Source organism: Cryptomeria japonica, chromosome 8, assembly GCF_030272615.1.
Source record: "Cryptomeria japonica chromosome 8, Sugi_1.0, whole genome shotgun sequence".
In the NCBI taxonomy this organism is placed as follows: domain Eukaryota; kingdom Viridiplantae; phylum Streptophyta; class Pinopsida; order Cupressales; family Cupressaceae; genus Cryptomeria; species Cryptomeria japonica.
This window is the reverse complement of record NC_081412.1, coordinates 33,270,507-33,342,595: the sequence shown is the minus strand read 5'-3', so window position 1 is coordinate 33,342,595 and position 72,089 is coordinate 33,270,507. Positions and strand designations below refer to the sequence as shown.

Below are 72,089 nucleotides of genomic sequence, written 5' to 3'. Positions count from 1 at the left end.
TTTAAATTTAGTCTATTTTTCATCTATTTCATTGGTTTGTGTTTGAATTGCTTAGATAGTTAAGGGATTCGTGATTTTTCTTTGAATTGTAATTGATACTGTAAGGATGAATTCTTTTACATACGACACTTAGCACACTAGTTTTGATCCTTTGGAGGATATTCCATCTTGACTTCTATCCCAAGTTCATCTCCTTCAACTCCCTATAGAATTTTGAAGATTTGATATTTTACCCTCAATTGTTGTAGCTCTTGGTAATTCTCTTGGTTCTTCTCATCAGAATCTCAAGAGAAAGATTGCTACTTAATGCTTAGATTTGTGTTGAAATTGATCTCAATAATTCTTTGTTGGAGAAGCAAATAGTGAACATAAATTTTAAAAGTTACATAAATGAATCGAGCACAATGCAATATCCAATAATATATCATAAAACATGTGTATCTATAATGAACTCTCCTTGCAAATATAGATGAGTGGGGAAGTGGGAAGGCAAAACAAAAAGACTGAGTAACCCTCCAAGAGGTGTGACACATGTAGAACACTGGGACAAATGTGAAGGCATGTGTCAAGTGTCTATGAAGTAAGACAACTAAATAGCTAAGTGAACTCAAGATATTGTGAATAGGAATACTAGGTGTAGGAACTAGATAATAGATAACTAGAAGGAAAAAGACACTTTTTCACACTAAAAACACTCCTTGAGTGATACTTAGGGAGTATATCATTAGAAAATGAGTCTCAACAACATGACCTGATAAGGTACTTATGTAAAAAATAAAAGTATCTCATAAATGGATAAAAGGAGAAAACATAAAGGGAAAAAAATCCTCTCCAAAAAAGAGAAGTATATATAAAGGAAGGAAGACTTGGGACCCCCCAAGGACAAATTTTTTCACCCCAAGCGATTGATGCAACAAAAGATAGTTAGGCAATGCTAAAGGTTTAGTGAAGATGTCTACAACCCAATCCTTAGTGCATAAGTACTCTAAGGATAGAAAAATATCCTAGATAAGTTATCAAATGAAGTGCATATGAATCTCAATGTGCTTCATTTGTTGATGCTCAACTGGGTTGCATGAAATATGAATGAAACTTTAGTTATCACACCAAAGTATAGTAAGATGATATAGTGGATGACCAAATTCTATCATAAGTTGTCGAAGCTATATTACCTCCCAAATAGAAAAAATTCCTCCTCGATACTTAGTGTTAGTAGATGATATTGCAATAATCCAATCGACCCATTCATGTTATGAAGATAATAATATAGAGTGGTTGTCGACGCATCTCGGGATTCATAACACGCTTATTGAAAGAAGGGTGATATGGGCCCATGGATTCTTAAAAGAGTGATATAGGAGAAGATCGCTCGATCAACCCATTAGACCAACGATCACATACCCCCTACCTATATAATGATGAACAATGATGAACAACAAATACCCTAACTGGTACTGAGAGGGGGGGTGAATCAGTACATACAAAAACTTCTCCACAACTTATCAAGTTAAGACAATGCTAACCAGTTGTCTTCATCACTGAACTTAACCATGGCAATACCGGTTAAACACAGTAAGACTTCAGATAGCTTAAACTGGTAAAATTGAATACTTCAAATATCATTCAATACTTGATAACTACTTCACCCATATACATATGCATGTGTTGTATCAGTAATACCATAACCATTAGCATTGCATGCATAATCACTTAAACAAGAATACTGAATCATCACATGAAAAATGCACAACTCATGACACACAGATTTTTCACCTGGAAGCCCAAATGGGAAAAACCACGGTGGGGATGAATACCCACAAGCTTGTTTTGAACTCTTTTGAAGCTCGTTCTGTTAAGAGCCGAGTCCGGTTAAAGACTTTACAATAAGGTTCAGCTAGGAACCGACCTTGTTAAAGATCACCCGGTTAAGGGATGGCTATATACCCTGTTAAAGGTTGAAACCCTATTAAAGGTTACCTCGCTAGAGGATTTAAAGAACTCAATGAACTTGAGTCACCTGGTTAGAGGTTTTATAATAAGCCTGTTAAAGCTACCCGGTCAAGGGATTTTCCTTCTGTTGAAATGGTTAGAAGTCAACAGGTAAAGCTTTTGATCTGATAACAACACTACTTGCTAAGGTGGATTCTTTTTAGCTCCTCTCCTCTGCAATCACACTATGCAGGTTTCACACTCTGGTTTGGAAAGAATCTCAACATGCAGACACAAAAACAATATTTGCCAACAACAACAATATCAAAACTCATCGACCTTATAGACAAGAATTAGGTCAGTAAGATAAACCCTAAACCCTAATTATTTTAGGTTTACAAATTCAAGCGGTCCAATCCTGACCGTCCAAATACTCTACATAGAATGAAACGATCTAAACAGATCTCAAATCACTCTGCATCATCCGATCTTCACCGCATCTAGAAAACGGTAAACCATCACGCACTCTTCATACATCACTCAAAAAATTGCACATTCCTGAGGTAGGAATTCAATGCATTCGATCTACATGCGCAAAATCCTCAAGGAAATCCTTCATGTGCACACAGCTGATGTGACATCCTGATCATTATTCTTAACGTTCACAAAACACCATCGGTTGCACCACATGGATCATACCGGAAACCCTAAAACTGAACAGAGACTACCAATCGGTAGTAAAAATTAGTGAACCCCAACACCGGTCCACTCCATCCCGGTTGACCGAAACCTCTTCCAATCTTCATACCGGTGCATATCAGTGTACCTACTTGAGCACATATTGACATCAATGACAAAATACTTTGTCACCGCTTCATCATATGCCAACAATCTCCCCCTTTGGCATTGATGGTAATACTCATTGTATCATTGCTCAATATATGTACCATGCTCAATAGCATATACCGGTTGTTATATACTGGTTCAAAGATCACAACCACCACCATCTGGACTGGTCAGTGTGTACTCTACCATATATCTTCATCATCAGATATCTTCTTCCCCATACACCAAATATCTTTTCCCCTATCATATATCTTCTCCCCCTTTGACAACAATGCCAAAGTGGAGGCACAAGCTTCCATACTCCACTATGCTTCTCCCCCTATGGAGTAGCATCCTTCAACACATCAATCCTGAAAGATTTGTCACTATAATACCTGATTGATGTGGAGCACACAACTTTTAGTTTACTTCATGAAGGGGCAAAATCCCTAATTCTCCTCTCAAATAGGTAAATGTAATCTTCGGTAAGGGCTTAGTGAATATATATGCTAGCTGCTCCTTACTGGAAACATGTTCTAATACAACCTCTTTGTTTTGAACCTTCTTTCTTAAGAAATGATACTTGAGCTCAATGTGCTTAGTTCTAGCATGCAATACCGTATTTTTGGAAATATTGATTGCACTAGTATTATCACAGAAAATACTCATTGGTTCAGATATAGGCACTTTGAAGCCATTTAGTACATGCTTCATCCAGATTGCCTGAGTGCAGTTCATAAATGCTGCCACATATTCTACTTCAGTTGTAGACTGAGAAAAACAGCTCTGCTTCTTGCTTGTCCAGGAGACTAGTCTTCCACCAAGGAAGAATGCTCCACCGGTTGTGCTCTTCCGGTTGTCCACATTACCTGCCCAATTTGCATCGGTAAACACTTTGAGATTAAAATCACCATTTTATGGATACCACAATCCATATTCAATAGTCCCTTTCAGGTATCTATGAATCCTCTTTACCACTACCAAGTGGGATTCTCTTGGACTCTTCTGAAAATGAGCTACTATGCCCACTACATGAGCAATGTCTAGTCTGATGTGCACACCACATAGTGTAACTTACTGATCATTGATTAGTACTCCTTCTCATTCACCAATGCTGAATCATCTTTCTTAGTCAATTTACAGTCGGTCACCATCGGTGTACCAACCAGTTTTCTCTCCTCCATGCCAAAGATCTTCAATACCTCTTTGACATACTTGGACTGGAAATGAAGATTCCATCTCTCATCTGCTAAATCTATAGACCAATGAAGAACTTTATCTCTCCAATGAGAGACATCTCAAACTCTTTCTTCATTTCATCTGCATATGCATGGCTCATTTCATCATTTCCTCCAAAGATTATGTCATCTACAAACACTTCACAGATTAGAATCTAGTTACCTTTAGATTTCAGGTAGATGTTGCTATCCTCACTTGTTCTCTGAAATCCTATTTTCACAAGATGAGAGTGTAACCGTTCATACCATGCCCTTGGTGCTTGTTTCAATCCATACAGGGCCTTGTGTAATCTACATACCATGTTACTATCTTCTGACAAAGCAAATCCCTCTAGTTGCTCAATATACACTTCTTCTAGGATTCCATTCAGGAATGCAGACTTCACATCCATCTGGTATACCTTAAATCCCTTGAATGGTGCAAATGCAAGTAGCATTTAGACACCTTCCAGTCAAGCCATAGGAGCAAAGGTTTCTCCATAGTCTTCTCCCTCTTCCTGAGCATATCCCTTGCATACAAGTCTTACCTTGTTCCTTACAATTGTGCCTTCTTCATTTAGTTTAATCCTGAAGACCCATTTGGTACCTATTACATTCTTGTGTTCCGGTCTGGGTACCAAGGACCATGTTGCATTCTTTTCTATCTAGTCCAGCTCCTCTTCTATTTCCTTTATCCAGTCTTCATCGGTAAGTGTCTCCCTAGTTGTCTTAGGCTCAAATTCAGAAATCATGCAAGAGTTCTCTTTCACCTTTCTTCTTGTGAGTATCCCTGCATCTTTATCTCCTATGATCTGCTTTGGATCATGATGTAGTTTCCCATATCTAGGAATGACTCTAGCTGGTTCTGCTTGCTTTTCCTCTTCTTCTTCTTCTCCATATTTTTCTTCACCTACTATAGCTTCTACCGGTACATGAACACTGAGGTCTTTGCTTGTTTCTTTCTTAACCGGTTCCTAGAAGGCTACACCTGGTTCATCTTCCACTTTCTCACTGAAGGTTTCCTTAGGGTCCTCAGGGGATTCATCAATCCTAACATTGATACTCTCAACAATTTTTTGAGTCCTATTATTGTAGCACTTGAGAGCTTTGCTCTTAGTGGAATATCCCAAAAATATTCCTTCTTCACATTTAGCATCAAACTTGCTCAGATGCTCACCTCTCTTGATATAACACTTACTGCCAAATACTTTAAAGTAACTCACAGTGGGAGTCTTCCCGGTCCAATACTCATAAGGGGTTTTAAATTTACCTTTCTTAATGAGTACCGGTTCATAGTATAGACTACAGTGCTCACCGCTTCTCTCCAAAAAGCGTGAGCAACCTTTCCTTGGATCAACATAGTTCTGGCCTCTTCAACTACAATCTTGTTATTCCTTTTTGCTATGCCATTCTGTTGTGGTGTCCTTGGGGTAGACAACTGCCTCTTGATGTCGTTCTCTTCACAGTACTTGTTGAATTCATCAGAAGTGAATTTACCTCCTTGATCGGTTCTAAGACACTTTATTCTTTTGCCGCTCTCCTTCTCAACCAATTCTCTAAAGTCTTTGAACTTTCCAAATGCCTCAGACTTGTCTTTCAAGATTGTGACCCACATCATTCTTGAGCAGTCATTGGTAAGAATCATGAAATACCGATCTCCCTGAATACTTCCTATTTTCATAGGACCACACAGATCGGTGTGCACAAGATCAAGTAAGTTCTCTGATGAAAAATACTTACCTTTGAATGTCGAGGAAGACATCTTCCCAAGTTGACATTCTCTGCATAAAGAATTCTCCGGTTTGTTCAGCAAAGGCAATCCTCTTACTGCCTTGATCTTACTAGCCTTTACAATATTATCAAAGTTCATATGACAAAGTCTCCTATGCCATATCCAATTGTCATCAAACTTCACCATCAAACACTGACTAATCTTGGCATTCAGCTGAAACAAGTTACCTTTGGTATGCTTACCAGTGACAATAAGTTCACCACTCTTTCCAATTATATTGCAGACTCCACCTTTGAACTCCAGAATGAGTCCTTTGTCATTTAGTTGAGCAACACTCAAAAGGCTGTGCTTAAGACCTTCTACCCAGTAAACATCATCCACACCGCTCTTTCCATTTAATGAGATGGATCCTTTACCTTTTACCAAGCAAGGTGCATCTTTGCCAAATCTGACAACACCTCCATCATATTCTTCTAGAGATAGAAACTTTCCCTGGTCACTAGTCATGCGGTGAGAACAACCACTATCATTAATCCACTCATTAGAGTTGTCAATGCGAGAGACAAGTTCTTTCTTGTCAAACACTTCTTCCTTTACAACTACAAACACTATGTCCTCATTCTCTTCATCCTTAGATTCTTCATCAGTAACACCTTCATCCACTGCAACAAGACAATTTCTTCTATTTCCTCCTTTATACTTTCTAAACATCTCTGGTTTATCCTTATTGTCATTGTTAGGACAATTAACAACTATATGTCCTATCTTATTGTAGGAGAAACATTTTAAAGGAAGCTTACCTCTGTATTTTCCAGTGCCTTTTGGAAGTCTCTTGGCAAGAAGAGCTTCAAACTCCATCATAATCTCTTCATCATCCATATCTCTGCATTGCATGGATTCATAACTGGTACTTACTTCTTTTCCTTTTCTGGTTGGTGCAATAGATGATCTAAAGGCTGACTCAGTCTTCTAAACATTGCCTTACTTCTTTTCCTTTTCTGGTTGGTGCAACAGATGATCTAAAGGCTGACTCAGTCTTCTAAACATTGCCATCATAGCTATTCAACTCATATGTAGTCAACTTTGCAATGATAGAGTCTAAGGATACCTTGGTTTTGTCAATAGACCTTAGCTCCTGAATAGAAGCAACTCTGATTGCATAGACTGGTAACAATGATCTCAAAACTTTATTGACAATGATGGCATCTTCAATTGTTCCACCAATGCTCTTGATATCTCCAACCACAGTCTTGATCCTTATGCCATATTGCTGAATGGTTTCCCCTTCAACCATCCTCATGTCTTCAAATTTTCCTCTAAGGCTCTCTTGCTTAGCTTGCTTGACATGCTTATCACCACCATAAATGGTTTCCAATGTGTCCCATACATCCTTAGGATTTTCCTTATCTTGTACATCAATGAACTCAATATCAGACAAGCTTCTAATAAGGGCTTCCATTACTTGCCCATTTTCTTGAATCTCTCTTTTCTGATCATCAGTTAGAGTGCCAGTGGGGATTATATAGGCATTCTCAACATAGCTCCAGTGTTGAGCACCCAAACTCTTGATATAGATCTTCATTCTGTCCTTCCATATTTTGGAGTTATCTCTATTGAACTTAGGACCTTCCCTCTTCATCATTAAAGCAATATCTTTTACCTCAAGCGGTTAAGCTTATATCACTGAGGACCTAGAGTTTCTCTGATACCAATTGATGAATAATGATGAACAACAAATACCCTAACTGGTATTGAGGAGGGGGGGTGAATCAATACATAAAAAAACTTCTCCACAACTTATCAAGTTAAAACAATGCTAACCGGTTGTCTTCATCACTGAACTTAACCATGGCAATATCGGTTAAACACATTAAGAATTCAGACAGCTTAAACTGGTAAAACTGAATATGTCAAATATCATTCAATACTTGATAACTACTTCACCCATATACATATGCATGTGTTGTATCAGTAATACCATAACCATTAGCTTTACATGCATAATCACTTAAACAACAATACTGAATCATCACATGAAAAATGCACAACTCATGACACATAGATTTTTCACGTGGAAACCCAAATGGGAAAAACCACGGTGGGGATGAATACCCACAAGCTTGTTTTGAACTCTTTTGAAGCTCGCTTTGTTAGGAGCCTAGTCCGGTTAAAGACTTTACAATAAGGTTTTGCTAGGAACCGATCCTGTTAAAGATCACCCGGTTAAGGGATGGCTATATACCCTGTTAAAGGTTGAAACCCTATTAAATGTTACCTTGCTAGAGGATTTAAAAAACTCAATGAACTTGAGTCACTTGGTTAGAGGTTTTACAATAAGCCTGTTAAAGCTACCCAATCAAGGGATTTTCCTTCTGTTGAAATGATTAGAAGTCAACAGGTAAAGCTTTTGATCTGATTACAACACTACTTGCTAAGACAAATCCTTTTCAACTCCTCTCCTCTACAATCACACTTTGGTTTGGCAAGAATCTCAACATGCAGACAGAAAACCAACATTTGCCAATAACAACAATATCAATACTCATCGAACTTATAGACAAGAATTAGGTCGGTAACATAAACCCTAAGCCCTAAGTATTTTAGGTTTACAAATTCAAGCGGTCCAATCCTGATTGTCCAAATACTTTACATAGAATGAAATGATCTAAGCAGATCTCAAATCACTCTACATCATTTGATCTTCACCGCATCTAGAAAACGGTAACCCATCACACACTCTTCATACACCACTTAGAAAATTGTACATTCCTGAGGTAGGCATTCAATGCATTTGATCTCCACGCGCAAAATCCTCAAGGAAATCCTTCACGTGCACACAGCTAACATGGCATCCCAATCCTTATTCTTAACATTCACAAAACACCATCGGTTGCACCACATAGATCATACCAGAAACCCTAAAACTGAACAGAGACTACCAACTGGTAGTAACACTTAGTGAAACCCGACACTGGTCCACTCCATCCCGGTTGACCAAAACCACTTCCAATCTTTATACCGGTGCATACCGGTGTACTTTCTTGAGCACATATTGACATCAATGACAACATAATTTGTCGCCGCTTCATCATATGCGAACATATAACTGGGTGGCCATCCGTACAATCGCATAAATGGGAGGGAAGAATCGCAGTGGGGTGTTTCATCAATTCAACGTCTACTTGGTTGAATGGATCAGTATTACATCATAATTTAGATTCGGACAAACCATTCCTATGCCCTTATAATAGTAGGCAACAAAATCAATCAATTTGATTCAGTGGGAAGCGATTCATGCTTCCAATTTGACTCCATATTGATAGTTCATTCATCTCTGAATAACCTGTATCCCAAGTCGAGTTAGTGAACCTGGAAGTTGAATGCCACTATTATCTACTAAAAGAGTGGGACCTCTTTCTTAGTGTTGGGGAAAGAAGGTTTGTTGTGATGAATCCAGTGTTGGGGCCCCAACACCGAGGGCCTACGAACAAGAATGTTGGGCTGCAAGTTTCGGTGGTGAATAGACCCCTCTATGGTGGGTACGCTTTATGCTTCACCGACCCAGTTCTAAAGTTTTCTTCTTGCAAGACCATGCAACCAAACCAAAACCAATCTATCTCTACTATATTTGAAGCCCCTCTTGTTGGATTCTATTGGATTTGGTTGTTTATTGTTGCTTCTAGGATATGTTGTTGTCATTGATGTAAACATATTCCTATGAGTTATTCTGGTGAGTTTGGGAAGATTTTCTGATCTGGTTTGCATTTCTTTGTTTATCGGTTCCTATTGGTATTTCCTTCGGTATATTCCAGTATGATTAGATCTTGTGCTGAGACTTTGGGATATTGTTTGGGATGATCTTGTTAATCTTTATTTCAGATGGTTCATGATTTGGTGCTTCACAAGTTATCTTTCTTCGTGGCAGTTACTGATTGGTTGTGTTCTTGAGTTTTGAGACATCGATCGATGAAGATTTGAAAAGTGGTATTGGTGCAACTATTCCGGATGATTCTAATGGACTTGCTAGTGTTTCCTAGTTGTCTTCTATTTGTTTTGGTGATCCATATTAATCGTTGTGCAATTTTTGGTGATTTTTATGTACCGGTGATGATTTTCGTGTTATACAACATTTTTGGTGGTGTAGTGTGTTGCGGTTGATCTTGGCATGATTTTTGATGGTGTTTCATGTTTGGGAATTTGAATTAGGTCCATGCTATGTAATGTAAATAATAATATTGGTCCGGTGGTCGATCTTTGTATTGTGCAATGTAATTTTTGTACTTATGAGTTGAGGGTTGAGGGTTTAGCTGGCCTTGTTATCAAGGTTGATGATTTGTATATATAGGTGATATATTTATGTAATTTAGGTGTTGGTATTGTGTCTGCATTATCAAAGAGAGGTGATTGTGCAAACAAGAGATTTATCATTCGATGAAGTCTTGTGGTGAGATCGATGTTTCGGAGTAGACAACTGTGCTTAACCGGAAGTATCATCAGGCATTTTTAGATGGTATCATCGTAGTTCATTCCTTCTGGATTGTAGTCCAAATCATATTGTAAGTCAGTGAGACTTCCCTGAGGGTTGTAGGCTTCCGAGAAAATATCTTTGAGCAATGAGCTCTAGGCAGTGTGCTTGAATGCATGTGCATTCCCGTTGTAAAAGTTTCACATACTATTGCAGAGTATCATCTTACTGTGGGTAGGTTCCCACCATGGTTTTTCCCTTGACCAAGTTTTCCACGTCAAAAATCTTGGTGTTGTGTGTTGTGCAGTCAATTTGCTTATCTATTTGTTGCTACAGTTTATTTGTTTATGTTTTAGAGTTTATTTTTCTGAGATCCGGTGAAGACTGATTCACCCCCCCTCTTAGTCTCCCTTCTTGATTTCAGCTAACACCTCTTTGTGTACCAAATGCCAAAATGAGTGGTATTGTGGATATACCTCAAAATACGCTTGACTGCTTTCTAGTGACTCGCATGAGGTTCATGTGAAAAATAGGAGACAAGCCCCACATTGAAGGTGATATTAGGATGAGTACCAAGTTATCTATACAAAGTAGTATCAATACAAGTTGTTGTGCAAGTGGTAGTCAAAGTGACACCAAACTCAAAAGGTGTAGGCATAGGCTTACTATAACTCATATGAAATTTGTGAAGCATGTTATTGGCATACTTCTCTTGATATATGAAAAACCATTTATTGGGTTGAAGAACCTAAAAAATAAGGAAGTAATAAAAAATCCCAAGATATGTCATGTCAAAATGTGCCATCAAAGGTTTTTGAATATACCCAAGCATTGATAATGAACTACTAGTGAAAATCAATTCTTCAAATACAAAACTAGTATCAAAATATTATTTCCATGTCTCTAGATGTAGATTATGTGATCTCAGCGTGACAATATGTGAAACTAGATGAAAGCAAGAAACTGTCAATCTTCTCATATTAAGCCTTGGGAGCTTGTTTGGCACCATATGTTGAAAACCTACAAACAAGTGAAGAGTCTTCAGTAAAACCCGGAGGTTGCTCCATATAGACCTCCTCATGAAGATCACCATGTAGAAAGACAATTTTTACATCCATTTGATATATTGACCATCTCTAAGATGCAACAATAGATAACCCAAATTGTCTATAGAGGCAAATGTCTCAAAGTAGTCAATACCCTTAACCATGAAAACCCCTTAGCTACAAGATGTTCCTTGCACCGCTCAATGAAACCATCAGTTGCATACTTGGTCTAGTGCACCCACTTGCACTAAACTATCTTTCCTCCCCTAGGAAGAGAAAATAAGTCTCATGTGTTATTCTTCATCAACAAAGAACGCTCCTTTTCCATACCATTATCTCACTCTAGAACACCAAAATCCTCTAAAAAAATCTATAGATCTAAAAAAAAGCATGACCCAAAAGACTAGTACCAAAAGTTTGTGGGTGAGTGCATTGAGAGGATGTAGGATCAACAACTAAAGATATATTAAAAATATATATGTTCAATACCAAAGATTGTGAAGATCAATCTCTACCTAATAAACCAATCAAAGGATGCAATACAAGGCTTGAACAACTACAACATGAAAATATAAGACTTATATCCAAATCTGAAAATTAAGTTTCCTTAATGTGAAAAACCATGTTTTGATCCTTTTTCTTAATGATGCCAAAAAAACCAACCTACATATCATGCTTAATAACCCTATCATATGTGAACTTATAAGAATACCAAATAAACACTAACATAACCATAAGATAGCATCGATGAGGCACAAATCAACAACATAAGAACACTACAAAACATAAGATTTACATGGAGAAAACCTTGCGAGGAAAAAATCCACCAAGAAGAGAGGAAAAGTATACATTATCAATAATAGATGTGATAGCTCTGGTGTTCACTTCTCTTGATATAACACTTTCTACCAAACACTCTAAAGTAGCTTAATATTGGAGTCTTACTGGTCCAATACTCATAAGGAGTTTTATCCTTACCTTTCTTGATGAGTACCCAGTTCATAGTGTAGACTGCAGTGCTCACCGCTTCTCTCAAAAAAGTGTGAGCAATCTTCCCTTGAATCAACATCGTTCTGGCAGGTTCAACTATAGTCCGGTTGTTCCTTTCTATTAGGCCATTCTACTGTGGAGTTTGGGGGGCAGACAATTGCCTCTTGATGTCGTTCTCTTCATAGTACTTGTTGAATTCATTAGAAGTGAACTCTCCTCCTTGGTCGGTTCTAAGGCATTTAATCCTCTTACCGCTTTCCTTTTCAACTAGTGCTATGAAGGCTTTAAACGTTCCAAAAGCTTCAGACTTGTCAAAGCGAGAGACAAGAGCCTTTTTCTTTGACACATCTTCCTTAATGACTACAAACACTATGTCTTCACTTTCTTCATCTTCTGATTCATCATCAATGACACCTTCATCGACTGCAACAAGATAGTTTCTCCTATTTCCTCCTTTGAACTTTTTAAACTTCTCCGGTTTGTCCTTATTATCACTATTGGGACAATTGACAACAATGTGTCCTATCCTATTGCAAGAAAAAAATTTCAAAGGGAACTTACCTCTGTATTTTCCAGTTCCCTTAGGAAGTCTCTTGGCAAGAAGAGCTTCAAATTCCATCAGGATCTCCTCATCATCTATATCTGTGCTTTGTCTAGCTTCACAACTAGTACCAGCTTCTTTTCCTTTTCTAGATAGTGCAACAGATACTCTAAAGGCTGATTCAGTCTTCTAAACATTGCCATCATAACTGTTTAGCTCATATGCGGTCAACTTAGCAATGATGGAGTCAAGGGATACCTTTTTCTTGTCAATAGATCTCAACTCCTGAATAGCGGCAACCCTTATTGCAAAAATCAGTAATAAGGATCTCAAAACTTTGCTAACAATAGTGGAATAATCCATTGTACCTCCTGCACTCTTGATGTCTCCAACAACAGTTTTAATTCTTATCCAATATTGTTGAATGGTCTCTCCTTCAACCATCCGCATGTATTCAAATTTTCCCCTAAGGTTCTCTTCCTTAGCTTGCTTCACATGCTCATCACCGCCATAGATAGACTCTAGAGTATCCCATACATCTTTGAGATTGTCTTTATCTTGAACATCTATAAACTCAATATCAGATAGACTACTAATAAGAGCTTCCATGACTTGCCCATTCTCCTCAATTTCTCTTCTTTAATCATCAGTGAGAGTACCGCTAGGGACAACATAAGTATTCTCAACATAGTTCCAGTGTTGAGCACCCATGCTTTTAATGTAAATCTTCATTCTGTCCTTCCATATCTTAAAGTTATCTCTGTTGAACTTAGGACCTTCCCTGTTCATCATTAGACTAGGATCTTTTCCTCAAGCGGTTAAGCTTATAACATAGAGGACCTGGAGGACCGCTCTGATACCAATTGATGAATAATGATGAACAATAAATACTCGATACATACTGAGAGGGGGGGTGAATCAGTATGCACAAAAACTTCTTCAACAACTTAAATTGCAAAGACTGCACTAACTGGTAAACAATATCACCGATCTAAATCAAGGCACTACCCGTAAAACACAGTATGACTATAAAAGACATAAACGGGTAGTCATCTAGATCATCTCAAAACCTAATATCTCATCTCAACTTTACCCATATGCTTAAGCAAGTAATACATCAGAAATACAATGACCATTGGATCAGCTTGCATTACCACTTAACAAAAATCACTAAAACATCAAATAAAAAAGCATCACACATAACACACTAATTTTTCACGTGGAAACCCAACTGGGAAAAATCATGGTGGTGATGAATACCCACAAGTTGTTCTTGAACTCTTCTAAAGTTCGCTCCGTTAGGAGCCTAGTCTGGTTAAGGACTTTACAACAGGTTCTGCTAGGGATCACCTGGTTAAGGGATGGCTAAATACCCGATTAGAGGTTAAAACCCTGTTAATGATTACCTTGTAAGAGGATTTTAAGAACTCAATGATTTTGAGTCACCCTGTGAAAGGATTTACAAAAAGCCTGTTAAAGCTACCTGGTTAAGGGATTTTACATCTTCTAAAATGGTTAGAAGTCAACAAGTAATACACTGATCTGATAACAACACTTAATGCCAAGGCAGATCTGCTTCAGTTCCTTTACATCTGCAATCATACTCTGCAGGTCTCAACTCACTTCTCCAGTTTGGCAAGAATCACCTCACATACAATCATTTGCCAACAACTTCAATATAAAATCATTATCGACCTTATAGACAACAATTAGATCGGTTGCCAAAACCTAAAACCCTAAGCATCTAGGTTAACAATATAGTCCATGCAATCATGACCGTTTAATCACTTTACATAGGATAAAACAATCTTGAACAAATCTCAAGACGTTCTACATCGTCCGTTCTTCACTACTTCTGGAAGCTGATAACCCATCACACGCTCTCCACCGTTTATTGTGATTTTGCACATTCTCGAGGTAGATAGAATCAATTTCTTCATGCAAGATCCTCAAGGAGATTCTTCACGTGAACAAGGATGTCGTGGCAACATGATCTAATCTTTATTTCAGTGCTAACTCATCACAGGATGTCGTCGGTCGAATCACACAGACTTAGAATGCATCAACCGGAAACCCTGAAGCTGAGACTACCAACTGGTAGTCATATCAAATGAAACCCCGATACTAAAATTTTCATATACCAGTTCACACTCCAACATACCAGTTCATTTGTACCATTACAGGTTCACTTGCCAGTTCACATACTTCAGCATATTGACATCAATGACAACATACAATCTAATCATGTCATCAAACTCTGCACATATGCCAACAATCTCCCCCTTTGGCATTGATGGCAATACACAAAGATTGTTGGCATTATGTGAACCAGTATGAGGACATGATGACATTGTATGTTGTCATTGATGTCAATATGTTATAGATCAGAGAACCGATATAACATTGTGAACCGGTATATGTGCCAAAGTGAAGCCGTATGTTTGTTCCAGGTGAACCGGCATGTGGTTATGGGAACCGGTACATAGAAGCTTTTTATGACTACCGGTTGGTAGTCTCAACTTCAGGGTTTCCGGTTGATAAGCTTCAAGCCTGTGTGACTCAACCGGTAACTTTGTGTGATGAGTTAGCATTGTAATGAATAACAGATCATGTTGCCACATCAGCCTTGTGCGTGTGAAGGATCTTGCATGAAGGAGATTGTTCCTATCTACCTTGGGAATGTGTGAAGTCTGTAAACGGTGATAACGCGTGATGGGTTATGAGCCGCCATGAAATTGGTGGAAAATGAATGATGGAGAACATCTTGAGATTGGTTCAAGACTGTTGCATTTAATGCAATATGCTCAACGGTCAGGATTGAACTGTTTGAATTGCTTAGCCTAATAGGTTTAGGGTTTAGGGTTTATGCTACCAACCTATCTGTTTCCTATAAGGTTGATGTTGTGTTTCATTCTTGAGTTGTTGGCAAAAGTTGTGTGTGTGTATCCAAGTGAAGAGATACGTGATTCTTGCCAGACTAGATGAGATAAGAGGATTGATTCCTGCATTGTGTGTGTGCAGAAGAAAGGAACTTAAGTGGATCTACATTGGCATTGAGTGCTGTTACCAGATCATTGTAATACCTGTTGATCTCTAACCACTTCAACAGTTGGGAAATCCCTTAATAGGGTAGCTTTGATCGGCTTACTGAAAATCCTTTGACATGGTGACTCAAAACCATTGAGTTCTTGAAATCCTCTAACAAGGTAACCTTTAATAGGGTTTAACCCTTAACTGGGTATTCTAGCCATCCCTTAACCGGGTGATCCCTAATAGGATCGGTTCCTAATAGAACCTATTGTATCAGTCTTTAATCGGACAAGGCTCCTAACATAGCTGACTTCTAAAGAGTTCAAAAATAGCTTGTGGTATTCATCCCCATCGTGGTTTTTCCCAGTTGGGTTTCCACGTGAAAAATTTGTGTGTCATGTGTGGTGTTATTCATGTGATGGTTTAAAGTGATGTGTGTCTGAAGGTAAATCATGTTGATCTAGCTGTTTATATATCTTTGATGATAGATTACCTGTTCATGCACTAGGGTGAAATGGAAATGAAGTATTAGATTGTATGAAAAGATAAGTGTCAACTGGTTTACGTTTGTCTCAGTTATTCTGGGTTTTGCCAGTTGTACTATGTTTAAGACCGGTGTTACTATTTGTCTGTCAAAGCACACTGTCTGGTGACAAACCGGTTTAGGATTGTGTTTTTGTCTGTATTGATTCACCCCCCGTCTCAGTATCGGTTTGGTACTATCCATTCATCATTGAGTTATCAAAGATATCTCTCTGCTACACATCTTCTCCCCCTTAGACAACAATGCCAAAGTGGAGGCATAAACATCCATGATCTACTAGGCTGCTCCCCCTGAGGAGTAGCATCCTTCAACACATCAATCCTGAAAAGATTTGTCAATGCAATACCTGACTAATGTGGAGTACATACCTTTAGTTCACCTCTTGAAGGGGAAACACCCCTAATTCACCTCTTAAATAGATAAATGTAGCCTTCAGTAGAGGCTTGGTGAATATATCTGCTAACTGCTCTTTACTGGAAACATGTTCCAATACAACCTCTTTGTTCTGAACTTTCTCCCTCAAGAAATGATACTTGAGCATGAAGTGCTTGGTTCTAGCATGCAATACCAGATTCTTGGAAATATTAATTGCACTTGTGTTATCACAAAACATACTCACTGGTTCAGATGCGGGGACTTTGAAATCATTTAATACATGCTTCATCCAAATTATCTGAGTCCAGTTCATAAATGCTACTACATATTCTGCTTCTGCTGCGGATTGAGAGATACAACTCTGCCTCTTTCTCATCATGAGACTAGTCTACCACCGAGAAAGAATGGACCACTGATTGTGCTCTTCCGGTCATCCACATTACCATCCCAATCGACATCAATAAACACTTTGAGATTGAAATCATTACTGTATGGATACCACAATCCATAATCTATAGGTCCCTTTAGATATCTAAGAATCTGCTTGACTGCTACCAAGTGGGATTATTTTGGAATATTTTTAAAACTTGCAGCAATGCCCACTACATGTGCAATGTCTTGTCTGTTGTGTACTACATAGTGCAACTTACCAATCATTGATCGGTATTCCTTCTCATTCACCAACGCTGAGTCATATTATTTTGATAATTTACAACCAGTCATCATCGATGTACCTACTGGTTTGTTTTCTTCCATGCTAAAGGTCTTCAACACCTCTTTGACATACTTGGACTGAGTGATAAAGATACCATCTTTCATTTATTGAATCTGTAGTCCAATGAAGATCTTAATCTCTCCGATCAGTGGCATCTCGAATTCCTTCTTCATTTCATCTGTAAATGCATGACTCATCTTGTCATCTCCACCAAAAATTATGTCATCAACAAACACTTCACAGATCAAAATCTGAACTCCTTCTGTCTTCAGATATATATTTCTATCTTCACTTGTTCTTTCAAATCCAATCTTCACAATATGGGAGTGTAAATGTTCATACCACGCTCTAGGTGCTTGCTTCAATCCATACAAGGCTTTATGTAGCCTACACACCATATCACTGTCTTCTGATAGGGAAAATCCATCTGGTTGCTCTATATACACTTCCTCTTCGGAATGCAAATTTCACATCCATCTAATACACTTTGAATCCCTTGAAGGTTGCATATGCAAGTAGAATTCGAACTGCTTCCAATCTATCTACTGGAGCAAAGGTTTCTCCATAGTCTTCTTGTTCTTCTTGAGCATATCCCTTACATACCAATCTTGCTTTGTTTCTTACCATTGAGCCATCTTCATTCAGCTTGTTTCTAAAAACCCATTTGGTGCCAATAACATTTTTGTGCTCAGGTCTGGGTACCAAAGACCATGTAACATTCTTTTCTATCTAGTCAAGTTCCTCTTCCATAGCCTTAATCTAGTCTTCATCTTTGTTTGCCTCTTTAAATGTTTTGGGCTCAAGTTCAGAAATCATGCAAGAATTCTCTCTGACCTTTCTTCTTATAAGTATTCCTGCATTCTTATCCCCTGTGATCTGCTTTGGATCATGATGCAACTCTACATACCTAGGAATGATCTTAACTGATTCCTCTTGCTTTTCCTCTTCATCCTCATCTTCATCAGCATCTACCGGTATAGGAGCACTATTACTTGTACTTGGTTGTTTTGCAACTGGTTCCTAGAAGGTTACATCTGGTTCATCTATCGCTTGCTTGCTGCTGGTTTCCTTAGGTTTCTCAAAGGTTTCGTCAACTCTAACATTGATACTTTCAACAATTCTCTGAGTCCTATTGTTAAAACACTTGAGAACTTTGCTCTTGGTGGAATACCCTAGGAATATTCCCTCATCACATTTTGCATCAAACTTGCTCTGGTGTTCACTTTTCTTGATATAACACTTGCTACCAAACCTCTAAAGTAGCTTAATACTGGAGTCTCACCGGTCCAATACTCATAAGGAGTTTTATCCTTACCTTTCTTGATGAGTACCCGGTTCATAGTGTAGATTGCAGTGCTCATCGCTTCTCTCCAAAAAGTGTGAGCAACCTTCCCTTGAATCAACATCATTCTGGCAAGTTCAACTACAATTTGGTTGTTCCTTTCTACTAGGCCATTCTATTATGGAGTCCGGGGGGCAGACAGTTGCCTCTTGATGTCATTCACTTCACAATACTTGTTGAATTCACCGAAAGTGAACTCTCCTTCTTGGTCGGTTCTAAGGCATTTAATCCTCTTACTGCTTTCCTTTTCAACTAGTGCTCGGAAGGCTTTTAAAATTTCCAAAAGCTTCAGACTTGTCTTTCAAGAATGTGACCCACATCATTCTTGAGCAATCATCAATAAGAATCATAAAGTACCTATCTCCCTGAACACTCCTAGTTTTCATAGGACCACACAAATCAGTATGCACAAGATCAAGTAAATTATCTGTTGTGAAAGATTTACCTTTGAAAGTTGAGGAAGACATTTTTCCCAATTGACATTCTCTGCTCAAAGGATTCTCTAGTTTGTTCAACACAGGCAATCATCTAACTGCCTTGATCTTACTGGCCTTCACAATATTATCAAAATTTACATGGCAGAGTCTCCTATGCCGTATCCAATTATCATCAAACTTAGCCATTATACATTGACTGATATTTGTATTTAACTGAAATAAGTTACCTTTGTTTTGCATACCAGTGGCTATCAGTTCACCACTCTTTCCTTTTATTTTGCACACTCCATCTTTGAATTCCAGAGTGAGTCGTTTGTCATTCAGCTGGACAACACTCATAAGGTTATGCCTGAGACCTTCTACCCAAAACACATTATCAGCACTGCTTTTTCCATTTAGAGAGATGGACCCTTTGCCTTTTATCATACATGGTGCATCATTACCAAATCGGACTACACCTCCATTGTACTCTTCCAGAGACAGAAACTTTCTCTGGTCACCAGTCATGTGGTGAGAACATCCACTATCAATAATCCACTCATTAGAATTATCAAAGCGGGAGACAAGAGCCTTCTTGTCTGACACATCTTCCTTAACGACTACAAACACTATGTCTTCACTTTCTTCATCTTCTGATTCATCATCAGTGACACCTTCATCGACTGCAACAAGACACTTTCTCCTATTTCCTCCTTTGAACTTTTTAAACTTCTCCGGTTTGTCCTTATTATCACTATTGGGATAGTTGACAACAATGTGTCCTATCCTATTGCAAGAAAAACATTTCAAAGGGAGCTTACCTCCGTATTTTCCAGTTCCCTTAGGAATTCTCTTGGCAAGGAGAGCTTCAAATTCCATCAGGATCTCCTCATCATCCATATCTCTGATTTGTTTAGGTTCATAACTAGTACCGACTTCTTTTCCTTTTCTAGATAGTGCAACAGATGCTCTAAAGGATGATTCAGTCTTCTAAACACTGCCATCATAACTATTTAGCTCATGTGCGGTCAACTTAGCAATGATAGAGTCAAGGGATAGCATTGTCTTGTCAATAGATCTCAACTCCTGAATAGTGTCAACCCTTATTGCATAGACCGATAATAAGGATCTCAAAAATTTGCTAACAATGATGGAATCATCCATTATACCTCCTGTACTCTTGATGTCTCCAACAACAGTTTTAATTCTTATCCCATATTGTTGAATGGTCTCTCCTTCAACCATCCGCATGTATTCAAATTTTCCCCTAAGGCTCTCTTCCTTAGCTTGCTTCACATGCTCATCACCACCATATATAGACTCCAGAGTATCCCATACATCTTTGGGATTGTCTTTATCATGAACATCTATAAACTCAATAGCAGATAGACTACTAATAAGAGCTTCCATGACTTTCCCATTCTCCTAAATTTCTCTTCTTTGATCATTGGTGAAAGTATCGATAGGGACAACATAAGTATTCTCAACATAGTTCCAGTGCTGAGCACCCAGGATTTTAATGCAAATCTTCATTCTGTCCTTCCATATCTTAAAGTTATCCTTTTTGAACTTAGGACCTTCCCTCTTCATCATTAGACTAGGATCTTTTCCTCAAGCGGTTAAGATTATAACACAGAGGACCTGGAGGACCGCTTTGATAACAATTGATGAATAATGATGAACAATAAATTCTCAACAGATACTGAGAGGGGGGGGTGAATCAGTATGGACAAAAACTTCTTCAACAACTTAAACTGCAAAGACTGCACTAACTAGTAAACAATATCACCGATCTAAATCAAGGCACTACCGATAAAACATAGTATGACTGTAAAAGACATAAACGGGTAGTCATCTAGATCATCTCAAAACCTAATATCTCATCTCAACTTTACCCATATGCTTAAGCAAGTAATACATCAGAAATACAATGACCATTTGATCAACTTGCATTACCACTTAATAGAAATCACTAAAACATCACATGAAAAAGTATCACACATAACACACTGATTTTTCACGTGGAAACCCAACTGGGAAAAACCTCAGTGGGGATGAATACCCACAAGTTGTTCTCGAACTCTTTTGAAGTTTGCTCTGTTAGGAGCCTAGTCTGTTTAAGGACTTTACAACAGGTTCTGCTAGGAACCGATCCTGTTAGGGATCACCCGGTTAAGGGATGGCTAAATACCCGGTTAGAGGCTAAAACCTTGTTAAAGGTTACCTTGTAAGAGGATTTTAAGAACTCAATGATTTTGAGTCACCCTGTTAAAGGATTTACAAAAAGCATGTTAAAGCTACCCGGTTAAGGGATTTTCCATCTGCTGAAATGGTTAGAAGTCAACAGGTAATACACTAATCTGATAACAACACTTAATGCCAAGGCAGATCCACTTCAGTTCCTTTACATCTGTAATCATACTCTGCAGGTCTCAAATCACTTCTCCGGTCTGGCAAGAATCACCTCACATACAATCATTTGCCAACAACTTCAAATGAAAATCATCATCAACCTTATAGACAACAATTAGGTCAGTGGCCAAAACCTAAAACCCTGAGCATCTAGGTTAACAATATAGTCGCTCCAGTCCTGACCGTTTAATCACATTACATAGGATAAAACAATCTTGAACAAATCTCAAGATGTTCTCCATCGTCCGTTCTTCACCGCTTCTGGAAGCTGATAACCCATCACGTGCTCTCCACTGTTTACTATGATTTTGCACATTCCTGAGGTAGATAGAATCAATCTTCTTCATGCAAGATCCTCAAGGAGATTCTTCACGCACACAAGGCTATCGTGGCAACACCATCTAATCTTCATTTCAATGCTAACTCATCACCGGCTGTCGTCGACCGAATCACACAGACTTGGAATGCATCAACCGGAAACCCTGGAGCTGAGACTACCAACTAGTAGTCATATCAAATGAAACCCCGATATAAAACTTTGCATATACTGGTTCACACTCCAACATACCAGTTCACTTGTACTATCATACCAGTTCACTTGCCAGTTCACTTACTTCAATATACCGGTTCATACTTCAGCATATTGACATCAATGACAACATACAATCTCATCATGTCATCAAACTCTTCACATATGCCAACAAATTCATTATCACATTATTAATTAGAAAGCCAAGTTATTGGAGGGGATAACCAAAAATATTTCCAAAAAATCTTGTTGCATGAGTAATGTAAAATCTAAAAATAGATCAAATAATGTCATCTATTTTTAGTACTTCACATAGAGGATGTGTCTAATTCCTCTATCACATAGTGTCAAGGAAACATGCATTGATCTTCAAATCCTACAAACAAATATGTTGTAGTACCTCTCTCATCACCAGTCTCCATTAGCTCTCCCAAGTTCTTCACACTTAACCATGTTAATACAAACATCTAAGAAGAAGAACAAGATCAAAGAGAGAACTTGCAAATCAACCCATATCCTTGTTCCACACTAACATGTACCGAGATGTGTAATGTAAGATCTCCTTCACTATTCCCATGATGAAAGGATATCAACATCTAACATTCAAATAAAATGAAACATGACAACAATAGATGTATAAATCTCATACCAAAGGTAGATCAAAGAAACCAACCATTCCAACAACAAAGGGAATATGCTTAAAGCCACAAACCATTTTCTTGTACCTCTCTAAATAATTCCTCAGAATGAGATCCGTAGCTCAAGTCTAACAACAAGGAAAATAATTTAAATCCATAAAATAATGCATCTTCTTCTTAACAAGTCCTCAAAACCACTATAATAAGACTAAGTCACATGAGAAGACAAGATACAAAATAAAGAATGCATCTAATAATGAGGAGAGAAATACCTCTGAGATCGAACTTGTCGAGTAGACCAAGAGTGGGAATTTTTTTTTTGATGATTACACAACACCAAGAAATTAAAGCTTACAATAAAGTGACATTCTTCTCTTTAGGTCCATAATGAATTCACATCCATAACTAGGTGTAGGTTCTTCATTCTTTCTACTGAAATCCTCATCAAAGGGTAAGCATTTCAACACATGATCCCAAATACATGAGATCTCGTAGCCTCACCCATGTCTCTCTAGTTGAAAGGATGTGTTAAGTTAGTGGAACAAATTCCTATACTAACCTTGAGAGGAGGGTTATGCAAAAGTTTCCACATATTTACAGTAGTTGTAGAAACTTAACGAAAATAAACATTAATAGCATGCCTACCACAACACAATGATTTGCATGGGGAAAACCATTTTGAGAAAAAAACCTCAAACTCCAAAAGCCACAAAATATATTATTTAGAAATAAACAAAAAATTACAGTATACTTTCAAAGAAAGCATCTCACAGGAGTATCACCATCTTGGGATCCAAAGGTGACCCAATAGCTATAATAATCTTAGACTTAACCTCCATCTCAAGCACCTAATATATATATATATATATATAGGAGATACAATATATGAAATTGTCAAACACTATTACGAAACCATGAGCTAAACTTACCTAAAAATGTAGCACCCAACTTATCACAAATCCAAGATGCCCTGTGATGTGTCAAAACATGTGTAACTCCCTTTTACAACTCATTTATGTGTCAAACATGTTTTTATGTTTCCTATTTCAAGAGACCTAATTTTAAGAGGCCATAAATTTTGATTTAGGTGTTTGATTGATGAACCATTTAAAGCATCATACGACATGAAGTCCTCTATCAAGCTAAAACTAGCTATGCTTGTTATAACCACTTTTGAGCCCATCTGAAGCTTTTAAGGCCTTCAAATTTGTCTTTGAAATTTTCAAAAATAAAAACTTTAATGTCTTCAAATCTAAACATGATCTTGAAACAAAAACTTATTGACATGCTTATTTAGCCAATCCATAGCTTTGGGGGAAATTTTGGACCAATCCATTCTCAAATATATACCTACTATAAATAGTAACGTTTTGTAAATGCAAGGTTGAGACACTATTTTCCTAATACTATCCCACTTGTTGAACACCTTGTAAGAGAAAAGGGAGTATCTACACCATAATTTAATTTCTAGAGGCCATGAGGCCCATAGGCTTTGAACACCATCTGAACTTATTTGTGCTCACAACCTTAGTTAAGGAATCCACAACATTCATCAAAGTCTCTACCTTAGCTAGCTTCATCCTACCATACTCAACCATATCTTTGACAAAATGACACTAAATATCAATGTGCTTGGACCTAGCATGAAATATCATGTTCTTAGCTAGGTATATCACACTTCGATTGTCATAATAAACTGTCATATTTTATTACAATATCTAAACATAGTCACTTAAGCCAAATGAGTTCTTTGCAAACATGAGTAGTTTCCATATACTAAGATTTAGTAGTGGACAAATCAACTACAACATGTCACTTACACATCCAATTGATCGCACCAACAAATAAGGTAAACACTTAAGCACTGGTTGATCTTCCACTATCAATATCACCTACCCAGTCTAAATCCACATAACCATGTATATGAAGGGAACTATTCTCTCATATAAAGTTATCATGATAACACAAAGAATACTTCAATGTACCCTTTAAATATATGAAGACTCTTTTAACTACATCCCAATAAATTGTACCAGGATTAGACATATATATGAAAATGACTCTCACTGCTTAGGCAATGTATGGTCTAGTGTAGATCATAACATACATCAAACTTCCAACTACACTCTAGTAAGGCACACTACTGATGCAAAGCATCTATCACAAACCATAAAAACTTCAAGGGTATTACTGACCCAAAACTAATGTAAGACCTTCAACTTGATTCAAGAGGCATATAACAAGATTAACCACTCAACTCCAAAACTCACAATCAGATCATTAAGTGACAATAAAAATGGTATTCATCCATTCTACAAGGCAATCACAACATAATATTTACACAAGGACTGTCTACCAAGTACTTCCACCATACACCACCAATCAAACCAAAACCACTTTCAAAGGTTAGATTCCATCCCTACAGACCTTCATTCAATATTTCAGATCATAACATTCAACACAACATGAGAGAACAAATTCTTGATTGCCATGGAATACCCTAGTTCAGGGTTTCAACATTAAAAACAATTTTCACAAAAAAATCACAACTTCTTCAATTCTTAACCAAATTAAGTTAGACAAAAAGCACTGGAAAGAGGATTCATATACCTTTCCAACACATACATCCTTTCTTCATTATATATGATTCCTCATGTGGCCATACCAAATGTTGCAACAAGACTGTTCCTGCCTTTACCAGTCTGCTTTTCATAATGAACTATAACAAAAAGTCATTAATAACTTTAAAAATATTGATAACTAATCCAATCTCTTTGGTCAGACTTTATATTTCCTAGTTAAAAAATGTTTCTCAAATTTATAGCTAGATCCAACAGTTTAATCAAAAGTTATGAGGATTTTTCCAAAAGGGGTAACCCTTGGCAGGGTAACATATATTGCCAAATACTCCACAAAAAGCATAAGAAAGGATTCATATGAAATAAATTTAATTAATATATCATTCAAAAACATCTACATATTAAAATTTCACCAAATGTGAGCCTCCATGGCTCTGTCATAGTCACAAATTCCTTAAAGCTTATGACAGTTTGAGGGTTTGATGGATAACCTTTGTCAAATCCCCTCCAAACTGCTCAACCCCCTTGATCTTGACCAAACATGGTTTTATAAACTATTAAAAACAATTTACAACTCCTCCTAACTACTCTAACCACCTCATGACTAATGGATTGCATTCTTACACTTTTGTTGCACTTTTTGGCAATGTTGCAACTTTGTAATTTTTACATTTTTTGACAAATTATCACTACACTTGACCCTAGCCTTCATGGACACCCCTAACATGTTATAATGGATTAAATTTTCTCAATTATAATATTTCAAACCTTTTTGGTTGTTCTTCACACTTGACCACAGTTGACCCTATCAGGACCTATTAGGTCTCTTGGCACAAAATGGATCATCAAGCCTTACAACATGAATTGTTTTGATACAAATGGTCTTTTGTGACCTTACAATCATTAATGCAACATTACAAATAAATAAAAATGTGGTTTGTCTTCATGATCCATCTCCATGGCTAGGTGCCCCTACACCAACTACTTATGTCTTCCATCTTCGATGGGGATGTAGGACAATCTAAAGCATATAACTTTGTTCCAAATGTAAAAGAAACACATAACGGTTTACAATCTTGAATGTTAAACTTCTATAATTCTAAATTCCCATACTTAATCTAGCCTAGCTATAGCTTTCTATTCATTCTATCTCTTCTAATTTCCATCCCAAGAATGTGTTTAGCTACACCAAGATCTTTCATTTCAAATTTAGCAATAAGTTGAGACTTTAGTTTTGAAATCATACCTTTTCATTTACTAATGAATAACATATCATCAACATATAATACAATGTATGGGAAACGATCACCATCAAATTTATAATAAACACTTTGATATGATTTAGAATGCTCAAATCCGGAACTCAATACCTATGTATCAATTTTTTGGCACCACATCTTAGGACTCTATTTGAGGCTATACAAATATTTCTTCAATTTATAAGCCAAATTACTTTTACTATTTATGACATAGTGCTCTAGTTGTGTCATATAAATGGCCTCCTCCAAATCATCATGAAGGAAAGTAGTTTTCACATCCATTTTATCAACCTCTAAATCATAAGAAACAACAATAGAAAGAAAAAATATAATGGATGTTATTTTTGCAACATAAGAAAATATCTCACCATAACCAACACCCTCATCTTAAGAGTAGCCTTTCACAACCAACCTTGCTTTATAATTTTCAATACCTCTATTTGAACTAATCTTCTTATAAAACACCCATTTGTGCAACAACCAACATTTTTTCATCCTTTAGACAATGGTGCAAGTGAGTAGCCTTTCACAACCAACCTTGCTTTATAATTTTCAATACCTCTATCTGAACTAATCTTCTTATAAAACACCCATTTGTGCAACAACCAACATTTTTTCATCCTTTAGACAATGGTGCAAGTTCCCATGTATGATCATTTTTCAAAGTCATCATTTTTCACCCATAGTAATTTTGTAGGATTCTACACCATTCATACCTAATGCCTCTTATACAAATCTAGGTTCATCTATGTTAATTTTCAAAACAAAAATACATTTCCAATCATTGGGTGAATATCTTTTAGGTGGTTGTCTATGCATTTTAGACCTTCGAACAAGTTGAGTTGGAGGTTCTTCCTTCTCTTTCAATGATTTAAAGATAGATGAGCTCTCCTCAACTTCTTGTCTATCAAGAGGTCTCGATTCAACTTCCTTAGGTGTAAAAGGAAGTTGAATCACATCTTGTTTTTTAGTTTGTTCTAGGTACAATTTAACAGGAGGGTTAGTTTCTATAAAAATAACATTTCTACTGTATATCACCTTTTGTGCAATAGGGTCCCAAAGCTTGTATCCTTTCACACCATAATTGTATTTGATGAAGATGTATTTCATTGTCTCATTCTCCAACTTTGTTTTCTTTTCCTTTAGTGAATGTGTATATGCCTCACAACCAGAAAATCTAAGATACTCGTCTTTATGAACAGACCATGTCTCCATAGGTGTTTTATCAACACGAGTTGATGTAGGAGACCTATTAACCAGGTAGCAAGCACTATCAAAAACTTCATCCCAAAAAGTTTGTTCTAAATCAATACAACTCAACATAATCCTACCCTTCTCCATTAATGTCATATTCAGTCTTCCCATAACTCCATTCTACTATGGAGTATACAGAGTTGTCTTCTATCTATGAATGCCACAATCTTTATAGAATTTATAAAAAATATTAGAGAAAAATTCATTGCCATTATCAATCCTCAAACATTTTTTTTTCTAGTGTACAACTCAACCATTGCTTTAAATTGTTTAAATCGACTAAAAAAATTAGATTTACTCTTTAGAAAATATAGCCACGTCTTTCTGCTATAATCATCAATAAATGAAACATAATAGGTGGATTTTACAATAGAAGAAACATCTATAGGCTCAAACACATTATAACAAATAAGATCCACCAGACCACAATATTTATGAGAACTTGAGTAAAATTGAACATGATTTTGTTTCTCATAAATGCAAAGCTCACAAAAATTAAAGTCAAGATTATAGTTCAACATTTTTTTAATTTTTCAAGGTCCTTATACCCTTTTCTCCAATGTGGCCAAGTCTTTGGTGTCATGACATAGTCTTATCTATAAGTAACTTTGATTCAGTAGAAACGCACCCTTAGGTACCCAAAAGTCGTGACCATCTACTAAAGTGAAACCCTTACCTCTCCCTATGAAGTATTCATAGATTTACTTTTCACAAAAGTACTATTACACTCAATAGTGTATCCATCTTATACAGTGTGACAAATATGACACCTCTAGCAATAAATATAGCACCTATAACCATTTTGTAACCTACATTAGAAAAGATTGCCTATACACTCACATTTATTAGTTTGCTCATAGATTAAAATTTTTTACTTGTCCAAGGATGTGTGACACACCATTGCTCCTTTTTATTCTACCATCAGGAAACTTGCTTTAAATTTAACTCGGCCAACAATATATAAATGAGAATAATCACCCAAGTATACCTTACCTCCATCAAATTCTTCATATTTAGAATACCAATCTCTACTAGAGGTCATATTTAAAGATGAACTTGAGTCAATTAAGCATGCATCATTACTTGCACGAGTGGCCATAGATGCAATGAGCATATCAAATTTCTTCTTTTTCTTCTTCTTATCTTCTTTGCACTACTTATGGAAGATTCTAGGCTTACCGTAAATCAAACAAAAAACTTTGGACTTTCTAGAAGATTTGGATCTCCCCTTGGACTTGGATTTATTATGCTTCTCATTCTTCCTCCTTTTTTATTAGGCCTTCCACGAACACTTAAGTCTTCCTTGGCATTGATGAATACCTTCCTCCGGCTCATCTCTTCATTAAAAAAAGAACCCACCACATCTTTAATCTTCAAAATAACAAAAATATTGTCAATAGTCACCACAAGAATCCTGCAAATCAGACAAAGAATAGAGGAAGATATGTCACTTATCCTCCTCATCCTTCTTGACATCAACATATGCCAATTGAGCTACCAACATATTAAATGCTTCCAAGTGGTATGTAATCTATCTATCCTCTTTTATTAAGAAGGAATTCAACTTCTTCCTCAAGAAAGTCTTGTTTACTAAAGGCTTGATACATCTCACCAAGTTTCTTCCATAGCTTCTTTACAAATGATTCTTCATGGATGTCGATTAAACAAATTCTTCCAAGTACAATTTGGTTAGATCCTTGTCTTTATAGTCCATAACATCATACATAGCAACTACTAAAGGATCTATAAGTCTAAAGGTATTCTCATCAAGAGCATCCCACACATCTCAATCTATTAATAGATCCTCCATCTTCAACTTCCACATCTCAAAATTATTTCTAAAAAATTTCTATACCACTCTTCTCCTTGATAGACCTTCCATCTAAAAATTCTTACAACAAGATCATAAAGTGTCTTCTACATAAGCTCCCACTCAAATATGGATTAGTTAAAAAAACCTAACAACCCACAACTAAAATCAAAGGTGATCAATCTCTAATACCACTTGAAAGGAAGTTAAGGTAAAAGAACAACTTCCCATACTAACCTTGAGAGGAAGCTTATGCAAAATTTTTAAGATCTTTACAACAATTACAGAAACTTAATAGAAATAAATATAAATAAAATGCTTACCAAAAATAATGCTTTATGTGGGGAAAACCCTTTCGGGAGAAAATGACAACACTCCAAAAGCCACCTAATATATTATTCAGAAATCAACAAAATAATCCAATATACTTGTAGAGAAATATTATCACAAGAGTATCACCATCAAGGATCCATAGGTAACTCAACAACTATAAGACTCTTACATTCAATCTCCATCTGACGTACCAAATATATAGGAGATACAATACATGAAACCATTAAATGATATGATAAATTCATGTGCTGAAACCACTCAAAAAAGTGGCACCCAACTTATCTCCAATCCAAGGTGGCCTATGATGTGTCAAAAAACACACCAAAATGTGTAACTCCCTTTAATAATTCTTTTATACGTCCAACACATTTTTTATGTTTCCCATTTCAAAAAACCCAAGTTTTAGAGACCATGACTTTTGATCCAGGTGTCTGATTAATGAATCGTTTGAAGCATAAAAAAACTTGTGAAGCTCTCTATCAACATATAATTGGTCATATTGTTTATGGCCACTTTTGGGCCCATCCAAAGCTTCTAAGGCCTTCAAAATAATTAACTTTAAAACTTTCAAAAATAAGAAAAATTAATATCTTCAAATGAAGACATGAACTTATAATGAAAAGTTACTAGCATGCTTATAAATAGTCAATTGATAGCTTCGAGAAAAATTTCGGACCAATCTATGCTTAAATATAAAGTTACTTTAAATAGTAACCTTATGTAAATGTAAGGTTGATACACCATTTTCGTAACACTATTCTCCATGAGCATCCACTAATCAATCCATGCTAACTTCAAATAAAACCCTACAAAATCATGAAGCTTGAAACAAATGATTAATAATCAAAAGCAAAGAAAACCAACAAGACCATTGCCAAAGTTCCAAGAATAAGATCGGGAATGTATATCATGACATCATGATCTAATGTATTCTCAAAAGAATATCATACATTCCAAAGAAGATATCATAAATTGACACCTCACTAAAGACTCAAAAGTCCTCCATGGTAAAACCAAGTTGTCACCATCTCGAAACCACATGACGGTAACCATCCCAAAACATCATTGGAATAATCCTCCCAAACTCCAATGTGCTTAGAGACCCCATTATACTCTACATAGTCCCCCATACAACACATTAAGGACTTCTTGACCGAACACAAGCAAATCTAACTAGTTACCTCTCCACAATTCTTCTATTTGTCTATGGTCAGATTCCAAGTAGATTTCAGAAGTATGCCACCAATCCAAAGGTTTTAATTAGGGCATATTTTACATCATATAGCTCAAAAGGTTCTTGTTGAACAACATGTGGATAGTGTGGATCTATTATAATATATTATCAAAGATATCTAGGTCAAATTCCTATCATATTCATGAAGACTCTTCCCAATTATATTTGTTATAGTTATGAATCCTATTGGTTGCATTTCTCAAAGATACAACACTACAAAAAGATACTTTGAAATAATAAGTGGCTACAAAGCTAAACAAGGTCTAAATGGATGAAGAAAGGAGAAAGTGTGCCATGACCCACTCCACATTGGAGAACTGTATCAACACAATAAAGAACATTGAGGGGGATGTCAATAGCCTATACCATTTTTCTTACAATAGCCAATGATAGTGGCCCCACTCAAATCTGAGATGAATAACTTGAGTTGGAGATCACTAATAAATAGACTACCTATGATAAACAACAAGATTCAGAAGGGAAGGCCTAATTAGACACCATAACATTACATGGACATTATAAGAACCCACAAGAACAAAAGATCAAGACCCAGAAAAGGTTTCACGAGATCTAAGAAGTTATTAACCTAAGGTTGGAAAATACCACCAACATATTCTAGGATGCCCAAGACGTCTCCCATAACCTCCATATTCCTACCACTATTTTGAAGGCCAAACAACAACTGTTACTACTCAAAATCCATATTCATCAACTATAGTTGGTCACAACTCAGTGGGATGACAATGTTAAGAGCCTCCAAGAGATACACAAGGATATCCTTTCAACACAACAAAGTTGAGTTGAGGACAAGTCAATGTTTAGAAGGGGGGCGATGTTTGCGAGAACATGGCATTCATATAGACTTCAGGAATCATGCCACATCTCACGGTGTGAAGGTCACAAAGCACAAGAATTGGAACATAAGATATAGGCTAGGGGTACCATATTACATGGGTGAGATACCATAATGTAACTATAAATATACTATAAGATACATTCACTAGCAGTAAGACAAATAGAGGGATAAATATTGGAGGAAGAATAGCAGATAGAATATATAAAGAAAGAAACATGATATGTATATATAAGGAGATATAATGTTGTAAATGATATACTATACGAATGCAATCAACACATTCATTTTTGGGTCTTAATTTTATGTGTTATATATGTTATTTGTGTTTTGCTAACTAAGTAATCAACTATTTAGGTTTGATTCCTTGTTTTCCTTAATAGGACCAAGTCTAGGGTGTATAACTGCAACTACAAAAACTCATTGGTGCCTAGAATTCTGGTTCATATCCTAGAATTTTTTGCTAACGATTGTAATGATTCAATGATTGAGTCAATCCAAATTGGAAGCATAACAAAACATGTAAAATATTAATTCAAAATTTTGATTGTATATATATAAATTCACATTCGGTGAATCTTCCATGATTGTAAAATGATCCATATAAATGCTAGGAAATTTAGACCATGTGATCCAAAACATATGTTGTGATTTTTAAGGCGATAATGGCCCTACAATTAGGATGGCATTATAAAGGTACTAGAAATTTTGATCTTAATAAATAGTAAAATTTTAATGCTATTGGTGAATATGTTGATAAATTTAAACATGCCTCTAAAACTCTAGGATCTTCCCCATTATAAACACATAGTTTATGTTGACAACAATATTACTTATAAATGGTTCATAAAAATGGTGGCAATTTAGCATGCACTTGACTAATAAATTAGAAAATATAGATGATTTGGGCCCTTGATGGTTGCCATTATATTTGTCAAAAACAAATTGGATGATATGAAATATTTGCCGATTAGTGAAGCTTCACCATTAAAAAAATTGCTAGCATGGTGCATTCTTTACTTGGGTCTTCTACTTGGGTCTTGTTTGTCTCATCTAGGAGTTCTCAACTCCCATTGTCCTTCCTATGAATAGTTTGAGATTCTCAACTATATTTTTTGATTCTACACCAAAGCTCAAGAAACTTGGATTTAGATACATGATTATTTCAATCCTTTTTGGCTTGACCCCTTATCATGGCATATACTTTTGTTAGGCAATTGACCTTTTATCCTAGTTAAATTTTGCAAGATTTGACATGCTTTCAAGATGAAAATTATCTTTAATATTTGGAAAGATTGAAATTCAAATATCTTTTTATGTTTTTCAACTAATGTTCCCTTTTCTTTGTACACAAACTATGATTTTCTCCAATGTACTTATGTAGATCTAGATGCAAGCTCACAAGGTTGCACTTGAAGCAGTGAACTTTGTAAGAGCTCTTAGATCATTGGGGTAATGCCTTTCTAGTCTCAAAGCTCCCAACTTCCAGGCTCTAGGGATCATGAAATCCACTGTTGGTCAAAGCCTTCTTTATCACCTTTTGTGTCTTCTTATGGATGTGATGCTCTTGATTGGTTCCAACCCCACTAATGTTTAAGATAAAATCAAATAATTATGATCCCCTTCTTGTTGACGCTATTCTTATTACTTAACATTTTTTTTATGTTTATTAATATTCAAACTAATTCTCTTTATTTTTTTATTTTTTAATTTATTTTAAAATTTGACCCTATAAACTTTTGAGTTATGCTTTTTACTATTTTTAATAAATAATATATTATTATTATTTTAATTCTTAAAAATAGAAAAAACTTATTAACAATCTTCTTCCCAAAACTAACAATGAAGGTACTAAGTGACTTGACAAGCTACGAAGTCTATTCTTAAACCATTCTCAACACCGAACCCAACCCAACCGATAATTTATCTATAATGCTTGAAAATGGGATGTTAACCTACCAGTTATACATCTAAAAATAGAAATAGTTTAACTCCACAACAGATATAAATCCATCAAATTATCTGGGTGATTAAAATGTGCGTCCATACAATTTGCCCATTTTCAATTTGCTGTCAGAGGGTTTAGATTTCTGATTAATTGAAGGTAAGCCACACAAAGTATTTGAAGATAACAAGGGAAAAAAAAAGATATCTTTAGTTATGTGGTTGATGCTCAAGATTATGGATGGTGGATAATCATAACATAATAGTACTTCTAAAACCCTGTGGATTAAACGCTGAAAGGCTATGGATGCACCATGCTTCATCAAGTATATTGAGTTTTTGCAGTTATCGCATCTTAATTAATGTTAAGAGATTTATTGGTGGAATGGCTCTTATCTCACGACCTTGAATTTCAGTGGTTTACCCATATTCATTCAATTCTATGAGATGATGTTCATCCTGAACTAAAATTAGGTATTTTGCAGAGGTAGTCTACCCTAATCCTACTTCAGAGTAAGAGCACTTAGAAAAATGGGGACTAGAAAGGATTCAGTGGACAAGCTAGTGATATTCCTGGCTAAACGAGATGGCATAGACAAACTTGTGAAGACATTTCAATATGTATCAAAATTGGCTCATTGGCAGTTGCAGAAACACAATTATTCTTCTATGGCAGAACGAGCCAAAAACTGGGAAGTATCCTCTGGACTTAGCAGAAAGGCTTTCAGAACAGGGAGATTCTTGACAGGATTCAACACCGTGAGGAGGAATCAGGAACCCAACTGGACGCTTCAAACTTTAGCAGTGCTTGCCAATAGTGGAGAGATGGTTTATTTCTTCTTTGACCATCTTCTATGGTTAGCGAGGATTGGAGTCCTTAACACCCATTTGGCCAGGAAAATGAGCTTCATCTCTGCTTTTGGTGAGGCATTTGGTTATATATTTTTTATAATTTCTGATTTGATTAATATTAGGAAAGGAATTAGGATGGAGAAGCAGCTTAAATGGGAGATTGAAGAGATGAATAGTGTATGCGAGTCTGTTGTTGTGGAGGAGAAGAGGAAGAAATTAAGTAATGTGAAGAGCCAGAGGATTATGCAGCTCATGGCCATATCTGCTAATGTTGCAGACTTGTGTATAGCAATAGCAGATATTGAACCTAATCCATTCTGTAATCATACATTAACTCTGGGGATCAGTGGACTTGTTTCTGCCTGGGCTGGTTGGTACAGAAACTGGCCTTCATAAACACTTCAACTGGGATGGACATAATCTTGGCTAAACTGTATGTTTCAATCATTTATCTTTTGATATTGTTTGTGTCCATGGGCTACTTTGTCAATTATATACTAAAGATCAGTTCTGGGTACATGTTTAATGATTTGGATACATAATTTATTGAGATTGGTTCCAACCAGTGTATGTCATACTGAATTTGAAATGGAGCTGAGCTAGTTTTTAGTGCAGTTATATTGGCCATTAAATGTTTTTTTTAAACTTTGACTTGAAAACAATTTATTATGATGTCATGGTGTCTTTTTGTTCCCTTTTATTTAGAAAATTAATATGGGTTGTAGTCATATGATTTCTATAGTCCATGTTATTGTGCATAGCTTCTGATATAAATTCTGTAAATTTATTTCTTTGAAATTTTGGATCAAATTCCATGAACCATTCTTTTCTTTTGTCTTGCTCTCTGAAAATAAATTTACACAATTTATAGGAGAAGCCATACACAATAACTAATATGAATGTATGTTTATAGGAATGACAGGGCTTGCAATGGCTTTGAAAAATTATGGGGCTAAGAAATTAGAACTTGTTTAAGGGCAGGCTAACAGTGGAAGATAGTCAATCACCAAATTTTTGCTTATCATTTACTAACAAATCAATAGGAGCACACCCCAAATAGAATCTGCTTTCAGATGGAGGAAGCTTTTGGTGCCCCATAAATTGCCTCTTTCTTACAATTGATATCCATGTGGGAAGAACAATTCAGGTCACCATACAAAACTGGGGAGGGATCAATGAGAGGAACTGCCTAATCTCTAATGATTATCAGATGTGGATATTAATAACTGTCTTTTCAATGCTTGCGATCTGTGTAGGAAAAGCTTATCAATAGTGTTTCTTTGAGGGGGGCTTCTGCCAGATTTTGTGGCACTACTTCTATAGGTACATTTTAGGTTCTAAATTTGGGCTTGGAAATGACTGGAGAAAGAAAGGATTTTGAGTTGGTTACCTTCTGCATCTTGCATTTTTATATGTAGACTGTAGTTGAACTCCTCTAAAGATGAAGCCAATCTGCAAACAATCGAAGAGTCGAAATACAGTGCTAAGTAAGTTTGTGGTAGTAAAAGATCTTGTTTTGGAGTGAATGTTCACATCTCAATGACTGGCAGATATGGTTCAATTTTGGGGGGTGTGATTTTAATTTACCTTTTTCTAAAAATGAATTAAGTCTGTTTCATTTTTAATTGAACTAAAAGATAATAGGTAAAACATTAATAAAAGTGTGGGTGAAAAAATATCTGTTAAATTGGATCAAGTTCCAATAAGAGATAATTGGTCAAAAGGTCACATCCGAACCTAATTTAAAAAATATTAATTAATGTAATTTCAGAAGAATGAAAATCTTTAAAAGCCATCATTAAGGGTAGGATTGCTAGCAACCAACTCCCATCTAGTGAGTGCACCTTCTTTAGGAATATCTTTTGAAGGTTGTTGAACACATATTGAAGAAATAGCTAGCTCTAGTCAAGGAAACTTGCCAGAGTCTAACCAATTAGGAGTACCACACTTTTGAGAAGAGGTAAAGGTGTTCGTGAAGGCTAGGACTAACTACAAGAACTCTAAGAGCCATGGTACTTGAAACCATGATTTCTTTTGGCGGATTAGTTGCAACCTTGTTGACATTCTTGAGTAGGGGAAGATGAGAGAGGCAAAACTCTAGCAACAGTGTAGGGAGCATTACCGAAGTGGCCAAAAGCTCCTACAAATGGACTACCTCATGTGCAACTTTGTTAGCTTGCCCCTAAATTTCAACAAGCAAATCAAAGAAAATCATAGCTTTAAGGTAAAGAGAGAATGATATCAAAAGAACATATTGAAAAATTAATAGAATGTCATCCTAAAAGCTTACCAATTTTGGGTATATTTGAAAGGGAGACAAAGCTAGTCCTTTAACAAAACCATATGTCTTGAAAAAGAAACATGTCTAAAATGCCTTACGAAATCATAAATCCAATTTCATTCTTCTTGAGCTCTCATCCCAAACCAAATAAGTTGCTTAATACTCTCCAATCATCCATAAAATGCCCAATGAGGATTAGAAACTCCCAAAAGCATCAAATAAGAGCCAACTAAAAGGCCTTGAGACAATTTATGCTCATGAATAGCAAACTAGATAGCCTATCTGTTGGCAAATGCACACTCCAATGAGACATTGTAGGTGATTGAAGGTTTTGTCATTGATGGCAACCTTACAATCCTATGACACCGGCAAGGCATTCCACCGGCACTAGCAAGATTAGACTCTACACCGACACACAGACCACTGGCACCGGCAATGAAAGGAAGCATACCGGCACAGAGGCCGACATGAATTGTTTTGTAATATATTTTGTTTATTATTGTAAAATCATTGTAAGCCGACTTGGCAAATTGTAAAATGACTCATATATATAAGAGATCATTGTAGAACAATTAGGTAAGAATGGAGGAATATAATTAGGCGAAATAAGGCAAACCTATTATGCGAAATATAGGTTAAGGGTTTATGTAAGAAGCAGAGTAGAAACCAATATTGGATTTGGCATTGTAGATGCTATTCTGAAGCAGTACAAGACACTGGATTTATATAATCCATTTTGTAAGTCAGTGAGACTTCCTATTTTGTATTTGAGCAGTGAGCTCTAGGCACTTGGCCTTCCTGCATGTGCAGGCCCCTATTGTAGCAGTAATATTCTCTTATTGGCTAGTAAGTGGATATTGTGGGTCACAAATCCCACCGAGGTTTTTCCCACACCGGGTTTCCTCGTTAAAATATTGTGTTATGGTGTGCTTTTCATGTGGTTTGCTTTTATCTCTATTTATTGCATTACTTTCTGTTTACCGGTATGCAGTATTAATATGTTCTACATGTTTTAAGTTAAGAAAATCAACTCATCGGTTAGATACTGATTCACCCCCCCCCTCTCAGTATCTGTGGGAATCCTAACAATTGGTATCAGAGCCTGGTCCTCTATTTTCAGAAGCTTAACAACTTGAGGAAGATCTTGACACCGGTAGAGATGGAAAACTTGATAAAGCAACTTGAAGCAACTCTCTCAGACTATGATGCAGAAAAGGTGAAAAATATCAAACTTGAAGATGATCTAAAGGCAGCTCAAGATATTATTCAAGCACTTCAAGAAAATCTTACTATTGCAAGAAACAAGAGAAGAGAACTTTGTGAAAAGATGCAATTTGAGAATGATGAAAATGAAACTCTTAATGATATGATAAACAAGCTGAAATAAGAGAATATGGCAACAAAGAATGAGATGCAGGATATGACTATGAGATTTTGTAAGGAAATTGAAGATAAAAGAAGAATGAAGAAGACTTGACTAGAAGACTAAGTGATGCAGCAAATGAGAACACCAGACTTAGCTATGAAAATGATTTGTTGAAGACAGATCTGATGCATACACAGAATGATTCAAATGAACTCATGAGATAGAAATAAATCTTGGAAAGAGAATTGATACTGCAAATCAGCACAAAGATAAATTCAAGAAAAGCTCAGAAGAACTTGGTGACTTATTGAAGAATCAGAAACCTAATGGTGATAATGGGCTTGGCTTTGAAGTTGGTGAAAGCTCCGGTACTGCAAACACACAGGATCACAGCAAACCGATAAGACAACCTAATGCTTACAAATTCAATGGAAAATGCTTTAACTGTAATAAGTATGGTCATAGAGCAAATCAATGTAGATCTAGAAATTATCAGAATACCAATACACCCACCGGTCAATGTTCCAAATGCAACAAAGTTGGTCATAATTATGAAAATTGCAGAATGAATGTAAGATGTTATGTTTGTGGAAGATTTGGACACTTATCTAATCAATGCAGAACACAAACCGACATAGGTTATGGAAAGGCTATTCAGAAAAATAATGTTACTTGTTATGCTTGTAACAAGATTGGACACATTGCAAAATTCTGCAGAAGTAAGGCATCACCGACAGACAACAAAGGTTCTAGTTTGAAGGGAAAAGAAAAAGTTGAAGAAGTTAAGCAAGAATTCTCAAAACAATGGATCAGAAAGTCAGACCTAAATAGTGCTGGGAATACTCCTCCATCGGTAGAACCAAACAACACTCCATCGGCAGAACAGAGTAGCACTCCACCGACAGGAGTCTCTTCATCTAATTGAAGAAAATTTCTTTGAGGGTTTGGCAATCAAATGTGAAATATGCTATTATTCCCTCAGTTGATGGTGAAAAGTAGAAATTACTTCTATACCGGCAAATAAAGTTAAGTGACTACTTAACCGACATGCATTAAATATGGTAGTTGGTGAGTTAACATTATAAATTAGTGACTTTGGCTCCATTTTACTTCACCGAGCATTCAAACATTCAAAGAGCGCAAAATTTCTAGAGCTAAGGCATTTCGAGCAAAGAGGCAAAGCATTTCAGCAATCAATCTTTCCAAAGGCAGAAAAAGGTATTTATAATCATGGCATCCTCCTCTATATCTGAATTCATAACAAACCCTACTGTAGTGGAAGTAATCAAGTGCCCTAGGCCCGTATTTCAGCTAGTTCCCGAGATAGCAAAGAAGGATGATAATGTTTGTGCATTCTCCCAAATTCCCAAAGGAGTAGTTTTTGCAGAAGACCCTAGAATGTATATCCATTGCCATATAGAAGAATTAGGAGATGAAAAAATTAAGAACATGTACAAAACTGTTATATGTGATGATTCCAGTAATGTGAAACCTGAACACAAAGTTATTGAAACCCTAGGATTCACTGAAATCCTCAGCATTTCGGATTTCCCTAAAGAAGTTATTAGGATAGTATTGAGCAGGGAACATGGTGAATTCTTTTGGCTAGATTCGGTTCATAAAATTACCAAGGAGGCCGTGAAAGCTGTAACAAGGTTACCCTCCACTGGTAACAGACCAAACAAGACAAAGAAGGTCTCAAATGACATGGTAACTAAACTAATAGGTGCAACATCTGACAAAAGGTCTTTAAGGGTGAATGATGTAACCGACATCAATGTGAGATTCATTAGCATGATTCTAGGTTACAAAACAACACATGCAAACAAACTAAATTCAGTTTCCAGTTTATGCATAAAGAGTGCTCATGACATGGTTAATGAAAATGTGAAAATTGATGTATGTGAATGGTTAAAGGATGAATTGATTGACAATCTGGGAAAGATCAAGAAGGATAAGAAAGGGATATTTAGATTTGGCAATTTACTTGTTTGTTTAATGCTACATATAACCAAACAGGTGCCCGGTATAGGTAACAAGAACCTTGGATTTAACATACCGGTAGGGAAACAGTTATCTAACTTATTGAACAATATGGGTGAAAACAAAGAGAAGAATATCAATGAGTATTTTCTAGCATTGAAGGCCCAGATGAACACTAGAGTCAGACTGTCACAGGAAATTGTAAATAAATACAAGGATGAGATATGTTTTGTCATCAAGAAGGATGAGATCTGGATGGAAGTAGTTATCCTAAGAATAATTTGGGTTACTGAAATGGGTTATGAGACCGATGACCACATCATTGAAACATATGCAAAAGCCCTTCTGGAAGCACCCAAGGAACCCGAGGAAGAAGTATTTGGCAGTGCAGAACCATTGAAAACCAAATTCAATCCAAGAAAAGAGTGAAGAAAGTAGAAGCAACTGTGAGGAGAGGTTCAAGATAGGCTAAGGCTATAAAGGAAGATGTACTCAAGAAAACCGGTATCACTGAAGATGAGTTGAAAGCACAACAGCTTGAAACTCACCTTTCACCGGTAGCTACTTCTTCAGAGAGTGATATGCTTGCAACATTTAAAAGAGTTGTAAGGAAAAGGGAACCTTCACCGGCATCCACACCTTCACCTAGAAGAACCAGGCAAAAACAACAGGCAATAAGGCCCCCGGTCAAGAAGACAACTCCTAAGAAGAGGAAGTTGGCACCAAAGAAAGGACTCAACAAAATATTGCTCCGATTGATAGACTATTGGATGAAATAATAGAGGAAGGAAAGCTTAAGAACATTAAAAAACTATATGACTCACTATCAGTTGATGATAAAGAAAAGGTTGAAAACAGTGTTATTTTACACTTAGATATCTATAAGAAGTTCTTGATGCAAGTTGTAGATGAACTACCAGATGAACTATTCAAGAGACTAGAAGCAAGAAGACAAGCTGTTGTAGAGCTTGACAAGAAAATAAAAGTTGAAAAATTACTTGTTGTTTACCCAGTTAACTCTCCGAAAGAAATAGATGATCTAATTGCAGAGGCTAACCGATCATTATTCTCTACTGCACACTGACATATTGCACTTATGGCTAGTAGAGTAAATGAGGTTGCAGAGGAAATTGCAAATGCATCGGATATATTCCTTGTTGAGAAGGAAAAATAGGAAGATTATAGAAACCCCAAACCAATCAAAGTTTATCAAAAGGACAAAGATAAAGGGAAAGGAAAGGTTGGTGGACCTCCTAGCATAAAGATAAGAGATAATTTATCCCCACCACCTCTAGATACTCCACTGGTAACAACAACTGAAGATCAACTGGCTGATGAGAGTATGGATATATCACAAGAGGATACAAATCCTAATTTTGAGGTATTATACATAGTTGATGTTGATACTCAGAAAGTCAACATTGTGGTAGACAAGGACACAACCGGTAAGACCAATATGGCTAGTGAGCCACCGGTAACTAATGAAATAGATAACACACAAGGAGAACCGACAACAGGTAACACAAAGACTCAAACAAAAACACAAATAGATCAACAAGAAGAGCAACAGGCTCCAGAACAACAACAGGTTAATGCAGAATTAGTGCCACCGGCAACTGGTGAACAAGGCAGACCATTGCTTAAACAAATGGAAACACAGACTGACCTACTAGAGGTCACTACAAACAAGGATATTGTTCCCACCGGCGGGATATAGAGTGTTGGCCCTTCAACTGTAGGATTTAAATCAACAAATATAATTGAAGTTCTTTTAGATTCTATAAAGAAACTAACAGATTGTAGTTCACAGGCATATAAAGCTATAGATGACACAATTCCAATTTTGAAGATGATAGCTCCAAAATGCAATGTAGATAATAAGGATTCTTTGAGTCAACTCGAGACTTTGTCTAAGTATATTACTGACAACACAGTGATAGTTGAGCAAATAAAGGAAGAAGCATTCAAAGAGAAGTTAGAAAAAGAAAAATAGAAATTATTTGAGGAACAAATAAAGAAGTGTACAAGGTAGTTTGACACACTTCTACCGGAACTGTGCAACACACTTAAGAAGTTCAAAACTTTGTATAGAGACACTTGTAAGACAAACTTTTTGACAGTTGATATTGACAGGAAAATGAGCAAGATACAGGAGGAAATTAATCAACTAGCAGACAATTTTATTAATTCATTTGATACATTATCAATTTTTGAGCAAAAGATAACAGGTTTTGAGGAAGAGTTACTAAAGATAGAAAGAGAAAAGGAGAAAATAAAAAGCAAGGCTAAGGATCTGAAATGAAGATTAAGTCCAAAACTGGACTATCTAGCATCCTTAAGGAAAGAAATATCTGATACACTAATACAAGGACATAAAACATTGACAGAGGAAATGCAACACCTCACCAGTACAGTTCAAAGAACAGAGGCAACAATAAAAGACAATAAAAAGTTTCTTGAAAGCCTAAATTTGGTTTTGGCGGATCTTTTTCAAATTGTAACCACCCGGTTACAAGGTTGAGACAGGAAACCATACTCTATTGACACTTTGACAACCTTTGTCATTGATGCCAAAGGGGGAGTAGTGGTATGAGAAAATAATCAGCTAAAGACTCATCTGCTCAGGGGGAGTTCACACATTTTTGGTAATATTTATGGACTTCAATTCTGGATACACTTTTTGAATTTTCTCATGAGTGTTGCCATTAATGCCAAAGGGAGAGATTGTTGGAAAATGCACACTCTAATGAGACATTGTAGGTGATTGAAGGTTTTGTCATTGATGGCAACCTTACAATCCTATGACACCGGCAAGGCATTCCATCGGTACTAGCAAGATCAGACTCTACACTAGCACACAGACCACTGACATTGGCATTGAAAGGAAGCATATCGGCATAGAGGCCGACAGGAATTTTGTTGTAATATATTTTGTTTATTATTGTAAAATCATTGTAAGCCGACTTGGCAAATTGTAAAATGACTCATATATATAAGAGATCATTGTAGAACAATTAGGTAAGAATGGAGGAATATAATTAGGCGAAATAAGGTAGACCTATTATGCGAAATATAGGTTAAGGGTTTATGTAAGAAGCAGAGCAGAAACCAGTACTAGATTTGGCATTGTAGATGCTATTCTGAAGCAGTACAAGACAGTAGATTTATATAATCCATTTTGTAAGTCAGTGAGACTTCCTATTTTGTATTTGAGTAGTGAGCTCTAGGCACTTGGCCTTCCTGCATGTGCAGGCCCCTATTGTAGTAGTAATATTCTCTTATTGGCCAGTAAGTGGATATTGTGGGTCACAAATCCCACCGAGGTTTTTCCCACACTGGGTTTCCTTGTTAAAATATTGTGTTATGGTGTGCTTTTCATGTGGTTGCTTTTATCTTTGTTTATTGCATTATTTTTTCTTTACCTATATGCAGTATTAATATGTTCTACATGTTTTAAGTTAAGAAAATCAACTCATCGGTTAGATACTGATTCACCCCCCCCTCTCAGTATCTTTGGGAATCCTAACACTATCATCTATAATTCCAATTTCCCAAAGAAGATTGAAGTTGTTAGTGATGGTTTAGCTAACCAACCATATAAATGTAAGGAAAAAACCACAAATATCCTTTGCGAGACTTACATAAAACAATGTATCAGGATTCCATTTCCAATCCTTCCACCAAGGCTTGAATTACCTAAATTCAATTTTGTGGATCATTTGGAAAGGAATGACTAACAAGTTGAAAAATTTGGACTGATCTTGGTTAGACAATATAATTCATTTTTAATCTTTGGGCAAGAATGAAAATTCTTGGTGGCACTATTAGAAAATATTCAGAAGCGTTCTCATGCCCAATTTGAAAAATTATACGGTGCAAATCCTTGGCACTTTGGCTAGAGGGTAGTCTTGACAAGAAAGAATATGAGGCTACCAAATAGATCGCTAGTTGATTGAAAGGCCATTGTGAAAATTATTTCCAACTTAAAGAATCCAAGGTTTAATAGCCTCCTAACCTTTCCAAATTATTTCAATGATAAAAAGTTCCTTGGGTTTGAACTAGGTTCCCCATGGTGAGGAAATTGTTGAGATCTAGACCTTTCCATGTTGATCGTCCAAAAGACACACCTGAACTAATACAATGCCTAATGAGAAATTTCTAGGCTTCATTTCCCTCAAGAGCCTTGAGAATCCATTTAGCAAATAGGGGTATAAATTAACAAAAATTTGAAAGAAAACCAAAGCCACCAACATCATGGGATGACAACAATATTTCTAATCAACACATTAAAATTCTTGATACCCATCACTAGAGGCCCAAAAAAAGTCTGTAAGAAAATTATTAGCTTTTAAGTAATAGGCTTTTGAAGGGACCTAACAAGAGTAGTAAACATGTATGGTAGTCAACACTTTAAAATTTACTATCAAAAGAAAGAATTTTGGTGATTGAGTTATTAAGTTATTTCTATATCTTGGCATTAATACCTTGCTAAAGGGCAATAGTCCAAAATCTAAATAAATAAAGGAAATGCACAAAAATTAAAATCTAAATAAATAAAGGAAATGCACAAAAATTAAAGAATTCCATTTTTAGCCAAATTTATCTAAGTAGTCTTGCTTAGGAACAAAATATTTTTTTGTAGTGCTAAGTCCTTTTCTATTTGATACGTGAGGTAACAACTTGGAAAAAAGATTAAGGCATTGAATACCCTACTTAACAATATCTTCATCTTTAATAAGGGCAAGGAATGAATCGTTAGAAAAATCGCCATTGAATAATTTGTTAGAAAAATGTCCATTGAATAATTTGTTAGAAGAATTAGGAAGGAAAATCCTAATAACCAACGTTTGTGAAGCCACACGAGTCAATAAATAGTTGAGTCCTTCTTTTGTAAGCACATAAAGAGCTAGAACAATATATCATCTTTGACAAGTAGACTAAAAAAATTTCAAATGCCTTGTATTGTTGAACGTTAACGGTTTGACCATTAATGGTAATATAGGTTGAGGTATCAAATAAAAAACCTACATAAATTGAATAAAATGAGGACAAAATTTACATAAATTGAATAAAATGAGGACAAAACCCAAGTACTTGAAGCATGCCAAGAACAAAATGTCACTCAATACAATCATAAGACTTGGAAAAATTAATTTTAACAAAAATAATAAATTGTTGAGAATTCCAAGCCCATTCTATTTCTTCCCAAATTATAATTATATTATTTGAGATAAACTTGTACAATTGATGAAACTAGTTTGTTCAGAAAACACATGCCAATGAAAAAGAGGCCTAAGCTTGTATGATACATTCAACAAAGTAATACGCTGCTAATTGTAGATTTACTCAAGATTTCCAACTTTATGAATTAATTTGATATTCCCTTTATTAATCGGATTTCATAGGGATTAGAATGAAAGGCCTTGAGATATAACATAAGAAGATCATCTCCCACTATGCCTCAGAAGGCTTTGTAAAATTTAAGAGAGAAATCCATCCAAAGTAGGAGTTTTAATATTAGACATTGCAAAAATAACTTCTTGTAAATATTATTTGATGAGAAGTTGATCACAAAGAATACATTAGGAGTTGGAAAATTAGTAGGGAACCACATCTATGCACTGGTAGAAGATATGAATATTAGCTGGAGTGTACTCTTGAGAAATAAAAACTTACTTATTTTGTTGAACAAAGGCTTGTAGAATGTTAGGAAGCTCATTAATGATCTACTTCCCTTCCTTGATTTAATCAATATTTTGAGATGTGTGGTGAAAATGGAAATCCTAGAAGAATTCTTTTTGATGCCTTGTATCCAATTTGAAGCTAGTGGAGTTGATTTTGAATTTGAGTCAATGCATAATGTGAACATCTATAACATGTTTTTTATGGAAAAATTGAGCTACTTGAAGATGAGTAGCCAAATCAAAATGTTATGCTTCCAAAGTGGTGGTATCTTGATAAAGCTTCAAGGTAGTAGCCTCATATGATCAATGGTAGAAATGGCTCAATTGAGACCCATGTACGTGGAAAAATTGGGAAGGCTATCCATCTAGTCTCATGCATGTGGCATGGTTCTAGATTCCAAACAAATTGAATGTGAGAAGTAGTAGCCTAGTAGTTGAACAATGTTGTGTTTAGAAATAATTAATACTTCATGTCCTTGGGAAACTAGTAAATTGCTACTCAATACAAAATCATATTTGAAAGTGATTTAAAAGGAAATCATCCAACAAAGGATCCAATATCATTAACAATAGTTGGAAAATGAGAAAATTGATTGTGTTGACATCATAAAATAATTGTGATTCTTGAGTAGTCTATCAAACCTTGCTTCATCATATAATCTTGGTGATAACCAAGATTGGGATAAAAATTCATAATTTATCATGCATAAAAAACCAAGCCTCTCTTTCACTATTTGTCTACCCCATAGGAAATGCCCCATATTTATCCTAGGTCATTTCAATCATATTAAAATCCCTACATATAATCCAAGTGTTGAGAAACATTGAATTGACAATCCACTTCTAAAGGATAGGCCTCTCAACAACATTATTTGAAACATAAACATTAATAACTAAAAAAATGGTTGTTAATATTTAAAAGAGCCCACAATGCTCGATTGGTGGAATCACATCCCTAGTCAACTAAGTTTTGATGTCACATAAGAGAGAGAAATACTTAACAACACCAACCCAACTTGTTTCATACTTACTAAACAAAAAATAATTAGAAGGAAAAGTGACATTGCAAGCCACAAAAAGAAAAAAACTAGAGATCTTGACCTATTGTAAATCTAGAGAATGTTAGGCCTAGAAATTATAATCAAGGATTTCAAATATAATAGTTTTCAGGGAGGTCTTGTCAAACCTTGAAAATTCCATGAGATATAATTCACAAACCAAGGTTGCTAAATAAGCTCTCACACATTTTGCTTCACTAGAGATCTCCTAGGAGACAAATGAATGGATTCTCTAGATTCTATAAGGTTTGAATGTTGTTGGTGATTATAGTTGGTTTCAAAACCTTTGTTAGGTCTCTAAAAGGTTTCAAAAACTCCCTTGACTCTCAACAAGCTGGTGTTTTTTCTTCCTTCCCTTAAATATTTCAAAGTTTTATCGGTCTAACCTTTGTTAAACTTTGACAAGGTTTCCATAAACATGTCATGACTTGGTGAGGCTCTTGCAACTCTTCAAGGAATCAAAAAAGTTCTTGTGCTATGAAAAGGTTAATCATTCTTCAGTCGCATCAATTTTTGTATTGGTTTTCACAACCATTTATGTGGGTGACGAGGTTCTCAACCTTTCTAGAGCTCAACAATAAACTCATAACCTCATTGAAAGGCAAAGTTTACAACTACCTTTTTGAAAGTCAACAAAATTTCTTGTGTGCACATGTTTTGATATGGTTTCAAAACCTTTGTTAGGTCCCAACGAGGTTTTCACACCTTTGGGGGTTGCCAAGGTTTCAAAAACATTTGTTCATTCTATGTGATCTCATCAAAGGAGAAAAAGGGTCTGAAAGATGGATATATTGCATTACACATAACAAATTAATGTGCATTCACAAGGGTATGAAGACTAGCCCATGTCCTAGGTGTGATGGCATGCTTTGATTGCATGTGTTATCCCTTACACAACTAGTAGCTCCTCATTGGTCATTTAATTTCAACTAGGGTATCTTAGATGATGTAATTGTTAGGATTAAGGTGTCATCTACATTATAAATCCTATGGCATGGTTCCAAAACCATTGAAGGTGTCCTAAGACACTAAGGATGTATTGGGAGAATAATTTGTAATATTTTTTTCTCACTATCGTTTCTAATACATAAATAAGGGGCGACTAGTTCCATTAGCAACAATAAAAGTGGATTGTGAACACAATTATTTAATATTGTTTCCCCCACTTATGGAAATCTAGAATAAGATAGTTAATTACTTATGAAGTGGACAAATAAGCGACCTTTGTGCTTCTCCAAGTGGGCACCCGAAAGAGGCAATATGTGTCTCTTGTTATTTCATCATTTATTGCATTTGATGTAATAGACCTATCTTGCAAGAATGGGTGCCCGAGTTAGAGGGAAAGTATTGCAGAAAAAATCAATGTCTTATGGAGTTTTATGAAGGAATTTAAAGGGTTGTGCTAGTGAGGCTTCTTTGGACATTTTCATTAGTGGTTTTGGAGCTCTTGTCATTCTATCAATTTAGCCCTTTGGATGTAGAATTGGATGTAACAGTTGAATGTAGAATTTCTCTGCAAGAACAAGGATAGGTGGGAGGCATAAAGAGGATGTTCACATGTGAATAGGTTCTACTACATTGGAGGAAAAGAGTAGAATGAAAGTGATTTCAATGCATGCACATTTATTGTTGATAATACATACGCGACCTCTCTTCTTGGTGGAGTTTTTTTCTGCAAGGATTTCTCCACATAAATCTTGTGTTATGTGGTGTTAGTATGTTGCTTATTTATGCCTTATTGCTGCTATCTTATTTTGATGTTTATAATTATTTGTTATTGTTATATGCTCACATAAGATAGGTTTATTAAGTGTGATATACAAGTTGATTTTTGATATCATTGAGAAGAAGGATCTAATCTTGGTTTTCAATATTAAGGCAACTTAATTTTTAGATTTGCATATGAGTTTTAGATTTTAATGTTGTATCTATCCAAGCCATGTATTTCATCCTTTGATTTGTTTATTATATGGAGATTGATCTTCACAATATTTGGTATTAAATCTGTTTATTTTTCAATAGTTGGTATTAGAGATGAAGGCCATTTGTTCGAGGTATTCATCTATATTTGATTTCTTACCATGGAAAGATTGTGGGAATATATTGGAAGGAATCAAGGGTTTCTAAAAGGATTACGAGGCTGCAATGAATGTTCTGTGAGTCAAATTTGTTTTGTAGATTTATGAGATTGTAAGCCATGGATATTGTCAATGTGATCTATATTGGGCATTGGAAGCTCATGATTTTGGATTTTTATGGAGTTGGTCATGGTATGGTAACCTGGAGCTCTTATTTGATAATATGTGTGTATCCTCTTGTTTGGTGTTTTTGTTCATTTACCTTGTATTGGATGAGTATTGACATCTTGGTTACATGGAGAAACATTGTCTATTTGGACTACAACTTGGAGTGCTTATATTGGGTTAATGGTTTAAGCCCATGGTTACATGAAAGCACTAGTAGATAGTCCACTGAATTATTTTTGAGTTGAGGAGCTGATATGTTTCATATGGTTTAAGCTCCTAGACAAATTTACTTTCCTATTGGGTTACAATTTCTCTTATTTTTAGCTATTGGAATTTGTAGATCTATTATTATTCCATTGTTTAGATGATATATATGATGTAAATGTCTAGATGTTTAAGTGGATTTCATTGAATGTTTTACATGTTAACTAAGATCTATGGGAAGACTATATTTAGGGTATTTTGGATGGAGACAATTATAGGCTTGCATGGCTTCTTGGAAGGTTATTATTAATCAATGATTAGTCCTATGTGGTTTTCTTTGGGAAATTAGATCTAGCATTGATTCTGGTGTTTGAGTCTTGGAAATCCACATGTTATGCGTGGTTATCTCTATTATGCATGATATTGGTGTGGGGTTGAACCTTTCATTTATTTGAGATTGGAGCACTAACTTTGTATTTATCCTTTGAGATGTTGCATATGTGCTAATATTGTGAATTTTCTAATGGGGATTTAGTTTGGTAGGCCTTTTTGTTGGTCACCATTATTACGTTGGTATTTTGATTTTTAGTGAGAAAAAAATCTTTTGGGAATGTCTAATATAGTTGTTCCTTTGAATCGTAGTAGTTAATTATGGTTCATGAAAAGATCTATTCACTTTCAATGGAGGTTTGGTAATGATGTTGTTCATGATGATATGTATAACTATATACCACTTTCATTGGGATCTTCATGCAATTACATAATATGTTATATCTTTATTTTTTCAAGGTTTTGGTTCTAAGTTGTTGTGGTTGCATTATATTGTAAGCCATGTACAATCTTTGATTACAAGCTGGATGATCTTTTGCAATGGGTGTTGGTGTCATGTGGATCTCTTGGAATTTACCTTCATATGAAGTTTTAAATATTTGGTTCTATTGACAAAAGATGTGTAGTTGTATCTTTTTGGTTTGCAGATATTGGTTTGACTCTTTCATTTGGGAGCTATCGGTTGAGTTCTTTGATCATGTTGGGTCCACAAAATACTTTAGTTAGGAGATGGTTATCACAATGCCTAGAGAGCTTGGTTATAGAGTTTAGCAAGGTATTTGGCAGTGACATGGATTCATCATTTGACAAGGGATGGTTATCTTCATGTGATTTGGAGATGGTGACATATTGGCAACATGGAGGACTCTAGAGTCCTTGGTGAGGTGTTGTTGGTGCTCTTTGGTTTTGAGTATTAATAATTTATTGGAGCTTCATGATTTTGTAGGGTTTCATTCAAAGTTAGCATGGATTGATTGTGATTCTCATTAAGACTAGAGAGACTTGGGTGAGGCTATGAGATCTCATATTTTTGGGATCATGTGTTGGGATGGTTACTACTTGATGAGGATTTTAATAGAAATATTGAGGAGCCTACAACTTGTGGAAGTGAATCCATTATGGACCAAAATAAGAGATTTTCATTCATTATAAGCTTTATTGCTTGGTCTTGTCAAAGCATGAAAATCTTGTTTCCCATTCTTTCTCTACTTGGCATGTGAATAATCTGAGAGGTATTGCCCATCTAGTTATTAGATACATTTTTTTTGTGTGTATTTTTTCTTCTCATGTGAGTTAGTCTTGCATATAAAAGTTTTGAGGACTAGTTGAGAAGAAGATGCACGGTTTTATGGATTGTCTTGTTCTCCTTGTTGGTCTTGAGCTATGGATCTAGTTTTGAGGACTTATTTAGAGAGGTATAGGAAATAGTTTGCGGCTTTGGGCATATTTTATTTGTTATGGGAATGAATGATTTGTTTGATGTACCTTTGGTATGAAAGAATACATTAGTTTATACCATGTTTCATTTGATTTGGATGTTATATGTTGATAAATTTTTAGTATGGGAATGATGAAGCATATCTTACATTACACAACTTGTTAAATGTTAGTATGGAACAAAGATATAATTTGATTTTCATGTTCTCTCTTTGGTCTTATTCTTCTTCTTGAATTTGTATTCACGTAGTTGAGTATGAAAAGCTTGGGAGAGATATGGAGATTGATAGTGAGAGAGGAGGTATTGAACCATATTTGGTTGTAGAATTTACAAATTAGTGTATGTTTCCTTGATGTTATGTAATAGAGGATTTAGCCACATCCTCTATGTGAAGTACTTAGATAGACTTCGTATGCATTGATCTATTTTTTATATTCCACATTACTTGTGTATTGAGAGTTTTTGTATATATGTCTAGTTATCCTCTATGATATCTTGGTATGCTAATTACTAATTTGATGATGAGATTGCATATTTCATTGGATTTGGATCTATGAGTTATGTAGTTGTTTGAGCTAATCACCTATTCAGTTATAGTGAGATGAATCATAAGTGGAATTCCTGTACCCACAAGACTGTTTTAGTGTTGATGCAGACTTTGTTAGTTAGCCTTTTCTATGGTTATTAACTTATTTGTGCATTGGTATGTTTCTTTGAAGTAGGAGGTTGAATATTTAGAGACTTGATTTCACATTCAGAGTTGATATGTTGATGGCATGATTTTTTATCGATGTTGTTATATCTTGGTTTGAGGTATAGTTAGCTTGGATGAATTGCATTTTTTTATGGTTTCTATTCTAGGTGGTATGGGCAAGGTATTTACTCAGAGCTTTTGTTATTATTTGAATTTGATTCTTATTTTTATGTAAAGATTGGTCTATCTTTGAGTGATAGTTGATATGGTTCACCCTGGCATGTTCCTTTTTCTTCAATATGTGGCATGTTGGAGGATGTGATGAGTTTTCTTGCTTGAAGGTGGTTATTGTGATTGATTTTGTAGGTTTATTGTTGGAACATGAGAGCATGGTGAAGATGGAGATGGTACATGGATGATAAGGGACAATTTTCCCTTATTTTTGATTCCTATGGGTGCATTTACAATATATGATGTCAACTGGGAGAATGCTAGGATTAAGTTTCCATCTAGCTTGTAAATCCTATGATATGGTTCCAAGGATGTATTGGTGTAGCATCGTAAATTGTAACTGTATACTATGAAAAATGATGATGAAATACTATTGCAAAATATCAAAGATCCAACCACAACAAACCCTAGTCCTACAATAAAACATCCAACATACACCAATGAAGAAACCTAAGAACATGTAAATCAACAAATTGAACAATAATACCATTCACATGCCCGGTAAGGTTTTAATCTCCATTGTCTCCTATCTCCATTGATCTTGTTTTATATATTTGCTCTCAGATTTTGTATGTGCATAAGAGCTCAACAAAGAATGGATTGTGGTTGTGAAGTCGCTTGATCGCAAGAAGGCTTGATTGCATAAAGTGCTAATTAGGGTTGATAATGATGAAATAATCCTCTTATATAGAAGATGCTTTAGAAAATGGAGAGATAAGATTAAGAGATGAAAGAAATTAATGGTTGGCTAGGATTAAAGGGTAGGTAGAAGAAATAATAAAATAATGAAGCGGGTAGGTGAAAGAAAATCAAGAGATGAATGACATGTGTCATAGAGGAAAAAGCTAATGAATTAATTAAATAAATAAATATTTATTTAATTAAATAGAGGAAGTGGGACCAATTAAATAAATATTTAGATATTTATTTAATTTTGAGAAAGATAATAAAAATAAATAAAAATAAAAATATTTATTTAAATGAGGAAAGGGATAGAAAATGTTAAATGGATTAATTAAATAAATAAAGATTCATTTAATTAATAGAAGACATAGGATTAAATAATTAAATAAATAGAAATATTTCTTTAATTAAACAGGACAATTTTAGGTGTCTGCATTTTGCCCCTCTTTGAGACAATATTGCTTGTCGAGTTGGCTCAAAGAAGATAAAATAAACTGATACAAAGTTTCTCCAAGATGGGAATGATATGCCTCCTCGGGAGATTGGATGAAAAATGCAGAAAATATATCGATAAGAAATAAAGGCTAGAAAGGATCGACAAAATAGGGTGACAATAAGAAAAAGACTAACTCAGGAATGAAGATACTGACATGACAGACTAGGGTTAAGAAACCTATATATGTAGGTTGAAAGGAAAAAATCCTCATTGGCATTCATAGAACTTAGGCGATCCGAGCAGAGTACAACACATAGAGAGTAGTCAACAGTACAAGAGAGATGGCAGAGAGGATCCACATATTCGATTGCGTTTGATGGTTCCAGTGGCCAGATGACATGGGTGAGCCAGTATGTACCCTGACCTTGCTTTGTACATTTTTTCATTTATGGTGCATTTAATGCATTTTAGAAGTATTTTTACAAAAAGGTGAAAGTGGCTTTTAGGGAAAAAACATGTCTAGGTTAGGTTTATCCGCTTCTCTGACAAACATGCACATTTAGGTAGACTAAGGGCATGTATACATATGTAATCACATTTGTGTCACGTATGGGCACATCTATGATGAACAAATGTGTCTATATTTGGAAAGCACGTTTATGAGGGACAACTTTGTGTTTGCACTGATAAAGCACGTCTGTGCTGCCAAAATGCATTTAGGTTGAGTAAAATCGTGTTTTTGTTGCAAAAATGTGTCTATGTCTAGAAACAAGCCAAAACTGACAGTTTTGGGATCAACATACACTGTCAATTGGATAAACTGTTGAGAGGAATCACTCAAATAGGTTCCCTAGGGAAGACAAATTGGAAACAAGGCTAGAATTAACAATTTTGTGATAAACATATGTTTCCAATTGGATAAGCTACGGATAGGATTCACTCAACAAGTTCCCTAAAACAAATAGGTTTTCTATGCTGAGTATAGGATAAGCTATTAAATTGATAGAATTTGGTGAGTGTTTTAGCAAAATAGGATATAGTGCAATGCGATAAACATATACACTAGGATGCAACACCATGTGATAAACATAAGCACTAGGATAGATAGGATAATACACATAGCACTATGTGATTAACATGAGTACCACTAGGATTGACATGATTGGTTGGATTGTATGCAGGAGGACTTGCCCTAGCTAGAGTCATGAGAGAAATTCTCATTGACTCAACGATTATGAATAGAGTTGACCGACGATGATCATGCTGCTAATGATGCTATGGGACTGAGGAATGCTATGTTTATGCAAGAGATTCAGCTAAACACATGACTGTTGACTACTCTTGGAGAGAGGTGGCACTCGAAGATATGCACATTTCATTTGCCGAGTGGCGAGATGTTAGTCACATTAGAGGATACGCATAGGATACTATGGATACCGATCCATGGGGATCTAGTAGTATACGACCAGGAGGGAGATAGGGATGCACTCTGATAAGTCTTTGGAGGCCTAGAGTTAGAGTTGAGGTCAATACACTTGAGCTGGGATGTCATGTATTCCAGTGGATAGACATTGGTAGCAGTGTTAGGGGGTATGATCAATAAGTATCTATGTCCCGATAGGGTGAGATGTGGACTGTCCATTGTATGGGGGAGGATACTAGAGATCCTACTCACTAAGAGAAGGAGATTTGCATGGGGGGCCTATGTACTAGTGCACTTGTATCATGAGCTACATCGGTTTTTTTAACTTCAGTGGTTGCAGATTAGGGTGTGGGGTGAGATTGCTATAGGTATGGGCCTATGAGAATATTGTAGTGATGAGGTCAATTCATTATAGGTTGAAAGGTCATGGGTAGGCATATGTCCATTTATACTACATGATTACTTTCTAGCCACATATTGGGAAGTTAGAGTACTAGCAGCACATCATCGATGATATAGACAGTGTTACATGGCGGTCGTGTATTGATTGTGAGGATTGGGAGGAGGATGCTACAAAGATACCATTTTATTTTCATAGTAGGTACCTCATCATGAGGACTCCTTATATTTTGGACAGACACTTGATAGACAGGGTCACTAGGCGGTTTGGTAGGAGACAACTCCCAAACTCAAAAATACACTTATCAACAAATAAATCAATCAAGATAATATCTCAAAGATTAACAACATCAACCAACATCAACCGGTTTGACTATTATGACAACTTAACAGTAAACAACTTCAATCTTGGAAACATAAAAAAGGCTTAATCATATGTCAACATATTCATCTCTCAATGCTTCCAAATATTATACCTTATCAGAATAGTTAAGTAGTTAATCAAATCAACAAATAAGATCACAACCACAAAAGCATTCACTACTTGACACAAATATTTATACGTGGAAAACCCAAATAGGTAAAAAACACGGTGGAATGAGACTCACAAGGATAGCTATCTGAACTCTTTTGAAGTTCGCCCTGTTAGGAGCCAAGCCTATTAAAGCTTTTACAATAAGTCCTGTTAAGAACTAATTCCAGTTAGGAATCACCTGGTTAAGGGATTTACAAATATGCCTTGATGAAAAACACAATACCCTATTAGGAGTAACCTTGCCGGAGGATTTGAGAATCCAAACTAATGGACTACCTTGTTAGAGGATTTAGAAAGCAACCAAGCTTGTTAGAGCTTACCTGGTTAGGGGATTTCAATTTCTACTGTAATTGTTAGAAAATAATAGGTTTTCTTGATCTGTCTGTATAGCACTACATCTGCTCGATCAGATCCTTCTTAAGCTTCAATCTACCTTTACTCAAACTGCAGATCCATCCACCGGTTAGGTAGCCACACACTCAACTGATTTCTGCCAATCTTGTCAGTTTTGCCAATGTTTATGGTGAAAATGGATAACAATAATATTAATATTGAAAGGCTAAATGAATTCAACCACAAAAACCCTAGCCTAACAACAACAAAGATCCACCATAAGATATGAAGATTACCTAAGACAATGCAAAAACAAATGAAATCACAAAGATTATACCATCACATATCCAATAGGGTTTGGATCTCCATTCTTCCTATCTCCATTGATCTTGCTTGATATATTTGCTCTCAGATTTTATATGTGCACAAGAGCTCAACAAAGAATGGAAATGTGGTTGCAAGTAGGATCGCATATGAATGTTCGAAAGCGCAATGTTGTTGAGTAGTCAACGGGGGTTGATAATGAAGAAAGCATCTCCTTATATAGAAGACACTATAAGAAATGGAGGGATAAGATTGAGAGGTGTAAAAGATAAATGGTTGGCTATGATTGGAGGGTAGGTAGAGGAAATAAGAAAATAATGAGAGGGTAGGTATTGTATGAATTAAGAGATGAATGACATGTGTCATGGGTAGAAAAGGCTAATGAATTAATTAAATAAATAAATATTTATTTAATTAATAGAGGAAGTGGGATCAATTAAATAAATAAGATATTTATTTAATTTACGAAAAGGATAATTTAAATAAATAAATATATTTATTTAAATGAGAAATAAGGCTAGAAGAGGATAAATGAATTAATTAAGTAAATAAGGATTTATTCAATTAATAGAAGAATTAGGTTAAAATAATTAAATAAATAAAGATATTTACTTAATTAGACATGACAATTTTAGGTGTCTACAGCCAACATTTAACAAAACAATATCATCGACCTTAAATACAAATCAACTAGGTAGGTAACACAACAAAAACCTAATTCTCATCATCGAGATTATAAAAAAGTTGGTACAATCTTGACTGTTAGAAATCATAACAATCTCTTCACATTAATCAAGAAAATTCCAACCTCTCCATGATCACCACTTCATCGGACTTTGTAACTCATCACACGCTATGCATTAGATGCAATCCACTTTTCTCCTTTCCAAGATAACAAACGCACCAAATCAATCTGAACTAATCCTCATTAAATGATCACATGTGTCTCCATCATTACTACTCAACATTAGATCTTAAACCAACAAACTTGATCGGTTAGGGTTTAATAGAAAACAACTTGTAGGGTTTACTAGTTACACAACATAGAAAGGTTTAACCCTTTACACCGGTTCAACTTACAAACTACCATATACAGGTTTACAACATCTTCCTCAAGGTTTATCATACCGGTTACAAGACAATAGCAATAACAATAATAACATTAACAATATCATGAATATTATTCACTGGTTAAATTGACATCAATGACAACATATCATTAATGCAATCTATATGCAAAATGACAACAATCTGAAAATGCCAACAATTTGCCCCCTTGGCATTGATGGCAATACAAATATCAGCACATGTGATTTGTTATTGTGATTAGTGAACAAGAATCTTGGTTTACATTACCAAGTATTCACCATGCTCTGTCTGTCTTCAGTGTGTCGCTGGTTCACCTAATCAAACACATAATTATTCTCCTCAATCACATAATTCTTCTTCCCCTTTGACAACAATGCCAAATTGAAAGTAAAACATGTAATTCCAAATTCTCACTATGCCTCGGCATATTGGAACTTGATGCTCCCCTTGTGGAATACATCCACTTCCAAAAACAATCAATCCATGTAAGATTCTGCAAGTAATTTAGGGACTGATGCAATCATCATCGTGCTCAACTGACTTCATGAAGAGGAACAACCCCAACCGACTTCTAAGATACTCAAAAGTGGTCTTAGGTAGAGGTTTGGTAAAGATATTTGCAAGTTTCTCCTAGGTAGAAACATGCTCTAAGATAACATCTTTACTTTGAACTTTTTCCCTCAAAAAGTGATACTTCAATTCAATGTGCTTAGTCCTTGTGTGCAAAACATGATTCTTAGAAATATTTATTGCACTTGTATTATCATACAAAATCTTTATAGGTTATGAGATCTTCATCTTAAAACCTTCCAAAATGTGCCTCATCCAAATAGCTTGTGTGCAATTCATGTCAGTTGCTACATACTCAGCTTCAGAAGTAGATTGTGAAGTACAACTCTACTTTTTACTACTCCATGAAACTAGCCTTCCTCCTAGAAAGAATGCTCCACTGGTAGTACTCTTCCAGTCATCAATATTTCTTGCCCCATCAGCATCATTGTATGCCTTAAAATCAAAATTGCCTCCATATGGATACCATAACCCATAGTCAATTGTACCTTTTAGATATCTAAAAATTCTCTTGGTTGCTAGTAGATGTGCTTCCTTTGGATTTTTCTAAAATCTAGCAACTATACCAACTGCATGGGCAATATCCTGTCAACTATAAACAACATACGGTAATTTTCCATTCATTGACCTGTATTCCTTTTCATCTACAGACTTAGATGCATCTTCCTTGGACAATTTGCAACCTGTAATCATTGGAGTTCCAACTGGTTTACAGTCACTCATACCAAAAGTCTTCAAAACCTCTTTCACATATTTAGATTGAGTAATGAAAATACCATTCTTCATTTGCTGTATCTGCAAGCCTATGAGATTTTTTATTTCCCCTACTAATGACATCTCAAACTCATTCTTCATTTCATCTGCAAAACTGTTGCTCATGACATCATTACCTCCAAATATAATGTCATCAACAAATACTTCACTGACCTGTAATTCATCTCCTTTAGACTTGAGATAAATTTTGCTGCCATCACTGGTTCTTGCAAAGCCTATCTTCATCAGATGTGTATGAAGCCATTCATACCATGCTCTGGGCGCCTGCTTTAATCCATACAAAGCTTTATGCAATCTGCATACCATGTCTTCCTTATTTGTCAATGCATAACCATCAAGCTGCTCTATATAAACCTCTTCTTACAATATCCCATTCAAAAATGCAGACTTAACATCCATCTGGTATACCTTGAACTTCTTATGGGCTGCAAATGCAAGTAATGTTCTAACTCCTTCCAGTCTTGCTACTGGTACAAAAGTTTCTCCATAATATTCTCCTTCTTCTTGCACATAACCAAATGCCTCCTTAGCACTTCTATTGCTTTCACCCAAAGTTTCTCCATAATATCATCCATTGCTTTCACCCAAAGTTTCTCCATAATATCATCCATTACTTTCACCCAATGATCATCACCAAATGCCTCCTTAGCACTTCTAGGTTCAATGGTGGAGTTCATGCAAGAGTCCTCTCTAATTTTTCTTCTAGTTAGTACTCCAGCATCCTTATCCCCAACAATCTGCTCAGGACTATGATTCAGTCTCACATACCTAGGAATAACATGATCATTCTCATTAGGTTCAACTTCTTCATTGTCTTCTTCCTCTGAATTTTTTTGTTCTAGTTGAACAAGTACATCAGGATTTGCTTTACTGGTTTCTAATTTAAGAGTTTCAGGTTCCAAAAGAAAAATGCAAGGATCTTCATCCTTTCTCTCTGAACAAGTTACTTCTAAAATTTTAGGACATTCATCTACACGAACATCAACACTCTCAACAATTCTCTGTGTCCTGTTGTTGAAGCATTTGTAGGCCTTACTCTCGGTAGAATAGCCAAGAAATATGTCTTCATCACTCTTAGCTTCAAACTTGCTTATGTAATCACCTCTTTTAATAAAACATTTTCTACCAAATATTTTTAAATAACTAACATCAAGTGATCTTCCATACCAGTACTCATAAGGTGTCTTGTCCTTACCTCTTTTCACCAGAACTCGGTTCATTGTGTAGACCATTGTACTTACAGTTTCTCTCCAAAATGTTTTTGCTACATTTCCTTGTATCAACATAGTTCTAGTTGCTTCAACTACTGATCGATTTTTCCTCTCTACTATACCATTCTGTTGTGGTGTCCTTGGTGCAGAAAGCTACCGCTTGATACCACTCTCATCACAATACTTAGTGAATTCCTCAAAAGTAAATTCACCGCCTTGATCTGTTCTCAGACATTTTATCTTTTTTCCACTCCCTTTCTCAGCTAAGGCTCTGAATGCCTTGAATTTACCAAAAGCTTCATTCTTATCCTTCAAGAATGTGACCCACATCATCCTTGAATAGTTGTTAGTGAAGATCATGAAATATCTATCACCTGAAATGCTTTTAGTTCTTATTGGTCCACATAGATTTGTATGATCCAAATCTAACAAGTGCTCTGCTGAGAAGGACTCACTCTTGAAAGTTGAAGAAGTCATCTTTCCTAACTGACATTCTTTACAAAGAGCATTAAATAGTTTGTCTAGCTAAGGTAGACCTCTTACTGTCTTAGAATTGCTCACTTTAACAATGTTATCAAAGTTTATATGACAAAATCTCCTATGCCAAAGCCAACTATCATCTATTTTTTCAATCAAACAGTTGCTAACTTTAGGATTAAGATGAAATAGATTACCTCTAGTTTGTTTTCTGGTTGCAATCAATTCACCTTTGTTGTCAAATATTTTGCACATACCATTTTTAAACTCCAGTGGGTATCCTCTGTCATTAAGTTGTGCGACACTCAGAAGATTGTGCTTTAGGCCTTCAACCCAATAGACATTGTCAACACTTCTCTTCCCATTAAGAGAAATAACTCCCTTACCTTTAACCATACAGGGTGAGTCATTGCTAAATCTGACAACACCGCCATCAAATTCCTTCAAGGAAAGAAAGTTGCTCTGATCATCGGTCATGTGATATGAACAAACACTATCAATGATCCAATCATCAGAGTTATCCATCCTAGACACTAGTGCTTTCAAATTTGATATCTCTTCCTTAATAGCTACAAACACAATATCTTCACTAGTGTCATCATCAGATTCTTCATTAGTAATACCGCTGTCAATAGCTACAAGACAATCTCTCTTGCCTTTACCATTATATTTATTAAATTTGTCTCTCTTGTATTCATTTCCACCATTAGGGCAATTAGCTGCTATATGACCAATCTTATTGCAAGCAAAACATTTCAACGGTAGCTTACCTCTATATTTCCTAGTGCCTCTAGGCAGTCGTTTTGCCAACAATGCTTCAAGCTCCACTAAACTGTCTTCATCATCACCATCTCTGTTGGATCTAGATTCATAGCTATGGCCGGTATCTCTACTTCTTCTCACAGATGAGTTAGAAACAAAAGCTCTGAATGCAGATTCTAATTTTTGTATACTACCATCATAGCCATTTAATTCAAAAGCAGTAAGTTTTCCAATGATAGAGTCAAGAGTTACCTTTGTTTTGTCAATGGATTTCAGCTCTTGAATAGATGCAACTCATATAGCATAGATTGGTAGCAAGGTTCTCAATACCTTACTGATCACTGTGGCATCTTCCACTTTCCCTCCTGCACTCTTTATTTCACCAACTATCTCTTTTATCCATTGACCATACTGCTGGATACTCCACCTTCAGACATTCTCATGTCATCAAATTTTCCTCTTAAACTCTCCTCTTTGGCAATCGTAGCATGTTCATCACCACTATAAATCTCTTCAAGTTTTTTCCATACTTCATATGAAGTTTCAAGACCATGAACATCTACATATTTAGCATCAGACAGGGAACTGATAATAGCCTCTAATGCTTGATAATTCTCTTGATTTTCTTTCTTCTAATCATTAGTCAGAGTTCCAATAGGTACAATATACTTAGTTTCTATATGATCCCAATACTGACTACCAAGAATCTTAATGTAAATCTTCATTCTATCACTCCATATCCTATAGTTATCTTTGTTGAACTTCAAACCTTCTTTCTTCATCAAGATCTACAAGATATTTTCCTCAAGTTGTTAGGCTTTAGGTTAAAGAGGACCTGAGATTCTCTGATACCAATTGATGGTATGATGAAAGAATAAGTATCCGATAGAATACTGAGAGGGGGGGTGAATCAGTATATTGCAAAACTGATACAAACTCCCAAACTCAAAAACAAACTTATCAACAAATAACTCAGTCAAGATAATATCTCAAAGATTACCAACATCAACCAACATCATCCAGTTTGACTGATATGACAACTTAACAGTAAACAACTTCAATCTTGTAAACATAAAAAATGCTTAATCATATGTCAACATATTCATCTCTCAATGCTTCCAAATATCAAGCCCTATCAAAATAGTTAAGTAGTTAATCAAATCAACAAATAAGATCACAACCACAAAATAATTCACTACTTGACACAAATATTTATACGTGGAAAACCCAAATAGGTAAAACCCATGGTGAGATAAGACTCACAAGGATAGCTATCTAAACTCTTTTGAAGTTTTCCCTGTTAGGAGCCAAGCCTGTTAAAGCTTTTACAATAAGTCCTGTTAAGAACTAATTCCGGTTAGGAATCACCCAGTTAAGGGAATTACAAATATGCCTTGATGAAAAGCACAATATCCTATTAGGAGTAACCTGGCTGGAGGATTTGAGAATCCAAACTAATGGACTACCTTGTTAGAGGATTTAGAAAGTAACCAAGCTTGTTAGAGCTTACCCGGTTAGGGGATTTCAATTTCTGCTGTAATTGAAAGAAAACAACAGGTTTCCTTGATCTGTCTAAATAGCACTACATCTGTTTGATCAGATCCTTCTTAAGCTTCAATCTGCCTTTAGTCAAACTGCAAATCCATCCACCGGTTAGGCAACCACACACTCAACTGGTTTCTGCCAATCTTTTCAATTTTGCCAACACTTAACAAAACAATATCATTGACCTTAAATACAAATCAAATAGGTCGGTAACACAACCAAAACCTAATTCTCATCATCGAGATTACAAACAAGTCAGTACAATCTTGACCATAGAAATCATAACAATCTCTTCACATTAATCAAGAAAATTCCAACCTCCCCATGATCACCGCCTCATCGGACTTTGTAACTCATCATGCGCTATGCATTAGATGCAATCCATTTTGCTCCTTTCCAAGATAACAAACACTTCAAATCAATCTGAACTAATCCTCATTCAATGATCACATGTGTCTCCATCATTACCGCTCAACATTAGATCTTAAACCAACAAACTTGATCGGTTAGGGTTTAATAGAAAATAATTGGTAGGGTTTATCGGTTACATAACATAAAAAGGTTTAAGCCTTTACACCAGTTCAACTTACAAACTACCATATACTAGTTTACAACATCTTCCTCAAGGTTTATCATACCGGTTACAAGACAATAGCAATAACAACAATAACATCAGCAATATCATGAATATCATTCACTGGTTCAATTGACATCAATGAAAACATATCATTAATGCAATCTATATGCAAAATGCCAACAATTTGAAAATGCGAACACTATCAAAGAGAAGGCTCACTGGGGGCCGGTTTTTTCATATGATGCAGTAGTTACCCAATTTTAGGAGATGGTACCGATGCCATGGGATATGCTATCAGATATTGTTGATGCAGGGGTGGATGAGGAGTATTCAACTCATTTTGATGTGTTGGTATTATGGATGTGTTGCATTAGTTTTTTCATTGATGTCAACACTTATCCTTCTGGAGATCTTTGGTTATGTTCACCAAAAAGTTCAGTGACTTATGCACAGTCACCAATATATTGTTCATCGATAGGTTATATTGTTCATCGGCTTTGAAGATGACTTGTTATCATCTAGAGATCACTTGGTTATGTCGAAGACATGGTTTGGACACTTTGTTTTGGTATTTTGGTTATTGGTCTAAATGGGTTCACATATTTGTTGTTACCAACAAATTGGTCTAGGTTATGGACCGACATGCATTACCTATTCCAGATCAGCACGACACGTTATGGAGATGATTTAATTAATTGGATATTGTTATAAATATATTGAGTCGACATGATGCATCACATCTTGACTTATTTGTAATTGGTTTAATTGTAATATTCTTGGTAAGCCGACCTACACATTTGGTCTTAGGCTTTGGTATATATGTAAGAACTCATGTGTGAGATGAAGTGTGTGGAAGTGTGGTATTGTATCATGGTATGTATGAATATTGAAGATCATATGAGCAGACCATAGAGAAGGTTCAAGGAAGGTTTGAAGGTGATTATGAGAGCTTAACCGGTACTGAATTCAACATTGGAGATGCTACTTTGAGAAGTACATTATCATTGGATTTAACCATCCAATTGTAGTTAGTGTGACTCCTATTTTGTGATTGAGCAGTGAGCTCTAGACGGTTGGCCTTTTTGCATGTGTAGACCCCATTTGTATACATATACTATTTGCAGTAGTATCATTTGATTATGGGCAAGGTTTCCCACCGTGGTTTTTCCCCTTACAGGTTTCCACGTACAAATATCTATGTTATGTGTTGTGGATGTTGTTTCTCTTTATGTTCTATGCATTAAGTTTCACTTGTATTAATATTTACTGCTAATCTGTCTACCCACATTAAGTTTGGTTTACCGGTATTAAGTATCAAGTTTGATTAAGTTATATTTGGGTTTAAATTAATAGATAATTGATTCAACACCCCCCCCTCTCAGTTGCCTCTGGGTTTTAACAATTGGTGTCAGAGCTAAGTCCTCTTTTTGCAGAAGTTTAACAGCTTGAGGAGGTTCTATGGCAACTAACTTTTTCAGGAAGGACAATCCAAAACTTGATGGAACTAACTATGGTATATGGAAGATCAGAATGGAGACACATTTGAATTGCATTGGAAGAGACATATGGGATGTTACAAATAATGTCTATGTTGGTCCTACACCGAATCAACCTAATCCACCAACATTGGGTAAGGATCAAGAGAATGATTGCAAAGCAAGAGAAGCACTCTTGAGCGCCTTGTCAGATCAACAAATCATGGGATTATCAGACCGATCTACTGCTAAAGCTATTTGGGATAAATTGGAGACACTAAATGAAGGTGATACCACTGTCAAAATTGCAAAACTGGAATGCTTCTAGGTCATGTATGGAAATCTGAAAATGGAAGAAGATGAAAGAATTTCTGTTTTTATGGAAAGAGTAGATGAAATTTTTTTATGAATACAATGTTGTGGAGGATCCTTAAGTGAAGATGAAATTGTTTCTAAAGTTTTAAGAGATTTTCCACCGACATACAAAATGAAAGTAATTGCTATTAATGAGTTGAGAATAATGCCTAATACATTAGTATCTAGAGATACCTTGGTTGGAAAACTTTCAGCATTTGAGCTTGAGGAATTTGGTCCTATTGCTACAATTATAATAGATTTGGCCTTCAAAGCATCATCATCTACAATATAATCATCATCATCATCTGAGAAGTCTGATTGGAAAACACTTTATGCAAGAGAACTTGAAGATATCAGAAAGGAAAATAAAGAATTGGAAGAACTTGAAGTACTATTTGCAAGGAAAATGCCTAAAGGTCCTATTGGAAGTAAGTATGAAGGTAAAGCACCATTTAAATGTTTTAACAACAATAAAGATGGTCATATGGCATCTAGATGTCCTGATAGACATGCAGGATTGAGAGAAGAAGATAAAAGGACATGTAAACCTAACCCTGAATATCAGAGATACAAATTTAAGAAGAATAGAGACAAATCTGTTGGCATATGCACACTCTAATGAGACATTGTATGTGATTGAAGGTTTTGTCATTGATGGCAACCTTGCAATCCTATGGCACCGGCAAAGACATTCTACTGGCATCAACAGATCACACTCTACACCAGCACTCAAGACATCGACACTGGCACAGAAGAAAAGAAGTATATTGGCACAAAGGCTGACAGGATTTTGTTATACAATATTTTGTTTATTATTGTAAGCCGACTTGGAAAATTGTAAAATGACTCTTATATATAAAGGAGATCATTGTAGACATTTGTAGGAGTGATGTAGAAGTATAAAGGAAAATATTAGGTAGACCTAATGTGCGAAATATAGGTCAAAGGGTATATGTAAAGAACAGAGCAGGAACCGGTACTGAATCTGGCATTGAAGATGCTATTGTAAAGCAGTACAAGTTATTGGATTAGTATAATCCTTATTTGTAAGTCAATGTGACTTCCCATTGAGCAATGAGCTCTAGGCAGTTGGCCTTCCTGCATGTGCAGGCCCCTATTGTAAGTAATATTCTCTTATTGGCTAGTGAGTGAATATTGTGGGTCACAAATCCCATCGAGGTTTTTGACACATCGAGTTTCCTCATTAAAATCCTGTGTTATGGTGTACTTTTCATGTGGATGTTCTTGATTCTGTTTATTGCATTATTTCTTGCATACCGGTACACTCTTATATTATGTTCTGCATATTTTAAGTTAAGAAATTCTAATTACCGGTCAGATACTCATTCACCCCCCCTTCTCAGTATCTGTGGGTCCCCTAACAATTGGTGTCAGAGCTTGGTCCTCTATTTTTCAGAAGCCTAACAGCTTGAGGAAGATCTTGACACTGGTAAAGATGGAAAATCTGATGAAGCAACTTGAAGGAGCTCTTACAGACTATGATGCAGAGAAATTGAAAAATATCAAATTAGAAGATGGTTTAAGGGCAGCTCAGGATATCATTCAGGCACTTAAAGAAAATTTTACTGTTGTAAGAAATAAGAGAAGAGAACTTTGTGAAAAATTGCAAAATGAGAATGATGAAAAGGAATCACTTAATGATATGATAAGCAAGTTGAAACAAGAGATCATGACAACAAAAAATGAAATACATGATATGACTATGAGATTTTGCAAAGAAATTGAGGATAGGAAGAAGAATAAAGAAGAATTGACTAGAAGACTAAGTAATGCAGCAAATGAGAATACAAGACTTAGCTATGAAAATGACTTGTTGAAGACAGATCTGATGCATACTCAGAATGACTCAAATGAACTGATGAGACAAAAAGAAATCTTGGAAAGAGAATTGGAAACTGCAAATCAACACAAAGAAAAATTCAAGAAAAGCTTAGAGGAACTTGGCACCTTGCTGAAGAATAAAAAACCTAAAGGTGACACTTCTGGAATTGGCTTTGAAGTTGGTGAAAGCTCCAGTACTGCAAATACTCAGGATCACAGCAAACCGGTAAGACAACCTAATGCTTATAAATTCAATGGAAAATGCTTTAATTGTAATAAGTATGGTCATAGAGAAAATGAATGTAGATCTAGAAATTATTAGAATATCAACACACCCAACGGTCAATGTTCTAAATGCAACAAAGTTGGTCACAACTCTGAAAACTGCAGAATGAATGTGAGATGTTATATTTGTGGAAGATTTGGACATTTATCTAATCAATGCAGAACACAAACTGGCATAGGTTATGGGAAAGCTATTCAGAAGAATAATGTAACTTGTTATGCATGTAACAAGATTGGGCATATTGCTAAATTCTGTAGAAGTAAAGGAACACCGGTAGACAACAAAAGTTCTAGCTTGAAAGGTAAAGAAAAAGTTGAAGAGGTTAAGCAAAAATTCTCAAAACAATGGATTAGAAAAGCTAATCTAAATATTGGGAATACTCCTCCACCGGTAGAACAAACCAATGGTTCACCGGTAGGACAGAGTGATGCTTCATCGGAAGGACAAAGCAGTGCTCCACCAACAGGAAGTTCTTCATCTAATTGAAGAAAATTTCCTTGAGGGTTTGGCAATCCATTGATACATGTGCTAATTATTCCCTCAGTTAGAGATAAGAAGTTGAAAATTACTTATTACTGGCAAACAATGTTAAGTGAATACTTAACCGGCATGCAATTAATGTGGTAGATGGTGAAAAGACACTATAAAGTTAAGGTTTTGGCTCCATTTCATTTCACCGAGATTTCAAATTTTTAGAGAGCGCGAAGACTTCGAGCTAAGGCATTTCAAGCAAGAAGCAAGCACACTCCAAGCAGTCATCCATCCAAGGCAGTAAAAGGTATTTAATCATGACATCTACCTTTGCAATTGAATACATAGCAAACCCTACTATTGTTGAAGTAATAAAAAGACCTAGGCCTGTATTTCAGTTAGTTCCCGAGATAGCAAAGAAGGATGATACCTTAGGTGCTTTTTCTCAAATTCCTAAGGGACTTGTATATGCTGAAGACCCCAGAATGTACATCCACTGCAACATTGAAGAGTTAGGAGATGAGGAAATTAAAACCATGTATAAAATCGTGATATGTGACAATATCGGCAATGTAAAGGATGAACACAAAATCATTGAGACCCTAGGATTTACAGAAATCCTTAGCATTCCTGAATTTCCAAAGGATGTGATTAGGATAGTTTTAAGCAGGGTACATGGAGAATTTTTCTGGTTAGATGCAATCCATAAGATCACCAAGGAAGCTATGAAAGCCATCACAGGGTTATCGACCATCGGTAAGAGACCAGATAAAACCAAGAAGGTCTCCAATGACCTAGTTATAAACCTAACTGGTGCAACATTTGACAAGAGGTCTCTAAGGGTTAATGATGTAATAGATATCAATGTAAGATTCATTAGTATGATATTAGGTTATAAAGCTACTCATGCTAATAGACTTAATTCAGTTTCAAGTTTATGCATTAAGAGTGCTTATGACATGGTCACAGATAATGCAAAAATTGACATATGTGAGTGGTTAAAGGATGAACTAATTGACAACCTTGGAAAGATCAAGAAGGACAAGAAAGGAACTTTCAGATTTAAAAATCTGTTAGTATGCCTAATGCTACACATAACAAAATAGGTTCCCGATATAGGTTACAAAGAACTTGGATATGACATACCGGTAGGAAAACAATTGATTGAACTATTCAATAACATGGGTGAAAACAAGGAAAACAATATTCATGACTTTTTCCAAGCATTAAAGACCAAAATGAAGAAAAGAGTAAGGTTATCTCAAAAAATTGTAGACAAATACAAAGATGATATATTCTTTGTCATCAAGAAAGATGAAATCTGGATGGAAGTGGTCATCCCAAGGATAGTTTGGGTAATCGAGATGGGATATGAAACAGATGATCACATAGTTTGAATATATGCCAAAGCACTTCTGGAAGCCCCCAGAGAACCAAAGGAAGAAGTATTTGGTAGTGCAGAGAATATTGAAAGACAAATTCAATCAAAGAAAAGGGTGAAAAAGATTGAGGCAGTTGTAAGGAAAGGGTCCAGACAAGCAAAAGCCATTAAGGAAGATGTATTGAAGAAAATCGGCATAACAAAGGATGAGTTAGCAGCTCGACAGCCTGAAACTCACCTATCACCGATAGGTACTTCTTCAGGAAGTGACATGCCTACAACTTTTAAAAGAGTTGTAAGAAAAAGAGATCCCTCATCGGCAACCACACCTTCACCTAGGAGGACAAGGCAAAAACAACAAGCTGTGAGATCTCCGGTAAGAAAGGCCACACCAAAGAAGAAATTGACACCCAAGAAGAAGAAAAGGACAAACACAGACTTGGCCCCTCTTGATATATTACTGAATTAAATCACAGAGGAAGGTAAACTAAAAAATATAGAGAAAATTTATGACACTCTAACAGCTGATGAGAAAGAACAAGTTGAAAATAGTGTTATATTGCACATGGATATGTACAAGAAATTTTTGATGGAAGTAGTCAATGAAATTCCTGATGAATTATTCAAAAGACTAGAGGCAAGAAGACAGGCAGTGATAGAATTGGATAAGAAAATAAAAATTGAGAAATTACTTGCGGTATATCCGATAAACTCTCCACAAGAAATTGATGATTTAATTGCTTAAGCAAATTGGTCAGTATTCTCTACTGCACACCGACATATTTCACTAATGACAGGAAGAGTTAATGAGGTGACAGAGGAAACAAAATATGGATGGGATATATTCTTGGTTGAGAAAGAAAAACAAGAAGAGTACAGGAACCCTAAACCTATAAAGGTATACCAGAAAGATAGAGACAAGGGGAAAGGTAAAGTTGGTGGACCACCAAGCATCAAAGTTAAAGACAACTTACCCCCACCTTCTTTAAATACTCCACCGGTGAAAACAACAACTATTGAAGATCAATCGACAGCTGAGAGTATGGATATAGAGGATAATAATCCTAATTCTGAAGTCCTATACACTGTGGATGTTGATGCTCAGAAGATCAACATACTAGTAGACAAAGATACAACTAATAAGTCAGATATGGCTAATGAGCCTCCGGTAGCAGAGGAAATAGAGAAACCGACAAAAGATAAAGAGAAAAAGGTAGAGTCTGAGTCATAGACTGAGGCAATACAACATATAGAGAAACAAACAGAGCTAAAGGCTCCAGAATGACATCAACCAGAACAGGTACATAAGGAAACAGTGCCACCGACAACTAGTGAAGTAGGAAAACCAATGCTTAAAGAAATATAGACACAAATTGACCTACCAGAGGTCAATACAAGCTTGGTTACTTCCACCGGTACTCAGATTGTTGGATCATCATCAACATATAAATCAACAAATGTGACTGAGGTGTTATTAGATTCTATCAAGAAAATAATTGATTGTAGCTCACAAGCTTACAAAGCAATTGATGATTCCATACCAATTTTGAAGGTAATAGCTCCCAACTGTAATATAGATAACAAAGATTATTTAGGACAATTGGATACACTATGTAAGTATATCTCAGAAAACATTGAGAAAATAAAGGAAGAGTCAATGAAGGATAAGGTAGAAATTGAAAAATAGAAATTCTTTGATGAGGAAATAAAGAAGTGTAATAGAGATTTTGACACACTTCTACCGAAACTATGTAATTTGTTGAAAGAATACAAAAATCGGTACAAAGATACCTGTAAAACAAACTTTTTGACTGTAGATATTGACAAGAAAATGAGCAAGGTATAGGATGAGATAAATAAACTTGCAGATAGCTTTGTCAAATCACCTGATACACTATTAGTTTTTGAAGAGAAGATAGCAAATTTTGAGGAATAACTACTCAAATTGGAAAAAAAGAAAGAAAGAATAATAAATAAGGCAAAACATTTGAGATCTAAACTAAGTCCAAGATTGGACTATCTAGCATCTTTGCGGAAGGAAATTTCTGAGGCATTAACACAGGGAAGAAAAACACCGACAGAGCATTTGCAACATCTCACTGGTATAGTGAAGAGAACTGAGACAACAATAAAGGATAGTAAGAAGTTTATGGATAGTATAAACTTGATTTTGGGAGATCTTTTTCAAATTATAACTACCCAGCTACAAGGTTGAGGTTATGGATAGTTGAAACTACAAACTCTACTGACATCTTGACAACCTTTGTCATTGATGCCAAAGGGGGAGTAGTGGGATGAGAAAATTCAAAACACAGGAATCATATGCTCAGGGGGAGCTCTCACATTTTTGGTAACATTTTTGGACTACACATTTTTGGATACTTTTTGAAATTTCTCATGAGTATTGCCATCAATGCCAAAGGGGGAGATTGTTGGCATATGCATACTCCAATGAGAAATTGTATGTGATCGAAGGTTTTGTCATTGATGGAAACCTTGCAATCCTATGGCACCGACAAATAAAAAAACCGGCATCAACAGATGACACTCTACACTGGCACTCAGGACACCGACACCGACACAAAAGAAAAGAAGTATATTGACATAGAGGCCAATAGGATTTTGTTATACAATATTTTGTTTATTATTGTAAGCCAACTTGGAAAATTGTAAAATGACTCTTATATATAAAGGAGATCATTGTAGACATCTGTAGGAGTGATGTAGAAGTATAAAGGAAAATATTAGGCAGACCTAAT

General features: G+C 35.8%; 1 protein-coding gene across 1 annotated transcript; it reads left to right on the top strand.

The window, feature by feature from the left end:
• Window positions 1–34,189: 34,189 nt before the first annotated feature.
• On the top strand, window positions 34,190–35,478 carry LOC131064587 (peroxisomal membrane protein 11-4). The gene has a single exon (XM_057998779.2). It carries the CDS (start codon window positions 34,544–34,546, stop codon window positions 35,258–35,260), a length of 717 nt encoding a protein of 238 aa, XP_057854762.2. The 5' UTR covers window positions 34,190–34,543; the 3' UTR covers window positions 35,261–35,478.
• Window positions 35,479–72,089: the final 36,611 nt, after the last annotated feature.

Bases quoted from the DNA above. Each gene is read 5' to 3' on its own strand.
- LOC131064587 (XM_057998779.2), top strand. From the start codon at position 34,544: ATGGGGACTAGAAAGGATTCAGTGGACAAGCTAGTGATATTCCTGGCT.